The following is a 66,264-nucleotide window of genomic DNA, read 5'->3' as shown; positions in this document are numbered from 1 at the left end:
AAAGGCTAGTAGGACAACGTCACCATAACGTTAAAACTCATACGTAAGTATGACATGTTAATTGCACAAAGCCCATGCATTAATGCAGTAGTAATCTATGCCACATAAAAAAAAAATGCTTCTACCTTTCCTAGATATAATTATTGTTAGGACATAGAAGTAGTATTGGTTATAAATAAATTGAGAAAACAAACTACAACTAAATTTACAAACCTAACCTTTTATGTTTTTTTTTCTTGTCATGTCATGTTGTCCTTTTTAAGGGTTATTTTGAAATTTTACTCTTAATGCTACAATAAATTAATTTTATAATTAATAATACTACTATAAATCTTTTTTATTCAAAACTATTTAATAATATTTTTATATAGATTCTTCAAATTAATTAATAACACAAAAGTGTATATATACTAATAAAAATGAATATTTTTGTACCACACTTAAAATTAATCACAAATTAATTAGTTGGTTTATTTATATTTTTAAATAAAAATGAGAATTTTCAAAATATAACTCATAATTTTTATAAAATAAACTAATTAATCTTTTCCATATTATTCATTTGAAAATAAATAACCGGTAAGCATATAAAATAACTCAGAAAATACGTGTCATTAGAAGTGTTTGCGGTACAGTTTTGAATTATTTTAAGGTAAAAATTCATTCGATTTAAAGATAAATCTTTTCACAGTTTCGTTTAGTTTTGAATGATTGATTAAAAAAATTTGATCTTATCCGATTCAATTTGAAGCGGTTTAATTTGGATCGGTTCTTGAATAATTAATTATAAACTATATTTTTATTAAGATTATAAAAATTATAATAAATAATATATTTGATATAATATATAAATATAATATTTAAAAATTAATATTTTATGGTTGAAACAAATGAACAATAAAATAAATATAGTAAATTAACTAATAAGTATATTAAAAAAATAATTATAAACGAATAATATTAAAACAATCATATCATATTAATAAAAATAAGTAAGTATAAAAATACATACATAAGATTCAGTTTGATTTGGATCGATTTTAAAAAATTATGAAAAATCTAATTCAAATCGAGCAGTTTTTACAAAATAACATCCAAATACATCTAATCATTTTTTATTTTTTTTTATGATTTATGATTTTTTTTTTCGATTTATGATTTTTATTTTGATCAGTTTGAATTGAACACCCTCTATGTGTCATTATGAATTGGTCGAAATCAAGATTATTTTATAATATTATTGAAAATAACTGGAGTCATTATAATCCTTTAGTTAGATAATTTTCAAAATGAGTGCTAAAAACCAAAATAATATTTAAGAAATTGTTGGAGCCAATATTTATACAAAACACAAATAAAATTGAAAAGTTGGTGTCCAATCATGCCACTGACTCATCCAAGAGGCAATCAATCTCATTGTCTATTTAAGGGAGGTGTTCATTTAAACTCAGACCAAAGTTGAATATGGAAGGTCGTAATACAATCATTTTTAGCATTAAAGAGTAACTCCAATGAAAGTTTTTTTATGGGTTTGCTAGGCTAAAGTGGAGAGTTTTAAAATGGATTTTTTTTAAATAATCGATTTTAAAAATAAAATCGTAAATAATCAAATTTTTTAAAAAATATCAATATAACCACTTTTTTCTATTGATGTGTTAGTTGAACTGACGCATCCAACTAACCTACATAGGAAGAGCCAATGTTGCACTACGCCAAAAATGACTTTTAACAGCGCATCTTAGACGGCGCTTTTAAAGAAAGCGCTGTCTAAGGTTAAAATAAAAAACAAACACGGAAAATGTTCCAAGAAAATAATAAAAGCGCTGTCTAATGGGGGGTCTTAGACAGCGCTTTCTAAAAGCGCTGTCTAAGACCCCCCTTAGACAGCGCTTTTAGAAAGCGCTTATAAATATAGACTTTAGACAGCGCTTTTGGTAAAGCGCTGTCTAAAGTCTTTAAATTAAAAAAAAAATTAAAACCAAAAGCGCTGTCTAAGGGGGGGTTTAGAAAGCGCTTTTGGAAAGCGCTGTCTTAGGCATACCTTAGAAAGCGCTTTAACACAAAAGCGCTGTCTAAGGTCTTATTAAAATAAAATTTCAGACCACAAGCGCTTTCGTTCTCTGTTATTTTGTTTTCCTCTTCTTCACTCACCTCAAAAACTTACGCCATTTCCACAAAAGCGCTTTTGTTTTCCTTCTTCTCAACTCACACAATAACCCTACCTTCTCACTCTCGCGGCCGTGCTCACGTATTTCTCTCTGGAAACAAACCCTAAATTTCTCACTGTACGGCGGTGCTCACGTATTTCTTCTCACTATACCGGCAGCGAAACAACCCTACCTTCTCACTGTACCGGCGGTGCTCACGTACTTCTCACCATAACCACACCTTGATAAGTCTCTTTCTCAAACCCTAAATAACTTTGGTACCAAATGCTGTTGAAGTAGAGGTAATGACTACATTGTATTCATTCTTGCATATGTGATGTTTATGGTTTGTGAGTGATATTTGATTTTATATAATGTTTTATAGATGAACATTATGTGTGAAAACTCTTGCCCCATTTTATATTTTTCTGTATTTTTCTGTATCACCAATGTTGCTTCTGTTGAAAACTCAGTCATATTTTTCTGTATCACCAATGTTGGTTCTGTATTATGTGTGAAAACTCAGTTATATAAAATGACCCAAATTTTGAGATTTTGAAGTTTATTCTGTTGCCTTAGGGTTGAATGTTGGTTTTGAAGTTGAATCAGTTAGTGTTTAGGGAATTAAAGTGTTAGTTTGAAATGTTAGTTAAGTTAGTAAGTTAGTGAAAAGTAGTTAGTTGGTTATTGATAATATGATTGTTAGTTGAGTTGATTCGATAGTTAGCTATGAAACTGTTAATTATGTGTCAGAGACTGTTAGAGATTAATTAGAACAGTTTTGTTAGTAGGACTGTTATGAAATTTGAAATGTGATTCAGTTAGTTATTTAGGAAAGTTGGTTAGTCATGTTGAATTGGCAAATAAATTAGTAAGTTAGTTAATATTGAATGGACAAGGTTTATTAGTGTATTTTGAAATCAGTTATTGAAATGCTAATAGGAGTTAAAGTAGTAGTTAGTGTATCAATTTACTAACTCATGCTAGTCTGAAAAGAACAAGCTACAAAGTTTGGTGACAGGTGAATACTAGTTAGGATGTTAAATGGATTTTGGTGAATGTATTTTGAAATCAATTTGAATGTTCATTGAAACTACTATGGAATAATAGTTTTGACCAGTTGAATGTTCAAAGATACTACCTTAGTTATGTATTTTCGTCTAGATTAATTGTTTACTTTAATAAGTAGGAAACCATGGATAAAACATGGATCTGTGCCGATCGAATGACCAAAGAGTACGAGAGTGGGGTTTTGGAATTCGTTAAGTATGCTGTTCAACACGCTGAAAACCCCAGACGAATGCATTGTCCTTGCTTGCGTTGTTGTTATATTGGTAAGGTTGACGCACATGGATTGAAATCGCATTTGCTGAGGCATGGAATTGATCAAAGTTATCAGTGTTGGATATTTCATGGTGAGAAAATTAACGAGAATGTTGAATCGAGTGGAAAAAGTAGTACGACCTATGCTTCATACGACAAAGACACGGAAACATACGATTGTGATCGAGTTGAAGAGATTGTAGAAGCACTGGAAGAAGATCTTCATGATTGTCCTGAAATGTTTGAGAGGATGATAAGCGATGCAGAGAAACCGTTGTACAAAGGTTGCACTAAATTCTCAAGACTTTCTGCGGTATTAAAGTTGTACAACTTAAAGGCGGGCAATGGATGGTCGGATAAAAGTTTCACAGAGTTGTTGGGCCTTATGAGAGAAATGCTACCGGATGATAATGTTCTTCCTAATCGAACCTATGAGGCAAAAAAAATGTTGTGCTCTATTGGCATGAGCTATGATAAGATACATGCTTGTCCTAACGATTGCATTTTGTTTCGTAACGAATATGCAATGTTAACTGAGTGCCCTAAATGCGGTTTGTCTCGTTATAAGAAAAGATTATCTCCCGCAAAAGTCTTATGGTATTTTCCGATAATTCCGAGATTTAGGCGCATGTTTCGTAGTGAAACCGATGCAAGACATCTTACTTGGCATGCAGATGAAAGAATTATTGATGGAATGTATCGGCATCCGGCTGATTCACCACAGTGGTCGAAGATTGATAATGATTATCCTGAGTTTGGATCAGAAGCAAGAAACCTTCGATTGGCATTATCTACTGATGGAATGAACCCACATGGTCTTCAAAGTATCTCACATACCACATGGCCTGTGATTCTTATGATTTATAACCTACCTCTGTGGCTATGTATGAAGCGTAAGTACATGATGTTATCTATGTTAATCTCTGGGCCTAAACAACCAGGGAATGACATAGACGTATACTTGACACCTCTAATCGAAGATTTAAAGATTTTGTGGGAGAACGGTGTGGAGGTTTATGATGGATATAGGAAAGAAAGTTTCAATTTGAGGGCGATGTTGTTTGGCACAATTAATGATTTTCCAGCATACGGGAATCTATCTGGGTATAGCATTAAAGGTCAACGTGCGTGTCCTGTTTGTGAAGACGGAACCGATACGATTCGATTGGAACTTTGCCAGAAGAATGTGTTTCTCGGTCATCGTAGATTCTTACATTCTAAACATCACTACCGTGGGTGGAGAAAAGCATTCAATGGAGACACCGAACATCGTAGAGCTCCACCCGCATTGTCAGGTGAACAAGTTTTTGAAAAGGTGAAAGATGTGCGTACTGAGTTTGGCAAGCCTTTTGCACATAAGATTGTGAAAGGTGGGTGGAAGAAAAGGTCGATATTTTTTGAATTGCCATATTGGAAGTCTTTGTACGTGAGACATTTTCTCGATGTTATGCATATTGAAAAAAACGTATTTGAAAGTGTTATCGGTACATTACTCAATATAAAAGGCAAGTCTAAGGATGGCCTTAAAGCAAGGGAGGACATGTTAAAAATGGGAATGAGAACTGAATTAGCACCCGTGAAGAAAGGAAGACGAACATATCTACCACCTGCTGCTTTTACTTTATCTAGAAAGGAGAAAAAAAATTTGTGTAAGTCTCTGAGTGAAGTTAAGGTTCCAGAAGGATACTCATCTGATATCAGAAGACTTGTTTCTATGAAAGACCTCAAGTTGAAGAATTTGAAGACACATGATTGCCATGTTATAATGGAACATTTTCTACCGATAGGTATACGTTCTATTTTGCCAGAAAAAGTAAGAAGTGCCATAACTAAATTGTGTTTTTTCTTTAGGTCAATTTGTAGTAAGGTGATCGATCCCGAGATCTTACCAACACTACAAAAAGAGATTGTAATTACCTTGTGTGAGCTTGAAATGTATTTTCCTCCGTCTTTTTTTGACATAATGGTTCATTTAGTTGTTCATCTTGTGAAAGAGACACAGTTGTGTGGACCAGCTTATATGAGATGGATGTACCCTGCTGAACGGTATATGAAAATATTAAAAGGTACGTGAAATCCCGAAGTCGACCAGAGGGTTGTATTGTTGAACGATACATTGTTGAAGAAGCTGTTGAGTTTTGTACTGAATATTTGTCTAACGTTCAATCGATTGGACTCCCCAGAGCTCAGATTTTCGACAAAATGGAAGGTAAAAAATTAATTGGGAATAAAATTGTGACAATATCAAGGGATGAACGGGATCAAGTTCATTTGTATGTTCTGCACAATAATAATGAGGTTGAGCCATATGTTGAAATGCACAAGGATGTACTCCGAAGGTTAAATCCGAACAGAAATGAAAATTGGATAGTTATAGAGCACAATCAAAGTTTCATACAATGGTTGAAGGATCATATTTATTTGAAGCGCTCTTCAGATCCTTCTTCGGTAACAGAGAGGTTGAGATGTTTGGCATATGGTCCAAGTTTGCATGTGTTTTCTCATAGCGCATATTCAATTAATGGATACACATTTTATACCAAAGAACAAGATGATAAGAGTACTATGCAAAATAGTGGTGTCACCGTGCTAGCTGAAGCAATGCATATATCAAGTATGAAGGACTTAAACCCCAAATATGCAAATTTGTCATATTTTGGAGTTATTGAGCACATTTGGGTGTTTGATTACGAGAAGTTTCAGATTCCCATCTTTGGTTGCAAGTGGGTGAATAGTAGTGGCATACGAATGGATAAGTCTGGATTTTTGCAAGTTGATCTTACTAGGGTGGGGTACAAAGATGAACCTTTTATTCTAGCATCTCAAGCTAAACAAGTGTTCTATGTGAATGACCCGAAGAGTACAAAATGGTCTATAGTGCTTTTCTCTAACAAAGTGACTGATGATAGCGGTGTCGATCAATGTGATATTGATGTTGAGAATGAGTCATGCATTAGACGGAATGAGTTGAATAGAAATGATGAAGTTGAGGATCTTATACCGGATGAGTCATATATAAGAAACGATCATAATGAGGGAATTTGGATCAATTCATCCGTACGCATTGCTAAGAAACAAGTGATTAATATTCCAACAAAGAAAAGAAAGAGATGTTAGTGACTTAGGTAAATTATCCATGGTTTCTTTATTTATTTTTTTCATTTGTTTTGATTATAAGTTATATGTGATAATGCATGATTTCATTATATTTTTGTTTTCAATTGCTTTGATTATAAGTTATATCTGATAATGCATGATTTCTTTATTTTTTTGTTTTCAATTGCTTTGATTATAAGTTATATTTGATATTTGATGGTTTCCTTGGTTTATTACAGGTTAGACATGGCTGATAACCAACATGAGGAAGTTAGTAAAGTATCCGCGGAAGAAGAAATTCGAAGAGGCATCACAGTAATGCGAAGGGTGGTCCAAGGAAGATCTCGAGGCATCATACTAGATGTCTCTTGGAACAACCAGGGACAACTTATAGAACCTAATGGGCATACCTTAACTAGTTTCATCGGTGCACTAGTAAGGAATGAAATTCCCATTACATGTGATGATTGGAGAAATAAAGAGTTGAAAGAGTCCAAAGAAAAAATTTGGAGTGAGATAAAGGTACAATCATTTGGCCCTTAATTATACGGTATCAATTATGTTTTTTCAATTACCGATACTAACTATCAATCTGTATGTTTTTCTTAGCGATGTTTTAACATCGAAGAGGAAAGAAGAGGGTTTTGTATGAAATTGGCCGGAAAGCTTCTTAGAGGGTTTCGGACATTTTATCATCCAAGTTCCTTAAGGATGCGGATGGTAATTTTGTGGATGCGGAGCTTCCTAGAAAATATGAAAGTTTGATATCGGCTGAAGAATGGGAAGCTTTCAAATCCAAAAGACAAGACCCGACTTTTCAAAGAATAAGTGCTACAAATCAGGAAAGAGCATCAAGTCCCGCATATCCGTACCGAAAAGGACGTGTCGGATATGGACGCTTAGAACAATCCATGGTAAGTATTTATAAATTGCGAAAACAAATTTGTTCATCATATATTAGTTTTATCTGATCAAATTGTATGACTTAATGTGTAGCTGCAGAAGGAGGAAAGTTCAGAAACATCTCTTCCTGCACATGTTTTGTGGAAGGAAGCCCGTGTGGGCAAATCTGGAGTTCCACAAGAAGAAGTTTTAAACGTATACCAGAAATGTGTAAGTATAACATTTTTTCATTAATTGAATAACATTTTTATACACAAATATTTGACAAGTATACGGTATTCATCTGATTTTTCAGGAGGAGCTATCTCAGTCTCTATCTCCCGATGATACTAAGAGCATACTTAGTCGGGCATTAGATGTCCCTGAGTATTCTGGTCGGGTGAGGGGTAAGGGATTTGGAGTCACTCCGACCTCCCTCAGTGTTAAAAAAGGAAAGGCTCCTAGTAATCGGGAGCTTCATGCAAGATTGGAAGCCATGCAAGCTGAGCTTGATGCACTGAGGAGAGAAAGAGAGGCTAGCGCCTCAACGGTATACAGAGATGCTTCGGACAAAAACAGTATCAACTGTACCTTTCAGCCGAACATTCCAGAGGTAATTACATATAATTGTCTTAAATTGAACTATTTGCTTAAATTATGTATTTGACATATATACACATTAACGATTTCTTGTTATTATTGGTTTTAGGGCATTTCCCATTGTCAGCTGTATTTATCGTCACCATACTATCGGATGGTTGGCAAGGGAAAAGTGCATAACGTTAGCGGAGTATTACTCCACACTAGAGAGCTCCCTGCTGGATGTTTGAAGGTATCAGTTGATATTGCAGTTGAGCCGAATGCAGCATTACCATATCCTAGCGATGATTCGGATGCAACAACGGTGCACGAAGCAGTAGGTTCGTTTGTTGCATGGCCGACAAACCTCATATGCGTAGGATATGAGGTATGCTTAAAACTTATGTTAACTTTAATGTGTATATTCAAAGTTTAAAATTTATGCTTAAAATTTTACTTACATATTTTCCTTGGTTATGTTAAATAGACTCCCACAAAATCCAAATCAAAAGAAAATGAGGTTAGCAATGCCTCCGCACAACAAAAAAAGGAGGTTAGCAACGCCTCCGCACGGGTAAAAAGTTCTGGTGCTAAGAAGACCGTAGCTAGGAAAAAACCTACCGCCAAGTATAGGTCGTGCCTCAGGACATTTATAGAGATGACCGATATACCGACCGGAGGTGTTCGGAATGTACATATGGAGGTAGGGATTTTCGGCTTTGATTACGACCAAATGATTGGTAATGAAGACTTCATGCAAGTTTTTGGTCATGAAGAAATCGGCGTCAACGTTGTCAACACATATATTAGGTAAATCCGGTCTACTTTGTTTTATTAATTAAACAACTTATGTTAATGATGTTTACTTTATGTTAATCCGGTTTACTTTATGTTTCAAAAGAGGTGTTAATGATGTTTTTATATTAGGTTTTTGTATGACAAATTGATGCGCCCCAATGATTTGGACGAGTCATTCGGATTCTTAGCACCCGCGACCGTCAACTTAGGTTTAATCTTAAGTAGACCGCATACCGTGACGGAGTATGTTCTTCAGATCCTCATGGAGAATAAAGATGCGGAGAAGTTGTTTTTTATACCGTTTAATACCGGGTTAGCATTTCATTCTAAATTCATCTATTATAATTATTTTCCAAGTTACCATCTAACATTTGCCTAATCATTACAGTGGACATTGGTTGTTGCTCGCAATCAATCCTATCCGAGAAATTGTGTATTATCTTGACTCGTTAGGAAATGATTGGACAACATACCCGGATATGAAGAACCTAATTGACACGTAAGTGAGAATGTTCAAAAATTTTCTTAGTTTATGTGAATTGTTCTAATTGCTTCATTTTTATTTTATTAGCGTCCTACAAGCTTTTCGGGCCCAACGAGATATCCAAACCTCAAGGAGGAGCGCCAACCGCATTACATGGATTAAAGTGGCGGTATATTTTTAATTACCACATTTTTTATTATATTAGTGATGACACTTGATAAAACTTAGGATTTATAATCCATATTTTTTTTCATGTAGTGTCCTCAACAACGTAATCAAATAGATTGCGGGTATTTCGTGTTGAGGTTTATGCGAGATACTCTTGCTTTGGGCCGATTAGTGATTCCCACCGATGTATGTATTTCTAACTTATGAGTTATTTTTATATTTACACATATCTCATATAATTAAATAGTTGGAATTAATTCAAAATATGTTATATTATTATGTAGTACTTTGAGGAATTCAAGTGTGCATTTTATACAAAGGATCAAGTGGACGAAATCAAAGAGGAGTGGTGTCAATTCATGATAGAGCTCAAAGTTTTTTCATAAATTTGTGTAATTAATGTGTACATTTGTAGTATATGTAATGACTTGTAAATGTGTACATAAATTTGTATATATTTTGATACATTTAAGGCAAAATTGGTTTGAATTGGTATATATATATATATTTGTTAGCCAAAAATTGGTAGAAAAAAGGCCAAAATGGCATGTATAAAATGTGATAACTGTCTGTCAAAATCTGGTTGAAAACAGGTAGAAATTCTGGTTTATAAACCTGGAAAAAATGTGGTTTAAAACAAAAGCTTCAAAAATTTTCGTATACATTAGACAGCGCTTCTGTAAAAAGCGCTGTCTAAAGGGGGGTTAGAAAGCGCTTAAGGCAAAAGCGTTGTCTAAGGGGGGGGGGGCTTAGACAGCGCTTTTTGAAAAGCGCTGTCTAAGCCCCCCCCCCCCCCCCCCTTAGACAGCGCTTTTGCCTTAAGCGCTGTCTAAGGTATACCTAAAAAAATTAAAATAGAGGGGGCTTAGACAGCGCTTTTTGAAAAGCGCTGTCTAAGCCCCCCCCCCCCTTAGACAGCGCTTTGGCCAAAAGCGCTGTCTAAGGTGTACCTAAAAAAATTAAAATAGGAGGGTCTTAGAAAGCGCTTTTGGCCAAAGCGCTGTCTAAGGGGGGGGCTTAGACAGCGCTTTTAAGATTTAAAAAAGCGCTGTCTAAACCTTTAGCAGCGGAGGTTTAGACAGCGCTTTAAAGCGCTGTCTAAGGCCAAAAAAAGCGCTGTCTAAGGTCTTGTTTGGCGTAGTGTTGTGGGCGCATGCATGCAAAACCAATGCATGTAGGTGCCACATGCATTGGCGCATGCATGTGTGTGTATGCCACATGCATTGATGCATGCATGTGTTAGTGTGTGTGGAGCCTAGTGCATTGGTGCATGCATACTTTGGTTCTTCTATAAATACCATGCGCATCTCCCATATTTTTTCAGACAACTTCTTACCCTCCTTCCGTTTCCTTCAATTTCTTCAATCTCCTTCAATTTTGTTTTCTTTAATCATGTCTGAATACATTCACATGAGAAATGGCGATTTAATCTTTTCAGCAGTGCAACCTTCGATAAAGATTCGACTTTGGAATATAGAATCGTTCGAACGTCTTAATCGAACGTTGAACCATTGGTTAGATGGAGCAATTGCAGAGGGTGAAAGGATTAGAAGAATTAAATGACTTGAGTCCACGTTCAACCAAAATGGAGAAGTTCGTGTATGGGTGGATATTAAGACTGATAGAGACGTTCACAGGATGATGTATAATATGTTCAAAATTGTTTTGATGGTTGTAATCGCATAGTTATAGTAATGGTATTTTATTTGTTGTAGTCTGTTGTGTTGTTGCTTGTGTGTTGAATGTGTTGTATTTGTTTGTGATGGTATTTTCTTACAAAGTTATCATATGAAATAAATGTTGTTTTTAATATAAATCAAAAGAGATACAATTAAAATTATCTTGTTATGCTTGTTCCAACACTGGGACAGTTAGTACGATTATGACCAGGCTGACGACATGAACTACATAATTGAACCATTTTGTTCGCTGTATCCATTCCGGTTCGAATACGGGTGTTGTTTGGATGATCCTTTTTCTTTCTTTGCATTACTTCATTGTGCTAGAGAATGTCCCCTTGATATTCAGGCCAATAATCCTCTTTTGCTATCACTGAAAATCTAATTTTGTAAACATTTGAGAGGTTTATGACTTTGTAAACGTCGGATAGTAAGTAGGATGGATCCCGTCGAACATTTGAACATGCCGCTATGACATGGGAGTAGGGCATACGAAAGGCTTGGAACTCTCCGCATTCGCATCAACCTCTATCTAGTTTCACTCTATATTGTCCCTTAAGTATGCCTTCATTGTGATCTATGGACTCAGTAACATTTTACCAACCTTTAGTACGGCCAAACACCGTGACCACATGTGTGTTAGCTTTGGCATCTTCGTGTCTAATGAATTTCATTGAATCATCACTGAACAACTGCCCAAATTGTAACACTGAACTCAATTTGGAATGTTTGGTCTCAAACAGCGCCCCTAGCCTGAAATAGGTTGTTTGCACTAAAGCGTTTATAGGTAGGTGTCGGATGCATTTGAAGACAAAGTTCATTGATTCCACGAGATTTGTTGTTATGTGGACCCAACGTTGACCGTTTCCATATACCCTAGTCCACTTCTCCAATGGAATATTGTCGATCCACCGTATTGCATATGCATTTGACAATCTGATGTCTTCACAGTAGTGTTTGAAAGAAGGTTATGTTAATGCATACCCTGCATTGACAACTTTCTTCCGCAACGTTTGTCTTTGATCTTCCGCATAAAAGTTTGAGCGATATGTCTAATGCAGTAGACATGCGTCGACGGAGGATCCTGCCAGCCATTATCAATGTTTTTGTAGGCACTCACTATTGAAGGGTGTCGGTCAGAGATCAAATATAAGTTAGGTTGAGGAGCAACGTGCAATCGGAGATTTTTTAGGAAAAAACTCCATCCCTCAGCAGTGTCCCCTTCAACTAGGGGAAAAGCAATTGGGAAAATCATGTTGTTGTCATCTTGTGCCACTACCATCAGTAGTGTTCCTTTATATTTTTCGTACAACCATGTACCATCAATTTGTATAATAGGTTCACAGAAAGAAAAATCTTTGATGCATGGTTGATACGTCCATAAGATTCGGTGGAATATTCTATTTTCAATAGCACAAGTCCCGTCTTGGGTATACGCCGACAACGTTTCCAACTTGACAATAGTCTCTGGAGCATACTGTTTAAAAGTCACCAAGTATTTTGGAATTTGTTTATAAGACTCCTCTCAATTGCCATACACTTTTTCAACCTCCTTTGTCCTAGCTATCTAAGCCTTCCTGTATGATGGAGTATAGTTGTATTGTGTTACAATATGCGAGATTATTGTACTCACCTTTAACGACGGATTATCGTTAATGACAGACAAAATTTTATCGCATATTAACTGAGAGCTAAGTTTGCGATGGTCTTGCATTGGGTTCGTGATCATGCATGTGTGAACTGGACCCATGGAGTTGGTCAAGCATGGGGTTGGTCAAGAATGTCGTCACTCGCCCCGGTAAACGGGCAGTAACTCATATTCCCCTTTGCAACAAAGTAAGTTTAAAATTTTACCATCTAATTTATTAGACTTTATGTTACAACTAACTGTAAATAATATTTTTCAAATGTTTTCGATCAAGGTGGTCAGTTAAATGGATGAACTACAACAGGTGCCCGAAACACGATGTAGTAGTCTATCGCAAACTATATTAGACCACATTGGATCAGATGATGTAATACTACTACACAACTCTACATTTGATTTAAAAAAATTATCCAATTACATATCATTTAATCATGTCATATTCTTGTACAGTTTATCTGGAGGCCATATATGGGTCTTGATCATCAGGTTAACCATGATGATGATGCAGTTTGGACAGCAAAAACACCAATTATACGATTCACTACTATGGATCTGGGGGCGTTTCAATCGGGCGAGTCATTGAATTTCTTGTCAATTCTATGTAATTTTTTTATTAAATATAATATAATTTTTATTTTCAATATTTCATTTAATTAATTATAATTATAACATTTAAAATTATTATATATATATATATATATATATATATATATATATATATATATATATATATATATATATATATATATATATATATATATATATATATATATATATAAAGGAGCATGCGCCACATGCATTGGCGCATACACTATATAGTGTATGCATGCGCCAATACATGTGGCATCAAGGCATGCACGTGACACCTATATGCATTGGCTTTGCATGCATTCGCCCACAACCTTGGCACCTCCTATGTAGGTTAGTTGGATGTACCAGTTCAACTGGCGTATCCGTAGAAAAAAAATATTTTAATATATTTTTTTAAATTTTGATTATTTTAAAATTTTATTTAAAAAAATTGGTTATTTAAAAAAAAATCTTTAAAATGAACAAGAGTTTTCCATAATAAAAAACCATTGCATTGTGAAGCAATGTGTCATTCATTTGCCAAATAATAAATTAAATAGTTTGTTGTATTTATTCTTCTCTTTTTAACAATTCACTGTCAAATAAGTTAATGTATTTATTTCTTCTTTTTTAATCATAATACTTAAATTAATATTTTTAATTAAAATAAAATGTATGAATAATATCTTAATATATGAGGTAAAAATTTGGGAAATTCTTTAGGTTTGCATAATGAAAAATGAATGTGTTGTTTCTAAATAATATGTCTAATGAGTCACACAAAGAACTAAAATATGAGTAACACCACTGAAAATTGTCTAACATATTATTTAAATGTGAAACATTGAGAAAAACACCCTCACAAGACCCATACATTCTTCAAGAACTCAATCTTTGGGTATTATATTTGATTAGCCTAATTTTATGTTTTCTAATATCTTCAATAAAATAAAAATAATTATTTATAATTAAAATCATATAGTATTTGTCTTTAAATAATTAATTAAAAGTAAAGTTTATTTATAATTATAAACAACAATTTTATTACACTATCTATAGTTTTTTACAAATTTTCACGTTATTTTTTATAAAATAAATCAACTAAAAACTATTGAAATGTACACTGGACACGTACTTTATCTTTAATAAATTAGTTAAATTTAATATTTTTTAAATAATTTTTATATAAGATAAAGAATAGTTATAATATATGAATTCCATTTTTGATAAAACACATACATGAGATATATATATAGGTATTTTTATAAATTTAAAAAGACATTGATATAATTAAAAAAAAATAGACGATAAATATAAAAAGTACAAGATATATATAAATAAAATATAGTTGACAAAATTTGTTAATGAAAATATTAATTAATTAATAGCACTATTAAGTATTATAATACATGGGGTAAATATATGTCAACGATACAAAAAGTGCCGGAAAAATATTTGTTAATAATAAATATCAATAATACCAAACACAAGATTGTCAATAATACATGATATGACACAATATTATTATTATTATTATTATTATTATTATTATTATTATTATTATTATTATTATTATTATTATTATATTATTATTATTATTATTATTATTATTATTATTATTATTATTATTATTATGTAACATCAAAAAATACATCACCCGCATTTTCTATTAGTTAATAAAAAACATATAACAAAATATTTTATTAATAAATACATAAAAATTACATAATAAAATTTGTTAAGAATTAATACATAAAAAAAACTTAAGATAAATATTTATTTTCAATAAATATTTTTAAAATAAAACTAAATCAAATAAGAAAATTATACCGACTTAAAATATTTAAAATATATAAAAGTTAAGTCTAACAATTCGGTATATATATTTAAAATCAAACTATAATATCCATACTTATTTCATTCAATTACGTTAAAAATGTCTAAGTGTTGTGCTAAAAAAATAATATTTATGCTGTTTAATTTTAATTATAATATATAATTTTTATATTAAATTTTTATAATTAATATATTTTACTAAAACTTATAATAAAATTCTCTATATTAAAACTTACAAACATTTATTATATATTTTATTAAAATTTATTATATATTTTACAAACACTATCTATAATAAAGCTAGTACTTTTTTAAAGAAAAAGATGTATTAAACAAAAACGGAGAAATACAAAGACCGGAGCATTATTCAATTAGTCTAAATAAAAGTATAATCAATCTAAATAGATAAAATTACATAAATAGACTCAATCCTGAATAATCTTAACAAACAAACACTTTCATAACTTAACCAACTGTCAATTCATAATCAATCGATGTACCATTAACCGTTAAGAATGTGTGATTGCCTCCATTTATAAACACATGTTCAGATCATATATTGTCCGATGTGGGACTCTTAACATTAACTTCCTGCCACAATAGCAATAAGCATACAAGCCCTTTTGAATATAATAATCCATATTCAAACAATAAAAGTGAATTAGTTAAGATTGAGATTTAAAGATAACAACCAATCATGATGGAGAATTTGTCATGGCCCAAGCTAAGAAAAATGAGGAATTTAAAAACCAAAACATGCATATCAATGAAATTCTTAGACAATTAGCGTCTAAATTTGATCTAATGACCATACATAACAAAATCTTGAAGACTCAAATCTCTCGAGTAGAAAAACAACAAGTATCATCATCTACTCTTTCTAGAACATTTCGGGATACATTTGAATGTTGTCACATTAAGGAATAAAAAATCACTACATGACACTAGTGAAAGGATAAGAGAAAAGGCGAGGAGAGTGAAAAGTTCCAACCCACAAATGAGATTGTGGAAGAAGGAAAAGAGAAATCATATGTTACTCATACGTCTTATAAACAATTAATCCCTTATTTATAAAGAAAAAATAGAAGAAAGCATTAAGAAATTTGTAAAGTTGGTAAAAAAATCTATATATCAATATTTCCTTCATAAAGGCTCTATCTTAGATACCATTATATGCCAAATTACTTAAAGAGATTATGTCAAACAAATAAAATTTGGAAGATAAGAAAACAATGACACTTGCATAAGAGTGAAACTCAATAGTTTAAATACATTACTACATAAGCTAAAAGATCCGACGGGTTTTTCAATTCCTTCTGTTATTGGAACCATAAGTTGTGTATATGTATGAGAGAGAGAGAGATGTGATATAATGGCTAGTGTTATCCTAATGCCCTAACAGTTTTTAGAAAATATTAACCTCGTTGAGATGCAATCCACAAATATATCCTTTCAATTAGCCGACCGATCCACAAAATATATGGTAGAAATATTGGAAGATGTTCTCATAAGGATAGGATACTTGTCCATACCCCCATCGATTTTTTCATCATGGAAATGGAGGAGGATTCCTAAATCCTTATTATTTTAGGTAGACCTTTCCTCGCCACTGCTGCAACCGTATTAGACATTAAGTGTGGAAAATTTATCTTTAATGTGGTGGATGAGAAGATCAAGTTTATTTTGTCTAAACTCATGAAAAATAGTGTAGGGTGTTTACGGTGGTTTAAAGGACCTACTCATGTGAGGTGAGAGACTCTGTATGTAAGCATTATATTTATAGTATTATGAGTAAGTTATCATATGTCCTTTATCCCATTTGAGGAGTGGTATTTATATAGGCTTTTGGCCTAAAACTTAGAAAATTCTAGGAGGTGGTAACTGCTCCTCTTTGACAGAGGGATGTTGTTGACTACCTATTATTCAAGAGGTCATGGTACAACTCAGTCTGCATACCTGATGGAAGGATAATGGCATTGCACACATGTCTTATATGGAGGGATAACTTCTCCAGTGTCGTGTGTCACTTCATTAGGTGGGAACCCTCACATCACTCTTATTTGGGGATTTTCACAAATGTAACACTACAATAGACTATAAAAAAAATGAAACTATTTTTCAAAAATAATATTTGTGAATATGTGACTTGCCTTGGAATCAATTCGGTCTTGTCTTTATCATGTCTCGTCCTTATTAGACTCGTATCGCATAGAGATTTATCGAGTTTATAGTCTAGTTTGGGTCTATATAATTGACCCGATCTAGTGTTAGGGTCGAGTTTGAGTTACATATAACCCTACTTTACTCGTCCTTTGATCATCCATAATTTGAAAAATATCGTGCTTTTTAATTCAAATTCATTCTTTGATGATGCTTAGAATATCGGATCTTGTTTGTTGAGTCAATCATTAAAATTTATTCAAACATAAAATCACAATTTTTTTCTCTTTTAATTTAAGTAAGTGTTATTTACATAGATAATTTTTTTTCTTTTGTAATTTCACCATCAAAGTACGGCATTGTTTTGTCTCATCATTACATACTCAACCAACAACTTGAGAGTCGATGATATAGATCCACTTTTATATATATATATATATATATATATATATATATATATATATATATATATATATATATATATATATATATATATTCAAATCACTTTAATTTTTTCATTTGTATAAGTATTTTACCATTTTGTATTATTAATTTAATCTTATGAGTTTCTTCACAGCTTCATCTTTTTAAATTTTAACTAAAAAAAGTTGAGTTGTTTCCGACACAACCCACCAATTCCAACTAATTAATACCTTATTTTTAGTAAAAAAAATAACTAATAGGTAGAGAAAACATACAAGTGTGAGTACACAACAGAATTTGTTATCATTATTCATTAGTGTAAATATCTAAAAGTAACCATATGAGCACTAGGTACCCTTTTTATTACAAGTTACATTTAGTTTATTTATTATGCATAACCACCAATCACTAGTATATCTCAATTGAAACTTAGTTGATACTTTGGTGATTTATCAGGCCTAAAGAGTCCAAAGTGTCTCTCAATTTCAGGACCTGGCTTCTGATTTTCATCAAACATAGCAAAAAGATAAGTCTCAATAGGTCCATTAGGCCTCTTAGGAGTCCCACCCTTAGCATGCCTAATCAAATTCCCATAATATGTTGCAGCATTTCCAGCACTAGCTCCAGTTCCACCTTCAGATGGCCACCCACTTTCAGACACAACAATCTTCACATTTGAACCCCCTACTTTTTCAAGAGCAGCATAAATTGAATCCAAAATTGCATCAAATAAATTTTGGTAACCAACTTCATTCTTCCCTTGTTTTGTAAACAAAGCATAGTCAAGACCAATGCTTTGTTGGTTATTAACATATGAGAAATAAGGATACACATTAGCAAGAAGTGGTGAGCCGTTGCTAACTAAAAAGTTAACAATAGGCCTTATGTAACCAACTGAACCGTCGCTAAAAGCGCCATCGTTTGGCGGGTAAGATTTTCCAATTAGAATTGTGTCTATCGCGGTAGACACTTTAATCTGGCCTAAATTGGACGAAGATATCGCGTTTTGAATGTTTTGCAATGCGGGAAGAACCGAACTTGCTTCGGGCGAATCTGCGTGAATCTCATTCCCGACTGCAATGTATTTGATTTTCACACTTGGATAATACGGTTTTACGTTTTTGTTGACCCAATCAGCGGCGGCCTGAGCGTTCGTGAGTGATTTAAGAACGTCGTTCGGGACGCCGAGGATTACCTCTATGTTTGAATTTTTTAGGGCTTGAAGTGCTGCATCATCTGGATTGTATAAGCGGATTTTACCAATTCCATTTGATTTGTATAAATCTATCACTGCTTGCCTTGTTGGGAGATTATTTCCAAATCCTCCATAACAAACACCTACGGATTGTGCACCTGCATGTTTAATATAAATTCATATTAATAATTGGACCAAATACCAAATGTACCAAAAGTTTGATAAATAAATGTTTCATAAAAAATGAAAGAAATAGTAATAGACCCGTAAATTCTACTGCAGTAGAAGATAACAATACTCCAATAAGCACCAATGTGATAGACATGGTTGTGTTTGTTTTTGATTATATAAAAACTATAAGTTTGCAACCTATATATAGGCATAGTTTTGGCAATTGGGTCACTATATGTTAATGAAATTATTTTCCCCGTCAATCACTCCATGGAAAAAAATATATACATTTTGAAATTTATGGAATTCCCTGCAAATGAGGATATCACAACGCCACACCGATGGCTTTGACAAGTCGCATGGCGTATGTAATCTGCCAGTTGCGTTTACTCATGTTGCGGTTTCTATTGAAACGTTAAAATTTTCAATGATATTTATATTGGAGTGTCAATATCGTCGGTCGCTAGAAACAATAAGGTGGTCCATGTGACATAGTGGACTCCAATTTCGTTATCAGACTGTGGTAACCTGTTTGCTTCGTAAGCATTGAACTCCTTTAGTTCTCTTGTTGTGGACCATTGTAATTACACCAGCTACCTCAGCCTTATGTGTTAAAAGTTTAGCATAGCATGGTTCAACACTCGAAGTTGACGCGGTCATAATCCATATTATGGTTGTATTATCTTTTCTCTCCATTTTTATCATGAATTTAATATTCCTATATAAATTAACATGTTCTAATTTTAATTTATAGACATGTTTGTGTCTATTTTGCTTCTGCACAAAATATGAAAAATTATGAGGAATACAAATTCTAATTTAAGATATTAGATCGGATTTTATTTTATATTTTATTTGTTTTTTTAATCATTGAAGTGTTATATTTGTGAGCTTTTCCGCTCCATTAGTACACAGTTGGTCATCATAAGAGTGTCTGACTCTCTGAAGTGAAATTGTTATCTGACACTTTTAGGGACGTCGTCTGTAACAACCCAATTTTTAGTATTTATTTATTATACTATTATTATTAGATTTTATTTTATTTATAGTATTAATTAATTAATGGGTTGTTCGGTAGTATAATAATCGATTATATTAATTAATTTGGTGTGTTAATTAATTATTTAGTTGATAGGAGATATCATGAATAATTGAATTAATTAACTTGGTGGATATATGGTGTTAGTTTAATTTATTTGAATTAAATAGAGATATTTAAATATTAGGTTTTATTGGGCCTATTAATTAAATTAGAAGTATAATGACTTAAGCCTAAAGAGAATACTAATATAAATAGTAAGAGGTGAGGAGAGTGAGAATTAGGATTCATTTGATCATTGAAGGTAATAGAGAAAGAGGAGAGGAAAAGTAAAGAGAAAAGCTAGGGTTCCAGAAAATTGAAGAGGTAAGGGGGAAATCCTTATTATTATGGGTTAGTATGATTGGGTCAATGGGTAGATGTATGTTTAGGTTAAAATCCTTAATTTGCATGATTTTAGGATTGTTAGGTGTTGATGAGTATTCTTGATTTGTGATGATTTAATTGTGTTAAAACTGGAAATTAATGTTATATACTTAGAGTAATGTATGAGTTATAATTTTCTGAACGTGTAGCTTTTTACGGAATTGAAATCGGAGGTCCGGAAGTCCTCCAACGATGAAAACCGCGGAAAATTCTGCATTTTGTCCGTTGCAATCGCGATCCCTTTTTATGTTTTTCGGTCGGAATCATTTTGGTCATAACTTTTGATCCGTAAGTCCAAATCGAGTGCCTTTTGAAGCGTTAGATAGCTGAAACAGAAGGCTATAACTTTGTTTCAGGAATAAAATAATTTTGGTGATTATTTCATGGACGTTTTTGGGGTTGAAGAAGATGAAAATTATGTTGGAAAATTTAGAAAAACAACAACTTTTTAGTAACGCCTTAGTGCACGGTGTTATTCATAACTTTCAACTCGTTAATCATTTTGGGTTGGGGTTTAAAGCATTAGAAGGTGACTCTAATAGATATTATGTGAATGGTGTATTTGTTATGAATGTTAAGATGGTAGAGATGATCTTAATTGCATATTATGTGAATGGTGTATTTGTTATGAATGTGTATATGTACCATTGGTGGATTGTGAATGATTTATTATTATGAATGTGTATATGTACCATTGTTGGATTGTGAATGATAGATTGTTATGAATGTGTAGATTGTGAATGATAGATTGTTATGAATGTGTATATGTACCATTGTTGGATTGTGAATGATATATTGTTATGAATGTGTATATGTACCATTGGTAGATTGTGAATGATATATTGTTATGAATGTGTATATGTACCATTGGTGGATAATTCATAGAGTTGAATTATGGCACATGACTGGTGTATTAACCTTCATATATGCATACTCTTGCCTTTGACCTGGGGTCCCATGTGGGAACCCCGGCCATATTGTATGCGCCCTCGTTTTCTATGCCTTTGGATCATCAGACAATGAATCCAACGCATGAGATGAGTCAACCTCTTTTGACTCTCTTAGCTTCCCATTAGACTGGACTAGCGTCCCTTGGGTCCTGTGCACCTTGGGCATTGCACTTCCTGCATCCCCTTTATGTTTGATTATTGTTTGTTTGGCATAATTAGTGAACAAGTCCCTTAACTTAATTTAATGTTCCACTTTAGTCCCTTAATTAAAAAATTGTTACAAGTTAGTCCATTAACTTCACTTTTGTTACTATATTTGGTCCCTTTAGTCAATTTCTGCCAAAAAAATGTTAAATTCTGGTGACGTGGTATAACAGCAAGGTCATTGGTATAAATCTGGATTAGCATATGTAGTTAAAAACTGATACACTATTTAAACTGCAAGGGTTTTGTTTTTGGGGAAACCTCACAGTTTAAATATTGTATCCGCTTTAACTACATATGTTGACTTAGATTTGTACCAATGACCTTCCTGTCACATCACGTCACCATCAATTACCTCATCATTATGAAGTATTAAATGCTTCACGTGCCTCTAGAATCCGAACGACTCTTTCTTAGGGCACTCACATGAGGGGACTCAACTATCTAAGTTTCTCCTGAGCGGACTCGATTGTCTAAGTCTCGTCTGTGAGAATCGCCTAAAAAGGTATCGCATAAGAGACTCGATTATCTAAGTCTCGTTTGAGGGACTCATCTTTTTAAGTCTCATTTAAAGCACTCGTCTAAGGGACTTGATTATTTAAATTTCGTCTAAGAGACTCCTCTTTTCAAATTTAGCCAGAAGGACTTGTATTTCCAAGTCTCACCTAAAATAGGATTATCGTCTACCTTGTTTAATCACTGCTCCCTTCTTCCGTACTTGTGTGTGAAGGACGGTTAAGTAAGAAAATTCCGATAGAAAATCCATATATAATATCTGACACATGAAAATATGTTTATCTAATGCAAAAATTGTTTTTTATCTCTTCCGAACAAACTCAAATTTGACATAAGAATATGAGAAAAAAATCAATTTTGATGTTTTACAGCATACTATCTAACACAGACCATAATAGAAAGTGAGAATTAAACAAGTATATCACCTTTCATTATATAAATAGTAACATGCTAACAACAACAACGTCATGTGCACTCTGGCACAATTATTCATAGAATGCAATACTTAGCTACATATATATTTTTTGTAAAAATCATCCATTAATTTATCTAATTGAAATTTATTTGATATTTAGGCGATTTATCAGGATTAAAGAGACCAAAATGTTGTTCAGTTGATGCACCATTCTTCTGATTTTCATCAAACATGGCAAACAAATAAGTCTCAATAGCCATACCAGGTTTCTTCACGGTCCCACTCTTAACATGATTAATCAAATTACTATAATATGTGGCAGCATTTTCCGGTGTTGCCCCATCTCCACCAGCAGATGGCCATCCACTCTCAGACACAACAATCTGCAAATTAGAACCCCCGACTTTCTCAAGAGCAGCGTATACTGAATCCAACTGCGCATCAAAGAGATTTTGATAACCAACATCATTGTTTCCTTGTTGATTAAAAAGAGCATAATCAAGATGAATGTTTTGTTTATCCCCGACATAAGCGATGTATGGATACACATTTGCAAGAAATGGTGACCCATTGGTCACTAGGAAGTTAATTATTGGTTGTATATAAGACCTTGCTGGGTCAATAAAAGCACCATTGTTAGGTGGATAAGAATTCTGAATCAAAGACATGGCTATTGCTATAGAGACCTTGATTTGGCCTTGTAAATTAGCAGAAGAAATTGCGTTTTGAATGTTTTGCAATGCAGGGAGAATGTACTGGGCCTCATTGTCATTAGGGTAGATTTCATTTCCAACAGTGATGTACTTAATTTTAACATCTTGTGAGTAGGGTTTAACAAATTTGTTGATCCAGTTTGTGGCTTCATTGGCATTTACAAGAGAAGAAAGGGTTTCCTTAGCCACATCAAGAATCAATTCAATGTTGGAACCTCTAAGGGCTTGAAGAGCTTCTTCATCTGGATAATATAAACGCATTCTGTTAATGCCTTTTGATTTATATAAATCCACAACTTCTTGCTTGGATGGTAGGTTATTGCCAATCATTCCATAGCAAACTCCTATGGATTGTGCACCTGCAAAGACATACACTTTGTCAGAATTCGAACTCGCAACCTTATAGTCATTAATATAATAAAATTAATTATGAATATATATTACTGTAATTACCTGTAAATGCTAATCCAATAGACAGTATACCAATAAGCAGAAAAATATTAGACATATTGAAGTGTTTCTTTTTAGTAATATATTGTTTGATGAATGATACCAAAATGGAAGTACACAACTTTGATATCTTTTACTCCACCAGATAATCCATATTTATATGCATAAGAATAAGCCAACATTTCATGAAGTCCATATTTTGTATTAATTGCAGAGTGGCCCTCCAATAACATAGGACTTTTAGCCCCTTCAAGAACTCAACTAAAGTTAATGCTATGTTTTTTAATTCCAACCATATTTTCGGTGGTGCAATTGCATATACATTTGTTTATTGAATGGTCATATGTTTAATAAGTTATTGAATTTCTAATAAAAAATGAAGGGATTGAATTTGAGTAGTTTAATGAACTTCAAGCAAATAACAAATTATTTGAAGAAGAATCTGATTTTGTAAGTGATGGAGATCGTATCATATTTGGTTGGACTTTTCTTATGAACTAGTCTTTCCAATTTAATGCATAATATCCATCAATTCATGACTTTTCTTTGGAAAAGCCAACTTGAATATATATACTGACCATTTCAAAGAAACTTATAGCTATATGGGGCACACGACATTTATAACATATTCTAGACTAGACATTAGTAACCACTATAACACTAAAGGCTAGTAGGACAACGTCACCATAACGTTAAACTCATACGTAAGTATGACATGGTTAATTGCACAAAGCCCATGCATTAATGCAGTAGTAATCTATGCCACATAAAAAAAATGCTTCTACCTTTCCTAGATATAATTATTGTTAGGACATAGAAGTAGTATTGGTTATAAATAAACTTGAGAAAACAAACTACAACTAAATTTACAAACCTAACCTTTTATGTTTTTTTTCTTGTCATGTCATGTTGTCTTTTTAAAGGGTTATTTTGAAATTTTACTCTTAATGCTACAATAAATTAATTTTATAATTAATAATACTACTATAAATCTTTTTATTCAAAACTATTTAATAATATTTTTATATAGATTCTTTCAAATTAATTAATAACACAAAAGTGTATATATACTAATAAAAATGAATATTTTTGTACCACACTTAAAAATTAATCACAAATTAATTAGTTGGTTTAATTTATATTTTTAAATAAAAATGAGAATTTTCAAAATATATAACTCATAATTTTTATAAAATAAACTAATTAATCTTTTCCATATTATTCATTTGAAAATAAATAACCGGTAAGCATATAAAAATGAACTCAGACAAATACGTGTCATTAGAAGTGTTTGCGGTACAGTTTGAATTATTTTAAGGTAAAAATTCATTCGATTTAAAGATAAATCTTTTCACAGTTTCGTTTAGTTTTGAATGATTGATTAAAAAAATTTGATCTTATCCGATTCAATTTGAAGCGGTTTAATTTGGATCGGTTCTTGAATAATTAATTATAAACTATATTTTTTATTAAGATTATAAAAATTATAATAAATAATATATTTGATATAATATATAATATATAATATATTAAAAATTAATATTTTATGGTTGAAACAAATGAACAATAAAAATAAATATAGTAAATTAAACTAATAAGTAATATTAAAAAAATAATTATAAACGAATAATAAATTAAAACAATCATATCATATTAATAAAAAATAAGTAAGTATAAAAATACATACATAAGATTCAGTTTGATTTGGATCGATTTTAAAAAATTAATGAAAAATCTAATTCAAATCGAGCAGTTTTTACAAAATAACATCCAAATACATCTAATCATTTTTTATTTTTTTTTATGATTTATGATTTTTTTTTCGATTTATGATTTTTATTTTGATCAGTTTGAATTGAACACCCTCTATGTGTCATTAATGAATTGGTCGAAATCAAGATTATTTTATAATATTATTGAAAATAACTGGAGTCAATTATAATCCTTTAGTTAGATAATTTTCAAAAATGAGTGCTAAAAACCAAAATAATATTTAAGAAATTGTTGGAGCCAATAATTTATACAAAACACAAATAAAATTGAAAAGTTGGTGTCCAATCATGCCACTGACTCATCCAAGAGGCATCAATCTCATTGTCTATTTAAGGGAGGTTCATTTAAACTCAGACCAAAGTTGAATATGGAAGGTCGTAATACAATCATTTTTAGCATTAAAGAGTAACTCCAATGAAAGTTTTTTTATGGGTTTGCTAGGCTAAAGTGGAGAGTTTTAAAATGGATTTTTTTTAAATAATCGATTTTAAAAATAAAATCGTAAAATAATCAAATTTTTTTAAAAAATATCAATATAACCACTTTTTTCTATTGATGTGTTAGTTGAACTGACGCATCCAACTAACCTACATAGGAAGAGCCAATGTTGCACTACGCCAAAAATGACTTTTAACAGCGCATCTTAGACGGCGCTTTTAAAAGAAAGCGCTGTCTAAGGTTAAAATAAAAAACAAACACGGAAAATGTTCCAAGAAAATAATAAAAGCGCTGTCTAATGGGGGGTCTTAGACAGCGCTTTCTAAAAGCGCTGTCTAAGACCCCCCCTTAGACAGCGCTTTTAGAAAGCGCTTATAAATATAGACTTTAGACAGCGCTTTTGGTAAAGCGCTGTCTAAAGTCTTTAAATTAAAAAAAAAAATTAAAACCAAAAGCGCTGTCTAAGGGGGGGTTTAGAAAGCGCTTTTGGAAAGCGCTGTCTTAGGCATACCTTAGAAAGCGCTTTACACAAAAGCGCTGTCTAAGGTCTTATTAAAATAAAATTTCAGACCACAAGCGCTTTCGTTCTCTGTTATTTTGTTTTCCCTCTTCTTCACTCACCTCAAAAACTTACGCCATTTCCACAAAAGCGCTTTTGTTTTCCTTCTTCTCAACTCACACAATAACCCTACCTTCTCACTCTCGGCGGCCGTGCTCACGTATTTCTCTCTGGAAACAAACCCTAAATTTCTCACTGTACGGCGGTGCTCACGTATTTCTTCTCACTATACCGGCAGCGAAACAAACCCTACCTTCTCACTGTACCGGCGGTGCTCACGTACTTCTCACCATAACCACACCTTGATAAGTCTCTTTCTCAAACCCTAAATAACTTTGGTACCAAATGCATGTTGAAGTAGAGGTAATGACTACATTGTATTCATTCTTGCATATGTGAATGTTTATGGTTTGTGAGTGATATTTGATTTTATATAATGTGTTATAGATGAACATTATGTGTGAAAACTCTTGCCCCATTTTATATTTTTCTGTATTTTTCTGTATCACCAATGTTGCTTCTGTTGAAAACTCAGTCATATTTTTCTGTATCACCAATGTTGGTTCTGTATTATGTGTGAAAACTCAGTTATATAAAATGACCCAAATTTTGAGATTTTGAAGTTTATTCTGTTGCCTTAGGGTTGAATGTTGGTTTTGAAGTTGAATCAGTTAGTGTTTAGGGAATTAAAGTGTTAGTTTGAAATGTTAGTTAAGTTAGTAAGTTAGTGAAAAGTAGTTAGTTGGTTATTGATAATATGATTGTTAGTTGAGTTGATTCGATAGTTAGCTATGAAACTGTTAATTATGTGTCAGAGACTGTTAGAGATTAATTAGAACAGTTTTGTTAGTAGGACTGTTATGAAATTTGAAATGTGATTCAGTTAGTTATTTAGGAAAGTTGGTTAGTCATGTTTGAATTGGCAAATAAAATTAGTAAGTTAGTTAATATTGAATGGACAAGGTTTATTAGTGTATTTTGAAATCAGTTATTGAAATGCTAATAGGAGTTAAAGTAGTAGTTAGTGTATCAATTTACTAACTCATGCTAGTCTGAAAAGAACAAGCTACAAAGTTTGGTGACAGGTGAATACTAGTTAGGATGTTAAATGGATTTTGGTGAATGTATTTTGAAATCAATTTGAATGTTCATTGAAACTACTATGGAATAATAGTTTTGACCAGTTGAATGTTCAAAGATACTACCTTAGTTATGTATTTTCGTCTAGATTAATTGTTTACTTTAATAAGTAGGAAAACCATGGATAAAACATGGATCTGTGCCGATCGAATGACCAAAGAGTACGAGAGTGGGGTTTTGGAATTCGTTAAGTATGCTGTTCAACACGCTGAAAACCCCAGACGAATGCATTGTCCTTGCTTGCGTTGTTGTTATATTGGTAAGGTTGACGCACATGGATTGAAATCGCATTTGCTGAGGCATGGAATTGATCAAAGTTATCAGTGTTGGATATTTCATGGTGAGAAAATTAACGAGAATGTTGAATCGAGTGGAAAAAGTAGTACGACCTATGCTTCATACGACAAAGACACGGAAACATACGATTGTGATCGAGTTGAAGAGATTGTAGAAGCACTGGAAGAAGATCTTCATGATTGTCCTGAAATGTTTGAGAGGATGATAAGCGATGCAGAGAAACCGTTGTACAAAGGTTGCACTAAATTCTCAAGACTTTCTGCGGTATTAAAGTTGTACAACTTAAAGGCGGGCAATGGATGGTCGGATAAAAGTTTCACAGAGTTGTTGGGCCTTATGAGAGAAATGCTACCGGATGATAATGTTCTTCCTAATCGAACCTATGAGGCAAAAAAAATGTTGTGCTCTATTGGCATGAGCTATGATAAGATACATGCTTGTCCTAACGATTGCATTTTGTTTCGTAACGAATATGCAATGTTAACTGAGTGCCCTAAATGCGGTTTGTCTCGTTATAAGAAAAGATTATCTCCCGCAAAAGTCTTATGGTATTTTCCGATAATTCCGAGATTTAGGCGCATGTTTCGTAGTGAAACCGATGCAAGACATCTTACTTGGCATGCAGATGAAAGAATTATTGATGGAATGTATCGGCATCCGGCTGATTCACCACAGTGGTCGAAGATTGATAATGATTATCCTGAGTTTGGATCAGAAGCAAGAAACCTTCGATTGGCATTATCTACTGATGGAATGAACCCACATGGTCTTCAAAGTATCTCACATACCACATGGCCTGTGATTCTTATGATTTATAACCTACCTCTGTGGCTATGTATGAAGCGTAAGTACATGATGTTATCTATGTTAATCTCTGGGCCTAAACAACCAGGGAATGACATAGACGTATACTTGACACCTCTAATCGAAGATTTAAAGATTTTGTGGGAGAACGGTGTGGAGGTTTATGATGGATATAGGAAAGAAAGTTTCAATTTGAGGGCGATGTTGTTTGGCACAATTAATGATTTTCCAGCATACGGGAATCTATCTGGGTATAGCATTAAAGGTCAACGTGCGTGTCCTGTTTGTGAAGACGGAACCGATACGATTCGATTGGAACTTTGCCAGAAGAATGTGTTTCTCGGTCATCGTAGATTCTTACATTCTAAACATCACTACCGTGGGTGGAGAAAAGCATTCAATGGAGACACCGAACATCGTAGAGCTCCACCCGCATTGTCAGGTGAACAAGTTTTTGAAAAGGTGAAAGATGTGCGTACTGAGTTTGGCAAGCCTTTTGCACATAAGATTGTGAAAGGTGGGTGGAAGAAAAGGTCGATATTTTTTGAATTGCCATATTGGAAGTCTTTGTACGTGAGACATTTTCTCGATGTTATGCATATTGAAAAAAACGTATTTGAAAGTGTTATCGGTACATTACTCAATATAAAAGGCAAGTCTAAGGATGGCCTTAAAGCAAGGGAGGACATGTTAAAAATGGGAATGAGAACTGAATTAGCACCCGTGAAGAAAGGAAGACGAACATATCTACCACCTGCTGCTTTTACTTTATCTAGAAAGGAGAAAAAAAATTTGTGTAAGTCTCTGAGTGAAGTTAAGGTTCCAGAAGGATACTCATCTGATATCAGAAGACTTGTTTCTATGAAAGACCTCAAGTTGAAGAATTTGAAGACACATGATTGCCATGTTATAATGGAACATTTTCTACCGATAGGTATACGTTCTATTTTGCCAGAAAAAGTAAGAAGTGCCATAACTAAATTGTGTTTTTTCTTTAGGTCAATTTGTAGTAAGGTGATCGATCCCGAGATCTTACCAACACTACAAAAAGAGATTGTAATTACCTTGTGTGAGCTTGAAATGTATTTTCCTCCGTCTTTTTTTGACATAATGGTTCATTTAGTTGTTCATCTTGTGAAAGAGACACAGTTGTGTGGACCAGCTTATATGAGATGGATGTACCCTGCTGAACGGTATATGAAAATATTAAAAGGGTACGTGAAATCCCGAAGTCGACCAGAGGGTTGTATTGTTGAACGATACATTGTTGAAGAAGCTGTTGAGTTTTGTACTGAATATTTGTCTAACGTTCAATCGATTGGACTCCCCAGAGCTCAGATTTTCGACAAAATGGAAGGTAAAAAATTAATTGGGAATAAAATTGTGACAATATCAAGGGATGAACGGGATCAAGTTCATTTGTATGTTCTGCACAATAATAATGAGGTTGAGCCATATGTTGAAATGCACAAGGATGTACTCCGAAGGTTAAATCCGAACAGAAATGAAAATTGGATAGTTATAGAGCACAATCAAAGTTTCATACAATGGTTGAAGGATCATATTTATTTGAAGCGCTCTTCAGATCCTTCTTCGGTAACAGAGAGGTTGAGATGTTTGGCATATGGTCCAAGTTTGCATGTGTTTTCTCATAGCGCATATTCAATTAATGGATACACATTTTATACCAAAGAACAAGATGATAAGAGTACTATGCAAAATAGTGGTGTCACCGTGCTAGCTGAAGCAATGCATATATCAAGTATGAAGGACTTAAACCCCAAATATGCAAATTTGTCATATTTTGGAGTTATTGAGCACATTTGGGTGTTTGATTACGAGAAGTTTCAGATTCCCATCTTTGGTTGCAAGTGGGTGAATAGTAGTGGCATACGAATGGATAAGTCTGGATTTTTGCAAGTTGATCTTACTAGGGTGGGGTACAAAGATGAACCTTTTATTCTAGCATCTCAAGCTAAACAAGTGTTCTATGTGAATGACCCGAAGAGTACAAAATGGTCTATAGTGCTTTTCTCTAACAAAGTGACTGATGATAGCGGTGTCGATCAATGTGATATTGATGTTGAGAATGAGTCATGCATTAGACGGAATGAGTTGAATAGAAATGATGAAGTTGAGGATCTTATACCGGATGAGTCATATATAAGAAACGATCATAATGAGGGAATTTGGATCAATTCATCCGTACGCATTGCTAAGAAACAAGTGATTAATATTCCAACAAAGAAAAGAAAGAGATGTTAGTGACTTAGGTAAATTATCCATGGTTTCTTTATTTATTTTTTTTCATTTGTTTTGATTATAAGTTATATGTGATAATGCATGATTTCATTATATTTTTGTTTTCAATTGCTTTGATTATAAGTTATATCTGATAATGCATGATTTCTTTATTTTTTTGTTTTCAATTGCTTTGATTATAAGTTATATTTGATATTTGATGGTTTCCTTGGTTTATTACAGGTTAGACATGGCTGATAACCAACATGAGGAAGTTAGTAAAGTATCCGCGGAAGAAGAAATTCGAAGAGGCATCACAGTAATGCGAAGGGTGGTCCAAGGAAGATCTCGAGGCATCATACTAGATGTCTCTTGGAACAACCAGGGACAACTTATAGAACCTAATGGGCATACCTTAACTAGTTTCATCGGTGCACTAGTAAGGAATGAAATTCCCATTACATGTGATGATTGGAGAAATAAAGAGTTGAAAGAGTCCAAAGAAAAAATTTGGAGTGAGATAAAGGTACAATCATTTGGCCCTTAATTATACGGTATCAATTATGTTTTTTCAATTACCGATACTAACTATCAATCTGTATGTTTTTCTTAGCGATGTTTTAACATCGAAGAGGAAAGAAGAGGGTTTTGTATGAAATTGGCCGGAAAGCTTCTTAGAGGGTTTCGGACATTTTTATCATCCAAGTTCCTTAAGGATGCGGATGGTAATTTTGTGGATGCGGAGCTTCCTAGAAAATATGAAAGTTTGATATCGGCTGAAGAATGGGAAGCTTTCAAATCCAAAAGACAAGACCCGACTTTTCAAAGAATAAGTGCTACAAATCAGGAAAGAGCATCAAGTCCCGCATATCCGTACCGAAAAGGACGTGTCGGATATGGACGCTTAGAACAATCCATGGTAAGTATTTATAAATTGCGAAAACAAATTTGTTCATCATATATTAGTTTTATCTGATCAAATTGTATGACTTAATGTGTAGCTGCAGAAGGAGGAAAGTTCAGAAACATCTCTTCCTGCACATGTTTTGTGGAAGGAAGCCCGTGTGGGCAAATCTGGAGTTCCACAAGAAGAAGTTTTAAACGTATACCAGAAATGTGTAAGTATAACATTTTTTCATTAATTGAATAACATTTTTATACACAAATATTTGACAAGTATACGGTATTCATCTGATTTTTCAGGAGGAGCTATCTCAGTCTCTATCTCCCGATGATACTAAGAGCATACTTAGTCGGGCATTAGATGTCCCTGAGTATTCTGGTCGGGTGAGGGGTAAGGGATTTGGAGTCACTCCGACCTCCCTCAGTGTTAAAAAAGGAAAGGCTCCTAGTAATCGGGAGCTTCATGCAAGATTGGAAGCCATGCAAGCTGAGCTTGATGCACTGAGGAGAGAAAGAGAGGCTAGCGCCTCAACGGTATACAAAGATGCTTCGGACAAAAACAGTATCAACTGTACCTTTCAGCCGAACATTCCAGAGGTAATTACATATAATTGTCTTAAATTGAACTATTTGCTTAAATTATGTATTTGACATATATACACATTAACGATTTCTTGTTATTATTGGTTTTAGGGCATTTCCCATTGTCAGCTGTATTTATCGTCACCATACTATCGGATGGTTGGCAAGGGAAAAGTGCATAACGTTAGCGGAGTATTACTCCACACTAGAGAGCTCCCTGCTGGATGTTTGAAGGTATCAGTTGATATTGCAGTTGAGCCGAATGCAGCATTACCATATCCTAGCGATGATTCGGATGCAACAACGGTGCACGAAGCAGTAGGTTCGTTTGTTGCATGGCCGACAAACCTCATATGCGTAGGATATGAGGTATGCTTAAAACTTATGTTAACTTTAATGTGTATATTCAAAGTTTAAAATTTATGCTTAAAATTTTACTTACATATTTTCCTTGGTTATGTTAAATAGACTCCCACAAAATCCAAATCAAAAGAAAATGAGGTTAGCAATGCCTCCGCACAACAAAAAAAGGAGGTTAGCAACGCCTCCGCACGGGTAAAAAGTTCTGGTGCTAAGAAGACCGTAGCTAGGAAAAAACCTACCGCCAAGTATAGGTCGTGCCTCAGGACATTTATAGAGATGACCGATATACCGACCGGAGGTGTTCGGAATGTACATATGGAGGTAGGGATTTTCGGCTTTGATTACGACCAAATGATTGGTAATGAAGACTTCATGCAAGTTTTTGGTCATGAAGAAATCGGCGTCAACGTTGTCAACACATATATTAGGTAAATCCGGTCTACTTTGTTTTATTAATTAAACAACTTATGTTAATGATGTTTACTTTATGTTAATCCGGTTTACTTTATGTTTCAAAAGAGGTGTTAATGATGTTTTTATATTAGGTTTTTGTATGACAAATTGATGCGCCCCAATGATTTGGACGAGTCATTCGGATTCTTAGCACCCGCGACCGTCAACTTAGGTTTAATCTTAAGTAGACCGCATACCGTGACGGAGTATGTTCTTCAGATCCTCATGGAGAATAAAGATGCGGAGAAGTTGTTTTTTATACCGTTTAATACCGGGTTAGCATTTCATTCTAAATTCATCTATTATAATTATTTTCCAAGTTACCATCTAACATTTGCCTAATCATTACAGTGGACATTGGTTGTTGCTCGCAATCAATCCTATCCGAGAAATTGTGTATTATCTTGACTCGTTAGGAAATGATTGGACAACATACCCGGATATGAAGAACCTAATTGACACGTAAGTGAGAATGTTCAAAAATTTTCTTAGTTTATGTGAATTGTTCTAATTGCTTCATTTTTATTTTATTAGCGTCCTACAAGCTTTTCGGGCCCAACGAGATATCCAAACCTCAAGGAGGAGCGCCAACCGCATTACATGGATTAAAGTGGCGGTATATTTTTAATTACCATATTTTTTATTATATTAGTGATGACACTTGATAAAACTTAGGATTTATAATCCATATTTTTTTTTCATGTAGTGTCCTCAACAACGTAATCAAATAGATTGCGGGTATTTCGTGTTGAGGTTTATGCGAGATACTCTTGCTTTGGGCCGATTAGTGATTCCCACCGATGTATGTATTTCTAACTTATGAGTTATTTTTATATTTACACATATCTCATATAATTAAATAGTTGGAATTAATTCAAAATATGTTATATTATTATGTAGTACTTTGAGGAATTCAAGTGTGCATTTTATACAAAGGATCAAGTGGACGAAATCAAAGAGGAGTGGTGTCAATTCATGATAGAGCTCAAAGTTTTTTCATAAATTTGTGTAATTAATGTGTACATTTGTAGTATATGTAATGACTTGTAAATGTGTACATAAATTTGTATATATTTTGATACATTTAAGGCAAAATTGGTTTGAATTGGTATATATATATATATTTGTTAGCCAAAAATTGGTAGAAAAAAGGCCAAAATGGCATGTATAAAATGTGATAACTGTCTGTCAAAATCTGGTTGAAAACAGGTAGAAATTCTGGTTTATAAACCTGGAAAAAATGTGGTTTAAAACAAAAGCTTCAAAAATTTTCGTATACATTAGACAGCGCTTCTGTAAAAAGCGCTGTCTAAAGGGGGGTTAGAAAGCGCTTAAGGCAAAAGCGCTGTCTAAGGGGGGGGGCTTAGACAGCGCTTTTTGAAAAGCGCTGTCTAAGCCCCCCCCCCCCCCTTAGACAGCGCTTTTGCCTTAAGCGCTGTCTAAGGTATACCTAAAAAAATTAAAATAGAGGGGGCTTAGACAGCGCTTTTTGAAAAGCGCTGTCTAAGCCCCCCCCCCCCTTAGACAGCGCTTTGGCCAAAAGCGCTGTCTAAGGTATACCTAAAAAAATTAAAATAGGAGGGTCTTAGAAAGCGCTTTTGGCCAAAGCGCTGTCTAAGGGGGGGGCTTAGACAGCGCTTTTAAGATTTAAAAAAGCGCTGTCTAAACCTTTAGCAGCGGAGGTTTAGACAGCGCTTTAAAGCGCTGTCTAAGGCCAAAAAAAGCGCTGTCTAAGGTCTTGTTTGGCGTAGTGTTGTGGGCGCATGCATGCAAAACCAATGCATGTAGGTGCCACATGCATTGGCGCATGCATGTGTGTGTATGCCACATGCATTGATGCATGCATGTGTTAGTGTGTGTGGAGCCTAGTGCATTGGTGCATGCATACTTTGGTTCTTCTATAAATACCATGCGCATCTCCCATATTTTTTCAGACAACTTCTTACCCTCCTTCCGTTTCCTTCAATTTCTTCAATCTCCTTCAATTTTGTTTTCTTTAATCATGTCTGAATACATTCACATGAGAAATGGCGATTTAATCTTTTCAGCAGTGCAACCTTCGATAAAGATTCGACTTTGGAATATAGAATCGTTCGAACGTCTTAATCGAACGTTGAACCATTGGTTAGATGGAGCAATTGCAGAGGGTGAAAGGATTAGAAGAATTAAATGACTTGAGTCCACGTTCAACCAAAATGGAGAAGTTCGTGTATGGGTGGATATTAAGACTGATAGAGACGTTCACAGGATGATGTATAATATGTTCAAAATTGTTTTGATGGTTGTAATCGCATAGTTATAGTAATGGTATTTTATTTGTTGTAGTCTGTTGTGTTGTTGCTTGTGTGTTGAATGTGTTGTATTTGTTTGTGATGGTATTTTCTTACAAAGTTATCATATGAAATAAATGTTGTTTTTAATATAAATCAAAAGAGATACAATTAAAATTATCTTGTTATGCTTGTTCCAACACTGGGACAGTTAGTACGATTATGACCAGGCTGACGACATGAACTACATAATTGAACCATTTTGTTCGCTGTATCCATTCCGGTTCGAATACGGGTGTTGTTTGGATGATCCTTTTTCTTTCTTTGCATTACTTCATTGTGCTAGAGAATGTCCCCTTGATATTCAGGCCAATAATCCTCTTTTGCTATCACTGAAAATCTAATTTTGTAAACATTTGAGAGGTTTATGACTTTGTAAACGTCGGATAGTAAGTAGGATGGATCCCGTCGAACATTTGAACATGCCGCTATGACATGGGAGTAGGGCATACGAAAGGCTTGGAACTCTCCGCATTCGCATCAACCTCTATCTAGTTTCACTCTATATTGTCCCTTAAGTATGCCTTCATTGTGATCTATGGACTCAGTAACATTTTACCAACCTTTAGTACGGCCAAACACCGTGACCACATGTGTGTTAGCTTTGGCATCTTCGTGTCTAATGAATTTCATTGAATCATCACTGAACAACTGCCCAAATTGTAACACTGAACTCAATTTGGAATGTTTGGTCTCAAACAGCGCCCCTAGCCTGAAATAGGTTGTTTGCACTAAAGCGTTTATAGGTAGGTGTCGGATGCATTTGAAGACAAAGTTCATTGATTCCACGAGATTTGTTGTTATGTGGACCCAACGTTGACCGTTTCCATATACCCTAGTCCACTTCTCCAATGGAATATTGTCGATCCACCGTATTGCATATGCATTTGACAATCTGATGTCTTCACAGTAGTGTTTGAAAGAAGGTTATGTTAATGCATACCCTGCATTGACAACTTTCTTCCGCAACGTTTGTCTTTGATCTTCCGCATAAAAGTTTGAGCGATATGTCTAATGCAGTAGACATGCGTCGACGGAGGATCCTGCCAGCCATTATCAATGTTTTTGTAGGCACTCACTATTGAAGGGTGTCGGTCAGAGATCAAATATAAGTTAGGTTGAGGAGCAACGTGCAATCGGAGATTTTTTAGGAAAAAACTCCATCCCTCAGCAGTGTCCCCTTCAACTAGGGGAAAAGCAATTGGGAAAATCATGTTGTTGTCATCTTGTGCCACTACCATCAGTAGTGTTCCTTTATATTTTTCGTACAACCATGTACCATCAATTTGTATAATAGGTTCACAGAAAGAAAAATCTTTGATGCATGGTTGATACGTCCATAAGATTCGGTGGAATATTCTATTTTCAATAGCACAAGTCCCGTCTTGGGTATACGCCGACAACGTTTCCAACTTGACAATAGTCTCTGGAGCATACTGTTTAAAAGTCACCAAGTATTTTGGAATTTGTTTATAAGACTCCTCTCAATTGCCATACACTTTTTCAACCTCCTTTGTCCTAGCTATCTAAGCCTTCCTGTATGATGGAGTATAGTTGTATTGTGTTACAATATGCGAGATTATTGTACTCACCTTTAACGACGGATTATCGTTAATGACAGACAAAATTTTATCGCATATTAACTGAGAGCTAAGTTTGCGATGGTCTTGCATTGGGTTCGTGATCATGCATGTGTGAACTGGACCCATGGAGTTGGTCAAGCATGGGGTTGGTCAAGAATGTCGTCACTCGCCCCGGTAAACGGGCAGTAACTCATATTCCCCTTTGCAACAAAGTAAGTTTAAAATTTTACCATCTAATTTATTAGACTTTATGTTACAACTAACTGTAAATAATATTTTTCAAATGTTTTCGATCAAGGTGGTCAGTTAAATGGATGAACTACAACAGGTGCCCGAAACACGATGTAGTAGTCTATCGCAAACTATATTAGACCACATTGGATCAGATGATGTAATACTACTACACAACTCTACATTTGATTTAAAAAAATTATCCAATTACATATCATTTAATCATGTCATATTCTTGTACAGTTTATCTGGAGGCCATATATGGGTCTTGATCATCAGGTTAACCATGATGATGATGCAGTTTGGACAGCAAAAACACCAATTATACGATTCACTACTATGGATCTGGGGGCGTTTCAATCGGGCGAGTCATTGAATTTCTTGTCAATTCTATGTAATTTTTTTATTAAATATAATATAATTTTTATTTTCAATATTTCATTTAATTAATTATAATTATAACATTTAAAATTATTATATATATATATATATATATATATATATATATATATATATATATATATATATATATATATATATAAAAGGAGCATGCGCCACATGCATTGGCGCATACACTATATAGTGTATGCATGCGCCAATACATGTGGCATCAAGGCATGCACGTGACACCTATATGCATTGGCTTTGCATGCATTCGCCCACAACCTTGGCACCTCCTATGTAGGTTAGTTGGATGTACCAGTTCAACTGGCGTATCCGTAGAAAAAAAATATTTTAATATATTTTTTTAAATTTTGATTATTTTAAAATTTTATTTAAAAAAATTGGTTATTTAAAAAAAAATCTTTAAAATGAACAAGAGTTTTCCATAATAAAAAACCATTGCATTGTGAAGCAATGTGTCATTCATTTGCCAAATAATAAATTAAATAGTTTGTTGTATTTATTCTTCTCTTTTTAACAATTCACTGTCAAATAAGTTAATGTATTTATTTCTTCTTTTTTAATCATAATACTTAAATTAATATTTTTAATTAAAATAAAATGTATGAATAATATCTTAATATATGAGGTAAAAATTTGGGAAATTCTTTAGGTTTGCATAATGAAAAATGAATGTGTTGTTTCTAAATAATATGTCTAATGAGTCACACAAAGAACTAAAATATGAGTAACACCACTGAAAATTGTCTAACATATTATTTAAATGTGAAACATTGAGAAAAACACCCTCACAAGACCCATACATTCTTCAAGAACTCAATCTTTGGGTATTATATTTGATTAGCCTAATTTTATGTTTTCTAATATCTTCAATAAAATAAAAATAATTATTTATAATTAAAATCATATAGTATTTGTCTTTAAATAATTAATTAAAAGTAAAGTTTATTTATAATTATAAACAACAATTTTATTACACTATCTATAGTTTTTTACAAATTTTCACGTTATTTTTTATAAAATAAATCAACTAAAAACTATTGAAATGTACACGGGACACGTACTTTATCTTTAATAAATTAGTTAAATTTAATATTTTTTAAATAATTTTTATATAAGATAAAGAATAGTTATAATATATGAATTCCATTTTTGATAAAACACATACATGAGATATATATATAGGTATTTTTATAAATTTAAAAAGACATTGATATAATTAAAAAAAAATAGACGATAAATATAAAAAGTACAAGATATATATAAATAAAATATAGTTGACAAAATTTGTTAATGAAAATATTAATTAATTAATAGCACTATTAAGTATTATAATACATGGGGTAAATATATGTCAACGATACAAAAAGTGCCGGAAAAATATTTGTTAATAATAAATATCAATAATACCAAACACAAGATTGTCAATAATACATGATATGACACAATATTATTATTATTATTATTATTATTATTATTATTATTATTATTATTATTATTATTATTATTATTATTATTATTATTATTATTATTATTATTATTATTATTATTATGTAACATCAAAAAATACATCACCCGCATTTTCTATTAGTTAATAAAAAACATATAACAAAATATTTTATTAATAAATACATAAAAATTACATAATAAAATTTGTTAAGAATTAATACATAAAAAAAACTTAAGATAAATATTTATTTTCAATAAATATTTTTAAAATAAAACTAAATCAAATAAGAAAATTATACCGACTTAAAATATTTAAAATATATAAAAGTTAAGTCTAACAATTCGGTATATATATTTAAAATCAAACTATAATATCCATACTTATTTCATTCAATTACGTTAAAAATGTCTAAGTGTTGTGCTAAAAAAATAATATTTATGCTGTTTAATTTTAATTATAATATATAATTTTTATATTAAATTTTTATAATTAATATATTTTACTAAAACTTATAATAAAATTCTCTATATTAAAACTTACAAACATTTATTATATATTTTATTAAAATTTATTATATATTTTACAAACACTATCTATAATAAAGCTAGTACTTTTTTAAAGAAAAAGATGTATTAAACAAAAACGGAGAAATACAAAGACCGGAGCATTATTCAATTAGTCTAAATAAAAGTATAATCAATCTAAATAGATAAAATTACATAAATAGACTCAATCCTGAATAATCTTAACAAACAAACACTTTCATAACTTAACCAACTGTCAATTCATAATCAATCGATGTACCATTAACCGTTAAGAATGTGTGATTGCCTCCATTTATAAACACATGTTCAGATCATATATTGTCCGATGTGGGACTCTTAACATTAACTTCCTGCCACAATAGCAATAAGCATACAAGCCCTTTTGAATATAATAATCCATATTCAAACAATAAAAGTGAATTAGTTAAGATTGAGATTTAAAGATAACAACCAATCATGATGGAGAATTTGTCATGGCCCAAGCTAAGAAAAATGAGGAATTTAAAAACCAAAACATGCATATCAATGAAATTCTTAGACAATTAGCGTCTAAATTTGATCTAATGACCATACATAACAAAATCTTGAAGACTCAAATCTCTCGAGTAGAAAAACAACAAGTATCATCATCTACTCTTTCTAGAACATTTCGGGATACATTTGAATGTTGTCACATTAAGGAATAAAAAATCACTACATGACACTAGTGAAAGGATAAGAGAAAAGGCGAGGAGAGTGAAAAGTTCCAACCCACAAATGAGATTGTGGAAGAAGGAAAAGAGAAATCATATGTTACTCATACGTCTTATAAACAATTAATCCCTTATTTATAAAGAAAAAATAGAAGAAAGCATTAAGAAATTTGTAAAGTTGGTAAAAAAATCTATATATCAATATTTCCTTCATAAAGGCTCTATCTTAGATACCATTATATGCCAAATTACTTAAAGAGATTATGTCAAACAAATAAAATTTGGAAGATAAGAAAACAATGACACTTGCATAAGAGTGAAACTCAATAGTTTAAATACATTACTACATAAGCTAAAAGATCCGACGGGTTTTTCAATTCCTTCTGTTATTGGAACCATAAGTTGTGTATATGTATGAGAGAGAGAGAGATGTGATATAATGGCTAGTGTTATCCTAATGCCCTAACAGTTTTTAGAAAATATTAACCTCGTTGAGATGCAATCCACAAATATATCCTTTCAATTAGCCGACCGATCCACAAAATATATGGTAGAAATATTGGAAGATGTTCTCATAAGGATAGGATACTTGTCCATACCCCCATCGATTTTTTCATCATGGAAATGGAGGAGGATTCCTAAATCCTTATTATTTTAGGTAGACCTTTCCTCGCCACTGCTGCAACCGTATTAGACATTAAGTGTGGAAAATTTATCTTTAATGTGGTGGATGAGAAGATCAAGTTTATTTTGTCTAAACTCATGAAAAATAGTGTAGGGTGTTTACGGTGGTTTAAAGGACCTACTCATGTGAGGTGAGAGACTCTGTATGTAAGCATTATATTTATAGTATTATGAGTAAGTTATCATATGTCCTTTATCCCATTTGAGGAGTGGTATTTATATAGGCTTTTGGCCTAAAACTTAGAAAATTCTAGGAGGTGGTAACTGCTCCTCTTTGACAGAGGGATGTTGTTGACTACCTATTATTCAAGAGGTCATGGTACAACTCAGTCTGCATACCTGATGGAAGGATAATGGCATTGCACACATGTCTTATATGGAGGGATAACTTCTCCAGTGTCGTGTGTCACTTCATTAGGTGGGAACCCTCACATCACTCTTATTTGGGGATTTTCACAAATGTAACACTACAATAGACTATAAAAAAAATGAAACTATTTTTCAAAAATAATATTTGTGAATATGTGACTTGCCTTGGAATCAATTCGGTCTTGTCTTTATCATGTCTCGTCCTTATTAGACTCGTATCGCATAGAGATTTATCGAGTTTATAGTCTAGTTTGGGTCTATATAATTGACCCGATCTAGTGTTAGGGTCGAGTTTGAGTTACATATAACCCTACTTTACTCGTCCTTTGATCATCCATAATTTGAAAAATATCGTGCTTTTTAATTCAAATTCATTCTTTGATGATGCTTAGAATATCGGATCTTGTTTGTTGAGTCAATCATTAAAATTTATTCAAACATAAAATCACAATTTTTTTCTCTTTTAATTTAAGTAAGTGTTATTTACATAGATAATTTTTTTTCTTTTGTAATTTCACCATCAAAGTACGGCATTGTTTTGTCTCATCATTACATACTCAACCAACAACTTGAGAGTCGATGATATAGATCCACTTTTATATATATATATATATATATATATATATATATATATATATATATATATATATATATTCAAATCACTTTAATTTTTTCATTTGTATAAGTATTTTACCATTTTGTATTATTAATTTAATCTTATGAGTTTCTTCACAGCTTCATCTTTTTAAATTTTAACTAAAAAAAGTTGAGTTGTTTCCGACACAACCCACCAATTCCAACTAATTAATACCTTATTTTTAGTAAAAAAAATAACTAATAGGTAGAGAAAACATACAAGTGTGAGTACACAACAGAATTTGTTATCATTATTCATTAGTGTAAATATCTAAAAGTAACCATATGAGCACTAGGTACCCTTTTTATTACAAGTTACATTTAGTTTATTTATTATGCATAACCACCAATCACTAGTATATCTCAATTGAAACTTAGTTGATACTTTGGTGATTTATCAGGCCTAAAGAGTCCAAAGTGTCTCTCAATTTCAGGACCTGGCTTCTGATTTTCATCAAACATAGCAAAAAGATAAGTCTCAATAGGTCCATTAGGCCTCTTAGGAGTCCCACCCTTAGCATGCCTAATCAAATTCCCATAATATGTTGCAGCATTTCCAGCACTAGCTCCAGTTCCACCTTCAGATGGCCACCCACTTTCAGACACAACAATCTTCACATTTGAACCCCCTACTTTTTCAAGAGCAGCATAAATTGAATCCAAAATTGCATCAAATAAATTTTGGTAACCAACTTCATTCTTCCCTTGTTTTGTAAACAAAGCATAGTCAAGACCAATGCTTTGTTGGTTATTAACATATGAGAAATAAGGATACACATTAGCAAGAAGTGGTGAGCCGTTGCTAACTAAAAAGTTAACAATAGGCCTTATGTAACCAACTGAACCGTCGCTAAAAGCGCCATCGTTTGGCGGGTAAGATTTTCCAATTAGAATTGTGTCTATCGCGGTAGACACTTTAATCTGGCCTAAATTGGACGAAGATATCGCGTTTTGAATGTTTTGCAATGCGGGAAGAACCGAACTTGCTTCGGGCGAATCTGCGTGAATCTCATTCCCGACTGCAATGTATTTGATTTTCACACTTGGATAATACGGTTTTACGTTTTTGTTGACCCAATCAGCGGCGGCCTGAGCGTTCGTGAGTGATTTAAGAACGTCGTTCGGGACGCCGAGGATTACCTCTATGTTTGAATTTTTTAGGGCTTGAAGTGCTGCATCATCTGGATTGTATAAGCGGATTTTACCAATTCCATTTGATTTGTATAAATCTATCACTGCTTGCCTTGTTGGGAGATTATTTCCAAATCCTCCATAACAAACACCTACGGATTGTGCACCTGCATGTTTAATATAAATTCATATTAATAATTGGACCAAATACCAAATGTACCAAAAGTTTGATAAATAAATGTTTCATAAAAAATGAAAGAAATAGTAATAGACCCGTAAATTCTACTGCAGTAGAAGATAACAATACTCCAATAAGCACCAATGTGATAGACATGGTTGTGTTTGTTTTTGATTATATAAAAACTATAAGTTTGCAACCTATATATAGGCATAGTTTTGGCAATTGGGTCACTATATGTTAATGAAATTATTTTCCCCGTCAATCACTCCATGGAAAAAAATATATACATTTTGAAATTTATGGAATTCCCTGCAAATGAGGATATCACAACGCCACACCGATGGCTTTGACAAGTCGCATGGCGTATGTAATCTGCCAGTTGCGTTTACTCATGTTGCGGTTTCTATTGAAACGTTAAAATTTTCAATGATATTTATATTGGAGTGTCAATATCGTCGGTCGCTAGAAACAATAAGGTGGTCCATGTGACATAGTGGACTCCAATTTCGTTATCAGACTGTGGTAACCTGTTTGCTTCGTAAGCATTGAACTCCTTTAGTTCTCTTGTTGTGGACCATTGTAATTACACCAGCTACCTCAGCCTTATGTGTTAAAAGTTTAGCATAGCATGGTTCAACACTCGAAGTTGACGCGGTCATAATCCATATTATGGTTGTATTATCTTTTCTCTCCATTTTTATCATGAATTTAATATTCCTATATAAATTAACATGTTCTAATTTTAATTTATAGACATGTTTGTGTCTATTTTGCTTCTGCACAAAATATGAAAAATTATGAGGAATACAAATTCTAATTTAAGATATTAGATCGGATTTTATTTTATATTTTATTTGTTTTTTTAATCATTGAAGTGTTATATTTGTGAGCTTTTCCGCTCCATTAGTACACAGTTGGTCATCATAAGAGTGTCTGACTCTCTGAAGTGAAATTGTTATCTGACACTTTTAGGGACGTCGTCTGTAACAACCCAATTTTTAGTATTTATTTATTATACTATTATTATTAGATTTTATTTTATTTATAGTATTAATTAATTAATGGGTTGTTCGGTAGTATAATAATCGATTATATTAATTAATTTGGTGTGTTAATTAATTATTTAGTTGATAGGAGATATCATGAATAATTGAATTAATTAACTTGGTGGATATATGGTGTTAGTTTAATTTATTTGAATTAAATAGAGATATTTAAATATTAGGTTTTATTGGGCCTATTAATTAAATTAGAAGTATAATGACTTAAGCCTAAAGAGAATACTAATATAAATAGTAAGAGGTGAGGAGAGTGAGAATTAGGATTCATTTGATCATTGAAGGTAATAGAGAAAGAGGAGAGGAAAAGTAAAGAGAAAAGCTAGGGTTCCAGAAAATTGAAGAGGTAAGGGGGAAATCCTTATTATTATGGGTTAGTATGATTGGGTCAATGGGTAGATGTATGTTTAGGTTAAAATCCTTAATTTGCATGATTTTAGGATTGTTAGGTGTTGATGAGTATTCTTGATTTGTGATGATTTAATTGTGTTAAAACTGGAAATTAATGTTATATACTTAGAGTAATGTATGAGTTATAATTTTCTGAACGTGTAGCTTTTTACGGAATTGAAATCGGAGGTCCGGAAGTCCTCCAACGATGAAAACCGCGGAAAATTCTGCATTTTGTCCGTTGCAATCGCGATCCCTTTTTATGTTTTTCGGTCGGAATCATTTTGGTCATAACTTTTGATCCGTAAGTCCAAATCGAGTGCCTTTTGAAGCGTTAGATAGCTGAAACAGAAGGCTATAACTTTGTTTCAGGAATAAAATAATTTTGGTGATTATTTCATGGACGTTTTTGGGGTTGAAGAAGATGAAAATTATGTTGGAAAATTTAGAAAAACAACAACTTTTTAGTAACGCCTTAGTGCACGGTGTTATTCATAACTTTCAACTCGTTAATCATTTTGGGTTGGGGTTTAAAGCATTAGAAGGTGACTCTAATAGATATTATGTGAATGGTGTATTTGTTATGAATGTTAAGATGGTAGAGATGATCTTAATTGCATATTATGTGAATGGTGTATTTGTTATGAATGTGTATATGTACCATTGGTGGATTGTGAATGATTTATTATTATGAATGTGTATATGTACCATTGTTGGATTGTGAATGATAGATTGTTATGAATGTGTAGATTGTGAATGATAGATTGTTATGAATGTGTATATGTACCATTGTTGGATTGTGAATGATATATTGTTATGAATGTGTATATGTACCATTGGTAGATTGTGAATGATATATTGTTATGAATGTGTATATGTACCATTGGTGGATAATTCATAGAGTTGAATTATGGCACATGACTGGTGTATTAACCTTCATATATGCATACTCTTGCCTTTGACCTGGGGTCCCATGTGGGAACCCCGGCCATATTGTATGCGCCCTCGTTTTCTATGCCTTTGGATCATCAGACAATGAATCCAACGCATGAGATGAGTCAACCTCTTTTGACTCTCTTAGCTTCCCATTAGACTGGACTAGCGTCCCTTGGGTCCTGTGCACCTTGGGCATTGCACTTCCTGCATCCCCTTTATGTTTGATTATTGTTTGTTTGGCATAATTAGTGAACAAGTCCCTTAACTTAATTTAATGTTCCACTTTAGTCCCTTAATTAAAAAATTGTTACAAGTTAGTCCATTAACTTCACTTTTGTTACTATATTTGGTCCCTTTAGTCAATTTCTGCCAAAAAAATGTTAAATTCTGGTGACGTGGTATAACAGCAAGGTCATTGGTATAAATCTGGATTAGCATATGTAGTTAAAAACTGATACACTATTTAAACTGCAAGGGTTTTGTTTTTGGGGAAACCTCACAGTTTAAATATTGTATCCGCTTTAACTACATATGTTGACTTAGATTTGTACCAATGACCTTCCTGTCACATCACGTCACCATCAATTACCTCATCATTATGAAGTATTAAATGCTTCACGTGCCTCTAGAATCCGAACGACTCTTTCTTAGGGCACTCACATGAGGGGACTCAACTATCTAAGTTTCTCCTGAGCGGACTCGATTGTCTAAGTCTCGTCTGTGAGAATCGCCTAAAAAGGTATCGCATAAGAGACTCGATTATCTAAGTCTCGTTTGAGGGACTCATCTTTTTAAGTCTCATTTAAAGCACTCGTCTAAGGGACTTGATTATTTAAATTTCGTCTAAGAGACTCCTCTTTTCAAATTTAGCCAGAAGGACTTGTATTTCCAAGTCTCACCTAAAATAGGATTATCGTCTACCTTGTTTAATCACTGCTCCCTTCTTCCGTACTTGTGTGTGAAGGACGGTTAAGTAAGAAAATTCCGATAGAAAATCCATATATAATATCTGACACATGAAAATATGTTTATCTAATGCAAAAATTGTTTTTTATCTCTTCCGAACAAACTCAAATTTGACATAAGAATATGAGAAAAAAATCAATTTTGATGTTTTACAGCATACTATCTAACACAGACCATAATAGAAAGTGAGAATTAAACAAGTATATCACCTTTCATTATATAAATAGTAACATGCTAACAACAACAACGTCATGTGCACTCTGGCACAATTATTCATAGAATGCAATACTTAGCTACATATATATTTTTTGTAAAAATCATCCATTAATTTATCTAATTGAAATTTATTTGATATTTAGGCGATTTATCAGGATTAAAGAGACCAAAATGTTGTTCAGTTGATGCACCATTCTTCTGATTTTCATCAAACATGGCAAACAAATAAGTCTCAATAGCCATACCAGGTTTCTTCACGGTCCCACTCTTAACATGATTAATCAAATTACTATAATATGTGGCAGCATTTTCCGGTGTTGCCCCATCTCCACCAGCAGATGGCCATCCACTCTCAGACACAACAATCTGCAAATTAGAACCCCCGACTTTCTCAAGAGCAGCGTATACTGAATCCAACTGCGCATCAAAGAGATTTTGATAACCAACATCATTGTTTCCTTGTTGATTAAAAAGAGCATAATCAAGATGAATGTTTTGTTTATCCCCGACATAAGCGATGTATGGATACACATTTGCAAGAAATGGTGACCCATTGGTCACTAGGAAGTTAATTATTGGTTGTATATAAGACCTTGCTGGGTCAATAAAAGCACCATTGTTAGGTGGATAAGAATTCTGAATCAAAGACATGGCTATTGCTATAGAGACCTTGATTTGGCCTTGTAAATTAGCAGAAGAAATTGCGTTTTGAATGTTTTGCAATGCAGGGAGAATGTACTGGGCCTCATTGTCATTAGGGTAGATTTCATTTCCAACAGTGATGTACTTAATTTTAACATCTTGTGAGTAGGGTTTAACAAATTTGTTGATCCAGTTTGTGGCTTCATTGGCATTTACAAGAGAAGAAAGGGTTTCCTTAGCCACATCAAGAATCAATTCAATGTTGGAACCTCTAAGGGCTTGAAGAGCTTCTTCATCTGGATAATATAAACGCATTCTGTTAATGCCTTTTGATTTATATAAATCCACAACTTCTTGCTTGGATGGTAGGTTATTGCCAATCATTCCATAGCAAACTCCTATGGATTGTGCACCTGCAAAGACATACACTTTGTCAGAATTCGAACTCGCAACCTTATAGTCATTAATATAATAAAATTAATTATGAATATATATTACTGTAATTACCTGTAAATGCTAATCCAATAGACAGTATACCAATAAGCAGAAAAATATTAGACATATTGAAGTGTTTCTTTTTAGTAATATATTGTTTGATGAATGATACCAAAATGGAAGTACACAACTTTGATATCTTTTACTCCACCAGATAATCCATATTTATATGCATAAGAATAAGCCAACATTTCATGAAGTCCATATTTTGTATTAATTGCAGAGTGGCCCTCCAATAACATAGGACTTTTAGCCCCTTCAAGAACTCAACTAAAGTTAATGCTATGTTTTTTAATTCCAACCATATTTTCGGTGGTGCAATTGCATATACATTTGTTTATTGAATGGTCATATGTTTAATAAGTTATTGAATTTCTAATAAAAAATGAAGGGATTGAATTTGAGTAGTTTAATGAACTTCAAGCAAATAACAAATTATTTGAAGAAGAATCTGATTTTGTAAGTGATGGAGATCGTATCATATTTGGTTGGACTTTTCTTATGAACTAGTCTTTCCAATTTAATGCATAATATCCATCAATTCATGACTTTTCTTTGGAAAAGCCAACTTGAATATATATACTGACCATTTCAAAGAAACTTATAGCTATATGGGGCACACGACATTTATAACATATTCTAGACTAGACATTAGTAACCACTATAACACTAAAGGCTAGTAGGACAACGTCACCATAACGTTAAACTCATACGTAAGTATGACATGGTTAATTGCACAAAGCCCATGCATTAATGCAGTAGTAATCTATGCCACATAAAAAAAATGCTTCTACCTTTCCTAGATATAATTATTGTTAGGACATAGAAGTAGTATTGGTTATAAATAAACTTGAGAAAACAAACTACAACTAAATTTACAAACCTAACCTTTTATGTTTTTTTTCTTGTCATGTCATGTTGTCTTTTTAAAGGGTTATTTTGAAATTTTACTCTTAATGCTACAATAAATTAATTTTATAATTAATAATACTACTATAAATCTTTTTATTCAAAACTATTTAATAATATTTTTATATAGATTCTTTCAAATTAATTAATAACACAAAAGTGTATATATACTAATAAAAATGAATATTTTTGTACCACACTTAAAAATTAATCACAAATTAATTAGTTGGTTTAATTTATATTTTTAAATAAAAATGAGAATTTTCAAAATATATAACTCATAATTTTTATAAAATAAACTAATTAATCTTTTCCATATTATTCATTTGAAAATAAATAACCGGTAAGCATATAAAAATGAACTCAGACAAATACGTGTCATTAGAAGTGTTTGCGGTACAGTTTGAATTATTTTAAGGTAAAAATTCATTCGATTTAAAGATAAATCTTTTCACAGTTTCGTTTAGTTTTGAATGATTGATTAAAAAAATTTGATCTTATCCGATTCAATTTGAAGCGGTTTAATTTGGATCGGTTCTTGAATAATTAATTATAAACTATATTTTTTATTAAGATTATAAAAATTATAATAAATAATATATTTGATATAATATATAATATATAATATATTAAAAATTAATATTTTATGGTTGAAACAAATGAACAATAAAAATAAATATAGTAAATTAAACTAATAAGTAATATTAAAAAAATAATTATAAACGAATAATAAATTAAAACAATCATATCATATTAATAAAAAATAAGTAAGTATAAAAATACATACATAAGATTCAGTTTGATTTGGATCGATTTTAAAAAATTAATGAAAAATCTAATTCAAATCGAGCAGTTTTTACAAAATAACATCCAAATACATCTAATCATTTTTTATTTTTTTTTATGATTTATGATTTTTTTTTCGATTTATGATTTTTATTTTGATCAGTTTGAATTGAACACCCTCTATGTGTCATTAATGAATTGGTCGAAATCAAGATTATTTTATAATATTATTGAAAATAACTGGAGTCAATTATAATCCTTTAGTTAGATAATTTTCAAAAATGAGTGCTAAAAACCAAAATAATATTTAAGAAATTGTTGGAGCCAATAATTTATACAAAACACAAATAAAATTGAAAAGTTGGTGTCCAATCATGCCACTGACTCATCCAAGAGGCATCAATCTCATTGTCTATTTAAGGGAGGTTCATTTAAACTCAGACCAAAGTTGAATATGGAAGGTCGTAATACAATCATTTTTAGCATTAAAGAGTAACTCCAATGAAAGTTTTTTTATGGGTTTGCTAGGCTAAAGTGGAGAGTTTTAAAATGGATTTTTTTTAAATAATCGATTTTAAAAATAAAATCGTAAAATAATCAAATTTTTTTAAAAAATATCAATATAACCACTTTTTTCTATTGATGTGTTAGTTGAACTGACGCATCCAACTAACTTACATAGGAAGAGCCAATGTTGCACTACGCCAAAAATGACTTTTAACAGCGCATCTTAGACGGCGCTTTTAAAAGAAAGCGCTGTCTAAGGTTAAAATAAAAAACAAACACGGAAAATGTTCCAAGAAAATAATAAAAGCGCTGTCTAATGGGGGGTCTTAGACAGCGCTTTCTAAAAGCGCTGTCTAAGACCCCCCCTTAGACAGCGCTTTTAGAAAGCGCTTATAAATATAGACTTTAGACAGCGCTTTTGGTAAAGCGCTGTCTAAAGTCTTTAAATTAAAAAAAAAATTAAAACCAAAAGCGCTGTCTAAGGGGGGGTTTAGAAAGCGCTTTTGGAAAGCCCTGTCTTAGGCATACCTTAGAAAGCGCTTTACACAAAAGCGCTGTCTAAGGTCTTATTAAAATAAAATTTCAGACCACAAGCGCTTTCGTTCTCTGTTATTTTGTTTTCCCTCTTCTTCACTCACCTCAAAAACTTACGCCATTTCCACAAAAGCGCTTTTGTTTTCCTTCTTCTCAACTCACACAATAACCCTACCTTCTCACTCTCGGCGGCCGTGCTCACGTATTTCTCTCTGGAAACAAACCCTAAATTTCTCACTGTACGGCGGTGCTCACGTATTTCTTCTCACTATACCGGCAGCGAAACAAACCCTACCTTCTCACTGTACCGGCGGTGCTCACGTACTTCTCACCATAACCACACCTTGATAAGTCTCTTTCTCAAACCCTAAATAACTTTGGTACCAAATGCATGTTGAAGTAGAGGTAATGACTACATTGTATTCATTCTTGCATATGTGAATGTTTATGGTTTGTGAGTGATATTTGATTTTATATAATGTGTTATAGATGAACATTATGTGTGAAAACTCTTGCCCCATTTTATATTTTTCTGTATTTTTCTGTATCACCAATGTTGCTTCTGTTGAAAACTCAGTCATATTTTTCTGTATCACCAATGTTGGTTCTGTATTATGTGTGAAAACTCAGTTATATAAAATGACCCAAATTTTGAGATTTTGAAGTTTATTCTGTTGCCTTAGGGTTGAATGTTGGTTTTGAAGTTGAATCAGTTAGTGTTTAGGGAATTAAAGTGTTAGTTTGAAATGTTAGTTAAGTTAGTAAGTTAGTGAAAAGTAGTTAGTTGGTTATTGATAATATGATTGTTAGTTGAGTTGATTCGATAGTTAGCTATGAAACTGTTAATTATGTGTCAGAGACTGTTAGAGATTAATTAGAACAGTTTTGTTAGTAGGACTGTTATGAAATTTGAAATGTGATTCAGTTAGTTATTTAGGAAAGTTGGTTAGTCATGTTTGAATTGGCAAATAACGTTAAACTCATACGTAAGTATGACATGGTTAATTGCACAAAGCCCATGCATTAATGCAGTAGTAATCTATGCCACATAAAAAAAATGCTTCTACCTTTCCTAGATATAATTATTGTTAGGACATAGAAGTAGTATTGGTTATAAATAAACTTGAGAAAACAAACTACAACTAAATTTACAAACCTAACCTTTTATGTTTTTTTTCTTGTCATGTCATGTTGTCTTTTTAAAGGGTTATTTTGAAATTTTACTCTTAATGCTACAATAAATTAATTTTATAATTAATAATACTACTATAAATCTTTTTATTCAAAACTATTTAATAATATTTTTATATAGATTGTTTCAAATTAAATAATAACACAAAAGTGTATATATACTAATAAAAATGAATATTTTTGTACCACACTTAAAAATTAATCACAAATTAATTAGTTGGTTTAATTTATATTTTTAAATAAAAATGAGAATTTTCAAAATATATAACTCATAATTTTTATAAAATAAACTAATTAATTTTTTTCCATATTATTCGTTTGGAAATAAATAATTGATTTTTTTTTAAAATAACCATGTTTTTCAAAAAAATTGTGAAAAGATAATTCAAATTTGTAACCAACAAAAATCAAACACACAACCTTTTCATTAGGAGTCAAACACATTACCACTGCACCACAGACCCTTCATATCAATTTGTTTCATCATTGATTTAATATACCGTGTATAATTACAGTAGATCAATAAATTACTAAACCTTAGTTGAATTTTTTTTTCACTTAATTTTAAAATAATGTATAATTACAATAGATTAATTTTTTTCATCTCTATATATTTGTCTTAATTATTTTCACTTAGAATTTTTGTACCTATTTTAAAATTTTAAATTAACTAAATATATATTTAATTTTATTTTATCATTGTTTTAAAATATATAAGTTAAGAATATTATTTAATATTTGCATTTTATATTCTTAAGAGTACGTTAAAGTTTTTATCTGTATACTTTTTAATATTTAATATTTCTAAGTTTTATCGCTAAATCTATATCACAAAAAATAAGTGATAATTTAGGTTTAATGTATTTTTTTCTTAATTTAATTTTAAAATGTATTTTAAGCCTCTATTTGTTTTAAGAAAAATTATACTAGTATTAAGGAGTATAGGGATATTCCAACTCATAATTACAAAATATTAATTTCATTATATTAAGCGTAGTAATCAATATGTATTAAATTTAATCCTAATAGCAAGTTATGGCCGAAACAAGAGTTTGATGGTATCTTTTCAACCAAATTATATTCTTTCTATGTTTTGCTTACCTTTATTTCACATTTAAAATATTCAACAAAACAAATATAGTCTACTAGATTACAACATAGAAATTACATTGAATTAGTTCTGACTCCATCATTAATGGTATTGATTTTCGGTAAAAAAAACAAACTCTAACTAAAATTTATTCATTTAATATTCATTTTTAAATATAATTTAATTATAACGACGCTAAGTTCATTTTATATTATTTATTTAATCTTAAGAATATAAAATGCAAATATTAAATAATATTCTTAACTTATATATTTTAAAATAATGATAAAATAAAATTAAATATATATATTTAGTTAATTTAAAATTTTAAAATAGGTACAAAAATTCTAAGTGAAAATAATTAAGACAAATATATAGAGATGAAAAAAATTAATCTATTGTAATTATACATTATTTTAAAACTAAGTGAAAAAAAAATTCAACTAAGGTTTAGTAATTTATTGATCTACTGTAATTATACACGGTATATTAAATTAATGATGAAACAAATTAACATGAAGGGTCTATGGTGCAGTGGTAATGTGTTTGACTCCTAATGAAAAAGTTGTGTCTTCAATTCTTGTTGGTTGCAAAATTGAATTATCTTTTCACAAACAACACTTAGGCGCCAGATGCATTGGAGCGCCTCCTCTAACTTTTTGGGGGGTGCATATAAAAATGAGACAAATATGTGTCATTAGTCTTCGCAGTACAGTTTGAATTATTTTAAGGTAAAAATTCATTCGATTTAAAGATAAATCTTTTCACAGTTTCGTTTAATTTTAAATGATTGATTAAAAAAATGATCTTATCCGATTCAATTTCAAACTGTTTAATTTGGAACGATTCTTGAATAATTAATTATAAACTATATTTTTATTAAGATTATAAAAATTATAATAAATAATATATTTGATATAATATATAACATATAATATATTAAAAATTAATATTTTATGGTTGAAACAAATGAATAATAAAAATAAATATATTAAATTAAACTAACAAGTAATATTAAAAAAATGATTATAAACGAATAATAAATTAAAACAATCATATCATATTAATAAAAAATAAGTAAGTATAAAAATACACACAAGATTCAGTTTGGTTTGGATCGATTTTTAAAAATTAATGAAAAATCCAATTCAAATCGAGTAGTTTTTACAAAATAACATCCAAATACATCTAATCAGTTTTTATTTTTTTTATAATTTTTGATTTTTTTTATCGATTTATGATTTTTATTTTGATCAGTTTGAATTGAACACCCTCTATGTGTCATTAATGAATTGGTCGAAATCAAGATTACTTTATAATATTATTGAAAATAACTGGAGTCAATTATAATCCTTTAGTTAGATAATTTTCAAAAATGAGTGCTAAAAACCAAAATAATATTTAAGAAATTGTTGGAGCCAATAATTTATACAAAACACAAATAAAATTGAAAAGTTGGTGTTGACTCATCCAAGAGGCATCAATCTCGTTGTCTATTTAGGGGAGGTTAATTTAAATTCAGAGTAAAGTTGAATATGGAATGTCGTAATACAATCATTTTTAGCATTAAAGAGTAACTCGAATGAAAGTTTTTTTATGGGTTTGCTAGGCTAAAGTGGAGAGTTTTAAAATGGATTTTTTTAAAATAATCGGTTTTCAAAATAAAATCTCAAAAATAATCAAATTTTAAAAAAAATATTAATATAACCACTTTTTTCTATTGATGCGCCAAGCGCCAATGTTGTGTGCGCATGCATGCAAAACCAATGCATGTAGGTGCCACATGCATTGTCGCATGCATATGTGTGTACGCCACGTGCATTGGCGCATGCATGTGTTAGTGTGTGTAGAGCCTAGTGCATTGGTGCACGCATACTTTGGTTCTTCTATAAATACCATGCGCATCTCCCATATTTTTTTAGACAACTTTTTACCCTCCTTCCATTTCCTTCAATCTCCTTCAATTTTGTTTTCTTTAATCATGTTTGAATACATTCACATGAAAAATGGCGATTTAATCTTTTTAGCAATTCAACCTTCGATAAAGATTCGACTTTGGAATATAGAATCGTTCGAACGTCTTAATTGGACATTGAACCGTTGGTTAGATGGAGAGATTGCAGAGGATGAAAGGATTAGAAGAATTCAATGGCTTGAGTCCACGTTCAACCAAAATGGAGAAGTTCGTGTATGAGTGGATATTAAGACTGATAGAGACGTTCACAGGATGATGTATAATATGTTCAAAATTGTTTTGATGGTTGTAATCGCATTGTTATAGTAATGGTATTTTATTTGTTGTAGTCTGTTGTGTTGTTGTTTATGTGTTGCTTGTGTGTTGAATGTTTTGTATTTGTTTGTGATGGTATTTTCTCACAAAGTTATCATATGAAATAAATGTTGTTTTTAATATAAAATAAAAGAGATACAATTAAAATTATCTTGTTGTGCTTGTTCCAACACTGGGACAATTAGTACGATTATGACCAGGTTGGCGACATGAACTATATAATTGAACCATTTTGTTCGCCGTATCCATTCTGGTTCGAATACGGGTGTTGTTTGGATGGCCATTTTTCTTTCTTCGCATTATTTCATTGTGATAGAGAATGTCCCCTTGATATTCAGGCCAATAATCATCTTTTGCTACCACTGAAAAACTAATTTTGTAAACATTTGAGAGGTTTATGACTTTGTAAATGTCGGATAGTAAGTAGGATGGATCCCGTCGAACCTTTGAACATGTCGCTATGACATGGGAGCAGGGCATACGAAAGGCTTAGAACTCTCCGCAGTCGCATCAACCTCTATCTAGTTCCACTCTATATTGTCCCTTAAGTATGCCTTCATTGTGATCCATGGACTCAGCAACATTGTACCAACCTTTAGTACGACCAAACACTGTGACCACATGTGTGTTAGCTTTGGCATCTTCGTGTCTAATGAATTTCATTGAAGCATCACTGAACAACTGCCCAGATTGTAACACTGAACTCCATTTGGAATGTCTGATCTCAAACAGTGCCCCTAGCCTACAATAGGTTGTTTGCACTAAAGCGTTTATAGGTAGGTGTCGGATGCATTTGAAGACAAAGTTCATTGATTCCACAAGATTTGTTGTTATGTGGACCCAACGTTGACCGTTTCCGTATGCCCTAGTCCACTTCTCCAATGGAATATTGTCGATCCACCGTACTGCATATGCATTTGACAATCTGATGTCTTCGCAGTAGTGTTTGAAAGAAGGTTATGTTAATGCATACCCTGCATTGACAACTTTCTTCCGCAATGTTTGTCTTTGATCTCCCGCATAAAATTTTGAGCGATATGTCTAATGCAGTAGACATGCGTCGACGGAGGATCCTGCCAGCCATTATCAATGTTTTTGTAGGCACTCACTATTGAAGGGTGTCAGTCAGAGATCAAACATAAGTTAGGTTGAGGAGCAACGTGCAATCAGAGATTTTTTAGGAAAAAACTCCATCCCTCAGCAGTGTCCCCTTCAACTAGGGGAAAAACAATTGGGAAAATCATGTTGTTGCCATCTTGTGCCACTGCCATCAGTAGTGTTCCTTTATATTTTTCGTACAATCATTCACCATCAATTTGTATAATAGGTTCACAGAAAGAAAAATCTTTGATGCATGGTTGATACGCCCATAAGATTCGGTGGAATATTCTATTTTCAATAGCACAAGTCCCGTCTTGGGTATACGCCGACAACGTTTCCAACTTGACAATAGTCTCTAGAGCATATTGTTTAAAAGTTACCAAGTATTTTGGAAGTTGTTTATAAGACTCCTCTCAATTGCTATACACTTTTTCAACCGCCTTTGTCCTAGCTATCTAAGTCTTCCTGTATGATGGAGTATAGTTGTATTGTGTTACAATATGTGAGATTATTGTACTCACCTTTAACGACGGATTATCGTTAATGACAGACAAAATTTTATCGCATATTAACTGAGAGTTAAGCTTGCGATGGTCTTGCATTGGGTTCGTGATCATGCATGTGTGAACTGGACCCATGAAGTTGGTCAAGCATGGGGTTGGTCAAGAATATCGTCACTCGCCCTGATAAACGAGCAGTAATTCATATTAATTCCTCTTTGCAACAAAGTAAGTTTAAAATTTTACCATCTAATTTATTAGACTTTATATTACAACTAACTGTAAATAATATTTTTAAAATGTTCTCGATCTAGGTGATCAGTTAAAGGGATGAACTACAACAGGTGCCCGAAATACGATGTAGTAGTCTATCGCAACCTATTAGACCACATTGGACCAGATTATGTAATACTACTACACAATTCTACATTTGATTTAAAAAAATTATCCAATTACATATCATTTAATCATGTCATATTCTTGTACAGTTTATCTGGAGGCCATATCTGGGTCTTGATCATCAGGTTAACCATGATGATGATGCAGTTTGGACAGCAAAAATACCAATTATATGATTCACTACTATGGAGCATGGGGCGTTTCAATCGGGCGGGTCATTGGATTTCTTATCAATTCTATGTAATTTTTTTATTATAATATAATATAATTTTTATTTTCAATATTTCATTTAATTAATTATAATTATAACATTTAAAAAATTTAATATATATATATATATATATATATATATATATATATATATATATATATATATATATATATATATATATATATATATATATATATATATGAAAAGAGCATGCGCCACATGCATTGGCGCATACACTATGTAGTGTATGCATGCACCAATACATGTGGCATCAAGGCATGCATTTGACTTTGCATGCATTCGCCCACAACCTTGGCGCCTCCTATGTAGGTTAGTTGATTGTGTCAATTCAACTGGCGTAAAAAAAAATTATTTTGATATATTTTTAAAATTTTTGATTATTTTGAAATTTTATTTAAAAAAATTAGTTATTTTAAAAAAAATCTTTAAAATGAACAACCACTAGAGTTTTCCATAATAAAAAACCATTGCATTGTGAAGCAATGTGTCATTCATTTGCCAAATAATAAATTAAATAGTTTGTTGTATTTATTATTCTCTTTTTAACAATTCACTGTCAAATAAGTTAATGTATTTATTTCTTTTTTTTAATCATAATACTTAAATTAATATTTTTAATTAAAATAAAATGTATGAATAATATCTTAATATATGAGGTAAAAATTTGGGAAATTCTTTAGGTTTGCATAATGAAAATGAATGTGTTGTTTCTAAATAATATGTCTAATGAGTCACACAAAGAACTAAAATATGAGTAACACCACTGAAAATTGTCTAACATATTATTTAAATGTGAAACATTGAGAAAAACACCCTCACAAGATCCATACATTCATCAACAACTCAATCTTTGGGAATTATATTTGATTAGCCTAATTTTATGTTTTCTAATATCTTCAATAAAATAAAAATAATTATTTATGATAAAAATCATATAGTATTTGTCTTTAAATAATTAATTAAAAGTAAAGTTTATTTATAATTATAAACAACAATTTTATTACACTATCTATAGTTTTTTACAAATTTTCACGTTATTTTTTATAAAATAAATCAACTAAAAACTATTGAAATGTACACGGGACACGTACTTTATCTTTAATAAATTAGTTAAATTTAATATTTTTTAAATAATTTTTATGTAAGATAAAGAATAGTTATAATATATGAATTCCATTTTTATAAAACACATACATGAGATATATATAGGTATTTTTATAAACTTAAAAAGACATTGATATAATTAAAAAAAAAATAGACGATAAATATAAAAAGTACAAGATATATATAAATAAAAAATAGTTGACAAAATTTGTTAATAAAAATATTAATTATTAATAGCACTATTAAGTATTATAATAAATGGGGTAAATATATGTCAACGATACAAAAAGTGCCGGAAAAATATTTGTTAATAATAAATATCAATAATACCAAACGCAAGATTGTTAATAATACATGATATTATTATTATTATTATTATTATTATTATTATTATTATTATTATTATTATTATTATTATTATTATTATTATTATTATTATTATTATTATTATTATATTATTATTATTATTATTATTATTATTATTATTATTATTATTATTATTATTATTATTATTATTATTATTATTATTATTATTATTATTATTATTATTATTATTATTATTATTATTATTATTATTATTATTATTATTATTATTATTATTATTATTATTATTATTATTATTATTATTATTATTATTATTATTATTATTATTATTATTATTATTATTATTATTATTATTATTATTATTATTATTATTATTATTATTATTATTATTATTATTATTATTATTATTATTATTATTATTATTATTATTATTATTATTATTATTATTATTATTATTATTATTATTATTATTATTATTATTATTATTATTATTATTATTATTATTATTATTATTATTATTATTATTATTATTATTATTATGTAACATCAAAAAAATACATCACCCTCATTTTCTATTAGTTAATAAAAAACATATAACAAAACTTTTTATTAATAAACACATAAAAATTATATAATAAAATTTGTTAAGAATCAATACATAAAAAAACATAAGATAAATATTTATTTTCAATAAATATTTTTAAAAATAAAACTAATTCAAATAAGAAAATTATACCGACTTAAAATATTTAAAATATATAAAAGTTAAGTCTAACAATTCGGTGTATATATTTAAAATCAAACTATAATATCCATATTTATTTTCATTCAATTACGTTAAAAATGTCTAAGTGTTGTGCTAAAAAAATATTTTATATTTATGCTGTTTAATTTTAATTATAATATATAATTTTTATATTAAATTTTTATAATTAATTAATATATTTTTTATGATATATTTTACTAAAACTTATAATAAAATTCTCTATATTAAAACTTACAGAAATTTATTATATATTTTATTAAAATTTATTATATATTTTACAAACACTATCTATAATAAACCTAGTACTTTTCTAAAGAAAAAAAAAGTATTAAATAAAAACGGAGAAATACAAAGACAGGAGCATTATTCAATTAGTCTAAATAAAAGTATAATCAATCTAAATAGATAAAATTACATAAATAGACTCAATCCTGAACAATCTTAACAAACAAACACTTTCATAACTTAACCAACTGTCAATTCATAATCAATCGATGTACCATTAACTTCCTGCCACAATAGCAATAAGCATACAAGCCCTTTTGAATATAATAATCCATATTCAAACAATAAAAGTGAATTAGTTAAGATTGGGATTTGAAGATAACAACCAATCATGATGGAGAATTTGTCATGGCCCAAGCTAAGAAAAATGAGGAATTTAAAAACCAAAACATGAAATTCTTAGACAATTAGCGTCTAAATTTGATCCAATGTTCATACATAACAAAATCTTGAAGACTCAAATCTCTCAAGTAGAAAAACAACAAGTATTATCATCGGCTATTCCTAGAACATTTCGGGATGTTGTCACATTAAGGAATTAAAAATCACTACATGACACTAGTGAAAGGATAAGAGAAAAGGCGAGGAGAGTGAAAAGTTCCAACCTACAAATGAGATTGTGGAAGAAGGAAAAGAGAAATCATATGTTACTCATACGGCTTATAAACGAGTAATCCCTTATTTATAAAGATAAAATAGAAGAAGGCATTAAGAAATTTGTAAAGTTGGTAAAAAAATCTATATATTAATATTTCCTTCATAAAGGCTCTATCTTAGATACCATCATATGTCAAATTACTTAAAGAGATTATGTCAAACAAATAAAAATTGGAAGATAAGAAAACAATGACACTTGCATAAGAGTGAAACTCCATAGTTTAAATGTAATAACCCGTATAATATATATCTAGAATAATATCATACAAGTATTAATAATTGGTACTGATCCAACATAAGTGCCTAATGACCTCAATATATACACATGTCCAAACTAAAAACATCAATGGAACATGTTATACAATAGTGCCTAAACAATAAAAATCTAAGAACTATGTGCAATATCTTCATTGCACACAACTCCACAGCGGAAGATCATGATAAACAGCATCCCTTAAAACATCCATAACAACTTCTCGTAGATTCAACCTGCAAGGATTACCTGAAAAATAACAACAATAATGGGATGAGATAATAATCTCATTGAGTTCTCCTATCCTATGAATCCACTCGGCTCTACAGGGTTTCCTAATAAATATTCAACTCATAACCAACTCTAGTCAACAAGGGAACGAAGACTTGAGCGATGGGAAACTATCTCGCAATTGTATGGCAACATGCATCTGAGCTCTCATAACTCAACCATGATTATTATTCAGATCACGAAACATCAATTCCCAAATGGACTTACGTCTAAGTCAGGCCCGATCCATGCATGCTCGTATGATTCGACTTTCACGGTGGATATCAGGTTCCCCTATGGGACTCGAACCCACTTTTAAGAACCATCACTCGTATGGGACTCGAACCCACTTAGGTGTCCACCTTTCCCCCATGTCCACCATGGTTGGGGCTCAAACCCAATTGAGGCTCGAGTCATTGGTCCCACATCCCAATGCTTACATGTCTAAGCATACCAATACAGATGTGTACCATCACAGAAAAACACACATTCTGAATACATGATCAGTTTCACAAATCATTGGTTCCACGAACCATAACAAAATTCATCAATCACGGGTGATTGTATTCACCACAATACTCAAATAATAACTTGGCATGTTCCATACAATGCATCTCATTCTCAATTATGGCAATAATTCGTCCACGACCTCCACATAAGTGTCGTACGAATGAATACGGTATTCTCGCATTACCTAGATTATAAACCTCACTCATGACCTAATTTCAATCCTAGGTTGACTCACTAGATTCATCATATAATTTTCACCATTAACATGTATTCAACATAAACATAGCATCACAATTGATTAATGGATGGAAGAATGCATTTAGAAACACTTAGGAAATGGATTTTGAAGTTTTTAACTTGAGTCAATCGATTGGTTGGGGAAGCCCAATCGATTGGTTCCACCCACATTTCTGTTTTTCAAAATTTGCTGAGTGTCAATCGATTGATCCTGCTGAAAATTTCCACTGTTCATATACAGCAAGTTGGTGCAATCGATTGACATGCAGTGTCAATCGATTGGTCCTGTAAGAATTTCGTTTTTCTGTTAAACCAAAGGTTGTCAATCGATTGGTTGACGGAGGCCAATCGATTGATCCACTCATATTTCCTTATTTCACTTCACAGACACCATTTCCTTTGTTCTACCATTTCTACAAATTACCACTACTCCTTCCAACAACAACCCATCATATTAAATATTCTCATACACATATAAATCAAGGATTTCAAGCTCAATATCACAAGGATCTTCAAGGTCATAATCACAACCAATTATTCTACCACAAACATAACAAATCATGTTATCTTAACCAATATAAAACACAACAAAGCACATGTTCATGGAAGTCAACAAGAGCAAGAACATATTCATTATATAGCATGGATTATCATGATTTGTCTAACATTCTACAACCCTAACTTTTCTAGAAACCTAGGGTTTCTAACTAGAACTCACCTAGTGGAAGAAGAAGATGAAGTTGGTGATGATGAAGATGAGATGATGGTGGTGATGAACATGATCTTCATGAGCTTTTCCATCTTATTCCTTCCTTCCTTTTCTTCTCTTCTTCCTCTTTTCCTATTTTCCTCTTCCATTTCTTTCTTTTCTTTTTGATAACTCTCTCCTTCTATCTTACCTACTACCTCTCTTCTTATCCACTTCTTCTTTTCTTTCTCTTTCCACCACACAATTATATATAACATATAATATATATATATATATATATATATATATATATATATATATAAGACCCCAATTTTGTCCCTAAGATCCCTCATGGCATCATAACATTGCACTTGCATTGCCTCAAGGATCATTAGCATCTTGGTTCCCTTCACCTTTGGGTAGGACCTCTTGTGATTGGTTTGAGGTTACCAAGCATGCTTGAATTGTATATCATTGCTTTTCTCATTTTGTTTATTAACCAAAAGCACAAAAATATGTCACTAACATCTTTTGTTTGTAGCTTAAGCAATCACCAGGTCAAGAGCTTCAAGGAGATCCTTTGTGCAGAGATATGGCTAAGAGGAGATGATAGCAAGCATGGTAATGGTTACCAAAGCTCTTCTCCATCAAATATGCCTGCCTAGCATCTAAATTCATCATTTTGATCAAAGCAAGTCAAAGGGTTTGAAGTTTGTGCCCCAAGGAAACCCTAGTTCATCTGTGCACCACAATGCCTTGCTCTTGAAGCAACCTCAGCCCATGATCAAATAAAATCAAGGTAAGTTATTTAATTCATCATTTCATGCATATTTGAACTTATTTTAGTGTCCTCAATCATCAATGCATCAAGATATGAGTCATGGACTTGAGAAGCTGATCAGTCAATTCATCTGACTATTTTGAAATGCACTGAGACTTAACTTTTTGGGTGTTGGTCAAATGGAGATGGTTCCAAAATAAAAAATGTTCTTACGGACAATATGAACAACTTTAATGTTCATAAAAAATTGATTTGAAGCTTGGAAGGTCATCTCCCACTCCAAGACATTATAGGTCATTTTGACTGAAACCCTAATTCTGGGTCAACTTCCCAAGGACATAATTCATTCATTTTTTATGATTTTGAGGTGGGATCAAATGCATTGGAAAGATTAAGATGTCTACATAAAATGTTATGTTGAACAGAATTTCAAAATCTCAAAGGAAATACATGTGATCATGCAAGACATTATAGGTCATTTTGGGCCAAATGCATTAAGAGGCAAAAAAGTCCAACTTCAAGTGCCCATAACTTCTTCATAAAAACTCCAAATGATGCAAAATTTAAGTCCATTTTGATTGTCTTGAAAATATCTACAACTTTTATGTTGGAGGTTTTCTCATTGAAGGCTTTCATCATCAAAACATAAGGGCTTGAACATTGGCCAAATTTGGAAACCTTGCCTTGACATGTTTTGTACATTACACTTTAAACTCAAAATTCACTAATTTCCACACTTCAAATGTATTTTTGCACAACATAACAATTGTTCCTTACATCAAGACCTTTCCAACCATTACCCACATGCTTATGTTTGGAGTTTCTAATTGGCATTTTCGAAGAGGTGAATGTTTAGGTTCAATTATGGAATTCACATCATAACTTCATGCACAAGCCAATGCAGCTCTGATCACACGTCCAAACCATTGGCATTTGAGTTCAGCTTGCATTTTCATCCATTTTTGGGCTTTGCACGCACCTGTACAGGCCCATGCATGAAGAGTCCAAGTTCCATGCACACGAATTTTCTCCTTGCTTGCATCAACCTTGGCTATAAATAGCATGCTTCATTCTCTTCAAAAACGAACCTAATGGCGCCTAAGATGCTGCACAACTGAATCCATAACCATTACCAAAGAAGCTAGCTCACTTTCTTTCAAATTTTTCAGATCCAAAATCCAACTACATCTGGTTGAATCTTTGGATCTAGAGCTTCTAAACCTTCATCCTTCAGCTCATTGATCTTCTGTTTTGGCAAAGCAAGCAAGGAATCAAGCTCAAATCACCAGAATTCAAGTTTGTTCTCCAACTGGTATTTTCTTCGAAACTCATCATATATTGATCCATTTGCCTGGCCAAAGTGTTTTCTGAAGTCCTCACTTGAGAGGCAAGCTAGTGGTAGCTTCAATTTTGTTTTTCTTTGATCTGCATTTTTCATACATGAATCTTCCACCTCAGATTTCTTAACCTATAGGAATCTTGAGTGTGATTCAAGGTTACAGGGGTGATGTACATCACCCCAGCTTCATTTTGGTATAAGGATCGTGCAAATTGGTGAAGGTATGAAAACCTGCAACTCTGGCCGGAATTATGAGGCTCACCGGAGAAGAAGGTGGCTTCGGTGGCCGTCCCAGTGCCAGATCAAACCACAGCCCTTGGATCTCATATGCACGATCTAATCTCAACCCTTGTTTTATTTGACTTTTTTAAATACATGGCGTGCACGCATTGACTGAAGAGTATAGTGGGAGCGCGCATCTGGAGTGCATGATCTGCCAGCTCAATTAATGAGCTCAGATCTGACGCTCCTGGTTTTTTTGAATTTCCAATTTTTTGATTTAATTCCTTTTATTTCATTTTATTTCAAAAATTCACAATTCTCCCATTTTTAATCCAAAAAATATGAGACCAATTGCATTAGTCCCCAAATAATTTCTAGTTTCTAATTCTGATTTTTAATTTTTTTTATTTCATCATTTGATATTTTTTGTGAATTTTCTCTTTTCTGGTTATTTTAATTCATTTTTTAATAGTTTTTGATATTCAAAAAATACAAAAATATTTTCCTAACCTATTTGAATGATGATAGATCTATGAAAAATATTCTCATCAATTTTATAATTGATTTGAGATTTATTTGAGATTTTAGTTCAATTAGGTTATTTTTATTCATTTTTAATTGATTAAAAATAGTTTCTGACTTTTAAAAATGCTGAAATTTTTTGTCAAACTTTGTTTGACCTTGTTGAACTTGGGATAAATTACTTGGACCTTTCAAGGTTGATTTGAAGTGATTTTGAAGTTTGACCTTTCTTTTATTTTTAATTCAAGTTTATTTTAATATTAAAAATGCCAAAAATATTTTTCTTATTGTTTGATCTCCAATCTTCATCTCATTTCTGATTTTTCATTGTTTGACTTTGACTTTCAATGTCATTTGGTCAATACATATGGATTGGTACATGTTATTTCCTCTTATGCATTT

General features: G+C 31.9%; 6 protein-coding genes across 6 annotated transcripts; 2 read left to right on the top strand and 4 right to left on the bottom strand.

Moving 5' to 3' along the window:
* Positions 1-8,909: 8,909 nt before the first annotated feature.
* On the top strand, positions 8,910-9,946 carry LOC127106524 (uncharacterized). Its single transcript, XM_051043807.1, has 5 exons — positions 8,910-9,137; positions 9,214-9,324; positions 9,397-9,478; positions 9,568-9,663; positions 9,762-9,946. Exons 1-5 carry the CDS (start codon positions 8,974-8,976, stop codon positions 9,861-9,863), a joined length of 555 nt encoding a protein of 184 aa, XP_050899764.1. The 5' UTR covers positions 8,910-8,973; the 3' UTR covers positions 9,864-9,946.
* An 8,127-nt stretch (positions 9,947-18,073) lies between these two features.
* Positions 18,074-19,551, bottom strand: LOC127106523 (glucan endo-1,3-beta-glucosidase). Its single transcript, XM_051043806.1, has 2 exons — positions 19,253-19,551; positions 18,074-19,146 (listed from the first exon to the last, which is right to left on the bottom strand). The coding sequence occupies exons 1-2, from the start codon at positions 19,311-19,313 to the stop codon at positions 18,212-18,214; spliced, it is 996 nt and encodes a 331-aa protein (XP_050899763.1). The 5' UTR covers positions 19,314-19,551; the 3' UTR covers positions 18,074-18,211.
* A 3,151-nt stretch (positions 19,552-22,702) lies between these two features.
* Positions 22,703-24,044, bottom strand: LOC127106522 (glucan endo-1,3-beta-glucosidase). Its single transcript, XM_051043805.1, has 2 exons — positions 23,876-24,044; positions 22,703-23,781 (listed from the first exon to the last, which is right to left on the bottom strand). The coding sequence occupies exons 1-2, from the start codon at positions 23,928-23,930 to the stop codon at positions 22,844-22,846; spliced, it is 993 nt and encodes a 330-aa protein (XP_050899762.1). The 5' UTR covers positions 23,931-24,044; the 3' UTR covers positions 22,703-22,843.
* Positions 24,045-33,472: 9,428 nt separating this feature from the next.
* On the top strand, positions 33,473-34,510 carry LOC127106520 (uncharacterized). Its single transcript, XM_051043804.1, has 5 exons — positions 33,473-33,700; positions 33,777-33,887; positions 33,960-34,041; positions 34,132-34,227; positions 34,326-34,510. Exons 1-5 carry the CDS (start codon positions 33,537-33,539, stop codon positions 34,425-34,427), a joined length of 555 nt encoding a protein of 184 aa, XP_050899761.1. The 5' UTR covers positions 33,473-33,536; the 3' UTR covers positions 34,428-34,510.
* An 8,065-nt stretch (positions 34,511-42,575) lies between these two features.
* Positions 42,576-44,053, bottom strand: LOC127106519 (glucan endo-1,3-beta-glucosidase). The gene is made up of 2 exons (XM_051043803.1): positions 43,755-44,053; positions 42,576-43,648 (listed from the first exon to the last, which is right to left on the bottom strand). Exons 1-2 carry the CDS (start codon positions 43,813-43,815, stop codon positions 42,714-42,716), a joined length of 996 nt encoding a protein of 331 aa, XP_050899760.1. The 5' UTR covers positions 43,816-44,053; the 3' UTR covers positions 42,576-42,713.
* A 3,151-nt stretch (positions 44,054-47,204) lies between these two features.
* Positions 47,205-48,546, bottom strand: LOC127106518 (glucan endo-1,3-beta-glucosidase). The gene is made up of 2 exons (XM_051043802.1): positions 48,378-48,546; positions 47,205-48,283 (listed from the first exon to the last, which is right to left on the bottom strand). Exons 1-2 carry the CDS (start codon positions 48,430-48,432, stop codon positions 47,346-47,348), a joined length of 993 nt encoding a protein of 330 aa, XP_050899759.1. The 5' UTR covers positions 48,433-48,546; the 3' UTR covers positions 47,205-47,345.
* Positions 48,547-66,264: the final 17,718 nt, after the last annotated feature.

The sequence above is a fragment of the Lathyrus oleraceus genome, chromosome 7 (assembly GCF_024323335.1).
Source record: "Lathyrus oleraceus cultivar Zhongwan6 chromosome 7, CAAS_Psat_ZW6_1.0, whole genome shotgun sequence".
In the NCBI taxonomy this organism is placed as follows: Eukaryota; Viridiplantae; Streptophyta; class Magnoliopsida; order Fabales; family Fabaceae; genus Lathyrus; species Lathyrus oleraceus.
Note: the sequence above shows the minus strand (reverse complement) of the source record. Positions and strands in the feature narration are given on the sequence as shown.

Coding starts and splice junctions, on each gene's coding strand:
- LOC127106524 (XM_051043807.1), top strand. CDS start 8,974: ATGCGCCCCAATGATTTGGACGAGTCATTCGGATTCTTAGCACCCGCG. Junction 9,325..9,396: donor ATGAAGAACCTAATTGACAC/GTAAGTGAGAAT, acceptor TTATTTTATTAG/CGTCCTACAAGCTTTTCGGG. Junction 9,479..9,567: donor TTACATGGATTAAAGTGGCG/GTATATTTTTAA, acceptor TTTTTCATGTAG/TGTCCTCAACAACGTAATCA.
- LOC127106519 (XM_051043803.1), bottom strand. CDS start 43,815: ATGTCTATCACATTGGTGCTTATTGGAGTATTGTTATCTTCTACTGCA. Junction 43,649..43,754: donor TACTGCAGTAGAATTTACGG/GTCTATTACTAT, acceptor TTAAACATGCAG/GTGCACAATCCGTAGGTGTT.
- LOC127106520 (XM_051043804.1), top strand. CDS start 33,537: ATGCGCCCCAATGATTTGGACGAGTCATTCGGATTCTTAGCACCCGCG. Junction 33,701..33,776: donor TTTATACCGTTTAATACCGG/GTTAGCATTTCA, acceptor TAATCATTACAG/TGGACATTGGTTGTTGCTCG. Junction 33,888..33,959: donor ATGAAGAACCTAATTGACAC/GTAAGTGAGAAT, acceptor TTATTTTATTAG/CGTCCTACAAGCTTTTCGGG.
- LOC127106518 (XM_051043802.1), bottom strand. CDS start 48,432: ATGTCTAATATTTTTCTGCTTATTGGTATACTGTCTATTGGATTAGCA. Junction 48,284..48,377: donor TATTGGATTAGCATTTACAG/GTAATTACAGTA, acceptor ATGTCTTTGCAG/GTGCACAATCCATAGGAGTT.
- LOC127106522 (XM_051043805.1), bottom strand. CDS start 23,930: ATGTCTAATATTTTTCTGCTTATTGGTATACTGTCTATTGGATTAGCA. Junction 23,782..23,875: donor TATTGGATTAGCATTTACAG/GTAATTACAGTA, acceptor ATGTCTTTGCAG/GTGCACAATCCATAGGAGTT.
- LOC127106523 (XM_051043806.1), bottom strand. CDS start 19,313: ATGTCTATCACATTGGTGCTTATTGGAGTATTGTTATCTTCTACTGCA. Junction 19,147..19,252: donor TACTGCAGTAGAATTTACGG/GTCTATTACTAT, acceptor TTAAACATGCAG/GTGCACAATCCGTAGGTGTT.